We start from the raw sequence: 72,089 nt of genomic DNA, 5'->3' as shown, positions 1-72,089 counted from the left end.
TAAACTCAATTTCGATAAAATAGGAGTTATTTATTGAATTCAATTAGATGGTTTCTTTCATTGGTCGCATTCACAAAGCCAGAGAGAAAAAAACTAAACGAGCGAACCAACTTCGACGGTTGCTCTCTTTTTGCCTACAAGCTGCGATTTGCACATAAACTTGCATATGTATTAACTCCATATTAAAAAAATGTGGGGAACGAATACTTATGCAAGAAGATGTGCATGCTCCCAAAATTTAAAAAAATGGCATCCACCTTTGAAAAATGGCGGATGCAGTCAGCTGTTCAGAGGTGTTCAAAGAAAATTCAAAATTGTGGCTGAACAATTTCTTCGTACTCTCATTGTGTTCGTTTGGGAGTAATATCATTCGAATATGAAATGAAATTAATTACTCTTGTCAGGTGCCAGAACAATGAAGATTTAGAAGCAATTCTAAATAACGCATTAAGACAAATATTAGTTAGTTATTTGAACCCAGTTTTTTAAGTTGCAACAGTCCAATGAGAATTAGGACCTAGAAACTACAACTATTATTGTTTTTATTATTAGCTGCGTTTAACTCAGATTTGTTTCAATTTTCAGAGTTCATCGACTTAATTTTGGCTGCGACTTAATTTTGAAAACAAGAGTTAAGAATGTAAACATGGATCATTAAAATAAAACAACGCAGGAACATTGAAAACATTTTTATAAACTCATCTCTTTTTTACATTCCTATTTTATTTGTGTGTACTCGTTGTTTATTTTCTTTACGTTACCGACATTTCCAAAATGCTGAAAATAAGTGATTTAAGTAGAGACTAAATAAAAAGACCGTAAACTTGTTACTTCTGTTGCCAATTTTCATCGCATAAGATTTGTGAATAGGTGATAAGCTATTCTTACTGCTTTCCACTAAGCTAGTATGTTTCTAAAGGATGAATTACATAAGACGAATAGTACTTTTGTAAAAAAGTAAAAATATTTGTATTCTCGCTAGGTCAGTGGTTTTGTGAAAAGAGTATACAAATTTGTTCTTCAACCAAAATTTAAGCATTTAATGCATCATTTTTATAAGTTTTCCAGTTCTGTTATTTATTTATATCTTATCTTTCAGTTATATAACGACAAGGAAAAATCTGTGAGGGAAAGTTCTAACTACAGTTTTTCTGAAGAACATTGTGGTTTATTCATAAATGTTTGCTAAACTTTTTAGGCTATTCATAAATAAATGCAAATCTAAGTTAAGGGCTAAACCTGAATAATTATAAACATAGAAAATGATGTGTTCAAGTAATTATTATCGCAGCCAAATTTCATAATTAATTTTTTTGGTGTATAAAAACCTGAAAAACTAATTGATGACAAATAAATGTTACGTAAACACTAAGTTCCAGAATATATCGATTGATACCGTAATTGCAGAAGATATGGATATTTTATATAAATATTCCCGGTAAACTGTAACCGTTTATTATTTCCGCCTATTTTAATTAATTTGATGTAAAATAATTCAATGCAGTATATTCTAGATAAAGCAGCATTTAAGTTATTAGTTAAGATATTATTATTGAAATAAACATAACATACATACATTTATAAAAAACATATACTTGTTCATAAAAAATAAAGTCTAGTCTAAAAAACCTTAACCTTGCTACACTTTTTCTGAACACATCTTTTCTGGTTTTGGTTGTTAATGCCATCTATCTGTAACTCGAAGAAAGAGAAATGAAAAACAAATTCACCACGATCTGCCCTTATAACGTTTACCGTAATTTATTGACAAACGAAAATTGTTTGCTAAAATTAATTCGTGAAAACCAGAGAGAGAAAGAAATATCAAATGTCTCAATACTCTCTGCTCTCCTCCTAGGTGAAAACATATATGTATACACCGATACGAATTTAACACGCTATAAAAAATGAGAGGTTTCAAAGGGACGGAGACAAGGAAATTTGGCTCTCTCGATTAGTTTTTTCTCTCTGACAAAGCTAGTGGCTACGTTGTCGAAATTCAACTAGCTTTGTAAATGCAAAACTACACTACAAAGCTAGTCAATCTGGAACTGTCATATTATTGACAAATGCAGATATATAAAATACGAAACATTTTTGATTTGATAACTTTAACTTATCTTTTGTGTTTTTAAATTCAATAAAATCAAATTCAAGGCACAATTTGAATGATTTATATTTGTATTTAATTACTGAACAATTTATTTCATTTTGAATTCTTGTGTCTTTACCGAGCAGCTGATTCTAAAACGTCAAAATCATTGTTTTTTTTTACTACGTCGGAGGGGAAATTTAAATTACTTTTGTAGTTAGAATTAGCCAATTAGAATCCCTTGACTACATAGCCACTATCTTAGTGAATGCTACCATTGACTTCACTTTAAAACTTAAAATTATGCAATCATTATTCACTTGTAGCGAAAAGATTGCAATCATTCCCATTCAATTTACAGCAATCAATTGAATGCAATCTGAGAATTGATGCATTCTTTTGAACTCTTCATTTTTTGAATTAATGATTACATTGAAAAAAAAATTCTATTCTTTTACAACCCTGTGAAACCTCCATTGAACTTAAGCCTTTGAATTACCGCCTGAAATACTAAATTGTTCAAATGTTTATTATTTAAGACGCAATAAAGTTAAATTGACATATATTTTTGGGTTTGTTCCTCATCCTATTATGTTATGTTTTATTCTTGTTGTGCCAATGAGAAGCGGGATACAACTTTGAGAAGTCAAACTGTATTTTGTTTAAATTAATAAATCGAACAAAACTTATTCTATTACTTACCAGATTTTTACCAACAAGAATTATTTTTATGTATTATGTAATGAAAACAAAATCTTGCTAGGCTCTGTATACAGGCCTTACAACAACATTGATATTACACCTGTCTTAACAGTAATTGATGAATTATCTTTTATATCACCGCTTGTTGTTGTTGTAGGTGACTTTAACTGCAACATATTAAATGATTCTTTTCTTGTCAACAATATGAGTACCTTAAATCTCTTTCCTGTTAACACTTCATCACCCACCCATTTCACTTCTCACAGTAGCACCCTTCTTGATGTATTTTTTGTCAGTCATATTTATAAAGTTCTCAAGTTTAATCAAATATCATTTCCTGCCTTTTCGCGTCACGACCTAATTCATTTGACATTTCAATGTGATCCATTGATTTCGAGCAAAACTATAAGATTTCGCTACTTCAAACGAGTGAACACGAGCCAATTAGAAGATGATTTAAAACGAATTGAATGGTTTCGAGTTAATGAAATGCCTTTTGTCGACGATCAAGTTTTTTTCATTCAAGAGAATATAAGAAACTTATTTGAAACACACATTCCACTGATCACAAAAACGGTAGTTTTATCAATTTAATTTGTCTACTTCTTCAGCAAGTCTAGTTCATTTGTATTTGCATTTACGATCTCAGGCATTTAATGCAAACTCTTCTGCTTCAGAACTTCTTATGGTTAAAAGAGGGGTTCCGCAGGGTTCAATATTAGGACCACTATTCTTCTCTATGTACATTATGTATGCAGAACTCTAAATTGGATATGTATGCTGACGATGTTCAAATAAGTAAAAGTTTTCCTTTAGGTTTGGTTGAAAATGCTGCCGTTGAAGTCAACGAAGACCTTGCCAGTATTTTTTCTTGGTCAGAGAAAAATGGACTTTGTCTCAATCCAGTAAAATCAAAATGTATGGTAATTTCAAGAAAAGCCATTGACACGTCTTATTTTCCCGTGATAATATTAAATAATAAACAAATTGAGTTTGTCGATTAAGCCAAAAACTTAGGTTTAATGTTTACAAAAACGCTTTCTTGGAATTACCACATAAGATTGACAATAGGTCGTGTTTACGGAGGCCTTCGTCTACTTTGGACAAATCATAAAATAACACCACTCAAAACTCGTATGATACTGGCTAAAACATTGCTCGTGCCTATAATGCTCTACAGCTGTGAAATCTTTCATAATTGTGATTATGAGCACAAGCGCAAACTTAATGTTGCTTACAACAGTATTGCCAGATACATTTTTGGATTAAAAAGATACGATCGAGTATCTAATTTCTCAAGGTCTATCTATGGCCTTACTCTTGAAAACCTTTTCAAGTTTAGATCACTTGTAATGCTAAATAACGTTATACAAACGCACCAACCACCTTACCTTTATGATAGGATACTTTACTCACATTCTACTAGAACATTAAATATTGTACCCATACGTTACACGTTCTTAGTATCAGAACGTCAATTTTTCATAGCTGCGATTCGTCTGTGGAACTGTCTTCCTCGATCTTTAAGAATGATAAACTGTACTAAGCTCTTTCTAATTAAAATTGAGGAATATTTGCAAACCTTAAGGTAGTGATGATTTGAGTCCTTATTTTTTTTTCTGTTAGTTATAAAGTATTATTTTTTGATTTTTATTTTATTTTATTTTGTATTAATTTATATTAAACTTTTTTTTTAAACTTTTCACATACATACATAAAATTTAATTTAATTTGCATTTTGAAAATTCACAAACAAATTTACACAACACATAATATAATAATTAAGTTTATACTATTTTAAAAGATAATGTATCTTACAGTATAACCTGTTCAATAAAATATATGAATATGAATCATTTTTTTTTTAAAGAAATATCATGTTATTCGGATACAATTCTTACAATTTTGATGTTTGGTGTTTCTCTTAGTCTGACTGCTCAGTTTTAGCTGAGCCATTTGGATTTAAACAAATTGAAAAATGAGATATTTTTCTAGATTTATTTTATTGTAACCTTTAACATCATATCAAAAAATAAGATATAAAGTAAAATAGTATTCTTTTAAAACAAACTCAAATCAATTAACAAAGTCAACGAAAGAAATAAAACCGTTATCGAGAGGTAGATTTGCTGTAAGATGCATATTTTTTGTACAAGAGTTAATGTTGTTAACAAAAATGAATGTTTATGTAAAATAAAAACAAAACAAATTACGATATTATAATATTTTCAAGTCAACTTGTTTATCATAAAAACCTTTGACTCCTATTTTATTTAGATTAATGCACGTATTTTGTAACAAAAAAAAACGGGATTGTCGGGATTTGACGGGATTTTAAAAAAGCAGGACTTTGAATAAGTGGGATTTCAAAGGACGGGATTTAAAAAAATCGGTATTTTAGAAGACCGGATTATAAAACTTTTCGGGATTTTTTAAAAACGAGATTTTAAAAATCGGGATTCCGATAAGCTCCCTTTTTTAATTGAATTTTGTGTTGTATATAAAGCCAATCAATATATTACATATTAACTTCATAGATAATTGATCCTCAATACAAAAATTGATCATAAAAACAATTTATTGCAGTGGCCTAAAAAACGATTCAATACCTGAGATTTTTAGTCTGCGATACCTTACAGAAGACGGTGATAAATTCCCAATTTTGTATATAAAAATTATGCCTCTATTGTCGTGGGGGCCAAGTTTCAATTTCAGCATATGGTATGTTGAATTACACGGACAAGACGATCCAATGTTTATGGGCTTAAGTTTGAAAAACTACAGCATGGTGAGTTCTGCAGAAATACCATAAAAAGTCTAAGTGTAGTTCTAAAATACATATAAATTTACATTTTTTCACCCACAAAAGTTAAGGGAAATAGAAATAATAAAACTTTGTCTAAAACACTTTCGGCAGCAAGGCTATGACAAAGCTTTTAAAGCCTTACAAGACGAAACTAATATACGCTTGGAGAATGAACTTATCACTGGTCTACATGAATGTTTGGTATCTAAAGGGGATTTTAACAGAGCTGAAAAACTTATTGAAGAATGTGTAAACGAAGGACTTATGGATGCATATTTGGAAAAACAAGATTATAAACACTCGTGGAAATTACAAGAGGCAAAGAGTGTCAACCAGCCTGGTAAATATACATTTATTCCTTCTAAAACACAAGTTTGAACAGTAGATTATACATATACATACATATATATATACAAAATATAGGAACTCGTGGAGGACATCAGTTAGTAATGGACACACAAAAGAGTTTAGTTTACTTGTTTGGAGGCTGGGATGGGTTTCAAGATATGAGTGATTTATGGGTATTTCACATAGAGACTTGCACATGGTCTTTGATTTTTGAGCATTCCGAACAATTTGGAGGCCCTACTCCACGATCTTGTCATAAAATGGTATTCGATCCGGTCAGTGAAAATATCTTCATTCTCGGTAGATATTTGGATAATTCAATCAGAACTACTGATTATACGAAAAGTGATTTCTACCTGTTCGATACAAGTGCATGTACTTGGTTACAAATATGCGACGACACGAGCCAAGTAAGCGGACCACAACTTGTCTACGATCATCAAATGTGCATTGATATCGAAAAACGAATGATTTATGTGTTCGGCGGTAAGATTCTGACACCAAGAAGTGTGAGTAATATTGCATCTGGAGAACCCGAGTACTCGGGTCTGTTCTCTTACCACATTGCAACAAATACTTGGACACAAATCCTCGTTGATTGTCACCATCCTTTAGCTTGTCAATCGGAAGTTTTATCTATTAAATCGCGAATAACACATTGTATGGTTTTTCACAATGTAAGAATAATTTTTGATAGATAAAAACAAAAACATTTAAAAATTGATTCCTTTTTTTTGCAGAAAACAAGAAAACTGTATATATACGGGGGACAGCGTGGCAAAGAAGACATTGAAGAATTTATTTCTTATGACGTTGATACTCAAGCCATAAGTTTACTAAATAAAGACAATAAATGCTATGAAAACAAAAATGAACCTTCGGCGGGTTATACGCTTCGAGCTACAATTGATTGTGATAGAGACGAAATTTATATATTTTCTGTAAGTTACAAATCCAGCCACATGCAAACAATACACGCATTAAACTATAGTTATTGTTTCTATTTTAGAGTTTAAGCAAGCAGAAAGACCGTAGAGATATTCAACAAGTAGACGCGTCCAACTCTTTCTGGGTTTATTCTTTGCAGAGGAATACGTGGTCTCGTATATATACTCGGCGTTATGTTCCTGAAACTAAGCAGAATGATAAACTGTCAAATTCTCTTAGTGAACCATGTCCTCGGTATGCTCATCAGCTGATTTACGATGAAGTTGCCAAGGTAAATTATTTGATTACTTACATAATAATATGGATGTTCCTAAAGTTGAAATTAAAACAAATTCCTAGCCGCCTTGGTTTAATAAAAAGCTAAGTAACTTAAGCAATAGAAAAAACAAGGCTTATAAACGTTTACGGATCGAATTTAGTTCGATGGAGTAGTCTTTTTTTTGTTAGGCTATTCGTATGGCAAATTTGATTTTAAAACTTATTCCGGCTAAGTTAGCTTTCTTAAGGGTATTTTAATGGAAAAAATTGTTTTTTTATCACGCTTAGAGTCGTATTTAAGCTAAAACCGATTTTTTTTGAAAAATAAAACGTTTCAAAAGCTAGAAATCTTGTTTTTATCTCTTTGAATATGTTTTGTAGCGTTAAAAGGAACTTTTAAAACGGTTAAACAGCGTTTTAAGTTAGTAAATGTCTAGCTTCAATTTTCAAGCGCTTAAGAACATTCCCATAATGAACGTTCTAAAACGCTTAAAAATAAATAATGGGCAGCGAACTCAACACGCTTAAAATGCTTTATAGTTTTTAAGCGTAAAGGCAGATTCATTATCGAATCAATCAAAACGCGAAAAAGCACTTCGAGCGCTGTCGCCATTCTAAAAAAGAGCGCCGGTTGAACTTCAAGTTTATATCTCTGAGTGAGGTGTTTATCTCACGGAGTTCTTAGAAGAACTGAAAATAATGCGCAATGAGCACTAGTTTTATACTCTTTTCAACTTTTGTTTAAAAAAAGTTGTTGATTTAGGCCCTAGCCAGGCGACTTTACATAACCTAAGCGGAGCGACGGAGTTGCATGAGCGGGTGTGAACCCTGAAAAGTGGAGTATAAATCCTGAGATCCCGCGAAGCGTGCCTGCCACAGTTGCTTTTATTCAAAAATGCTATTGATATTGGCGCCTGCCTGACGAGTTTACACACTGCTGGATTAAAAAAGTTTTTTTTTTTTGTTTAATAACGCTAGTGCAGAAAATTTCAATCTTAACTTATCTCTTTATAAAAATTCGGTCGTCCTGAAAAGGACGGATTGGGTGTCGTCATTTTTGAAGGCCAGCGTACCTTCTAAAGGACGAACAAAATTTTGGTTTTAAATAAAGATATTGCACTGTATATAAATGAAAATTTGACAAAATAACGAAATATTAAGCAAATATTGATTGTTATATTTTCTTCAGATGCATTACTTGTTTGGAGGAAACCCTGGAAAGACCACATTGCCACAGCTAAGACTGGATGACTTTTGGATGCTAGAATTAGAAAAGTAAGTTCTTCAGCAGTTAGTATTAAAAAACCGTCGAGTTTTCGATTACTTCCCAAAGCTAAGAACAAAATTAAGATGTTTCGAAATTGTTAATTGATGTGTTTTTTTTTTTCATTTTCACGTTGTTTTAGGCCAACGCGAGCTGAAATTCTGAACCATTGTCGATATCTAGTAAGGAAGTTGTTTTACGAAGAAATATCAAGGATAAACCCTATCAAAGCACTGCGCTACTTACAAACGCATATATCTGAAGTTATAAACCATTCCGATCCAGTGCAGTTAAATAATGTAAGCTTATTAAAAATAAATCTAAATTTCTATGACACATCAAGCTTAAAATTTGTATTTAGTTTCATAAACTCGCCGCATTTTTGTTCAGACCAGAAGATCCAGTATCCGTAGGACAGTTGACTTTAGCTACATTGTCTGTTGAAAACCAAAACCTGGAATCTAAAGGTAAAATATTTCGAATCTACTTAAAATATTCAATTAACTTTCACAAAATTACTATAGCAGAGGAGAATGAAAATGAAAACGAATTCAACAAAGAATCTTATGACTCCAGTTCATCTTTATCAGATAGTTCGTTATACAATTTATATAAAAAGAGCGGTGGAAAACTTGCCAAACAAGACTACCTATTCGAAATAAGAAGCCGTAGAGCATTTCTATTTAACAAGCTTTCTCAATTGATGCCAACGAATATAGTTCAACCAAAGGGGAATTTAAGTGATTTTATTTTAACATAACTTTAAATTGCTTTTATTGTATTAACTTCTCTAAAAAAGAATTAAAATGTTATTTAAGTAAATTTATGCGTTGCGCCTGACAAATTTGTTTGATTAAAGTTGAGAGTAATTTAATTTATTATTTTTGATGTTGTGTTGTTTCAAATAACCTTATTTTAATTTTGATGTTTATAATGATTGTAATATTGTACCTAATTTAAGTGAATACGAAAATGAAAAAAATTGTTTCAAAAACTGTTTTATTGCATATTGCAAGAAACTTAAATCATAAAAGAAAACTTAGTTTTTTTTTATATTATAGAATTAGTAAAATTTTGTCCTAAGTTTGGTTAGTAATAAATTTATGTATCTATTAAACAAAATATTTGTACATTTGAAAACTTTTAAAGATTGATAAAATGCAGATACATGACATTTTAATAAATTAATAAATAAAAATATGATTTGTATTACCAATAAGTTCTTGTTGCTGTTTTGATTATTTTAAATAAATTATCATAGTGAAACTAATTAATTTAACGTTTTTTACTTACTTGGAAATTTTAAGTCAATTTTTGTATGTAAATATTGTTTTGTTTTTTAAAGTAATTTAGAAAAACTTTTATTTCAGCTTATATGTACATGCTAACATTTCGAAAAATATTTGCCATATGTCTTTTAGGAATTCCAAATTCTTAGACACACAAATAAAAAGTAATGAATTTACCCTAGTGGATATAGTGGAAGACGCTGCTGGGAGTATTGAAGAAAACCCGAATGATTCTATCCGCTTTCGCTCCCAACAATTGGAGCTATGCCCATCCACTCATTGGAAAATAAGAAGCACATCGCAGGTTCGGGCTAAAAACTAGATGACCAAAGATCCTGGTTTTCCCAGTTTTGTTCAGTGATGAAGCTCTTTTTGATTGAATGTCGTATTTGGAGTAGTCATAGTCCACATGCCATTGGTGAAACGTCGATACATCCTCAAAAAGTCATTATTTGGTGTGCACTGAAAATAACGGAATATCATCAAAAATATTAATATATTGAAACAAACTCCCTTCTTAAAATTTTAGCAAACATATTATTTAACCAAATAGTCCAAACAAAACAAATCCCTAAACGATGGAAAAAATAACGATAACATTAATATACAATAGAGGAAAGAAGGACGATATCATAAACTAAACCCATAAGTAACATTTTGACAATTTACAAGCTCTTCGTCAATACGCATTATAGGAACATCAAAGAAGACTTTAATACAAGCAACCAATAGAACTAGCTGAATTTAGAGAAGGATACTCAACAACATACCACTGTCAGAAAATGATTCAGTTAATAGAAAAATGCAACAAATTTAGACTATCGGTTTATTTTCTATTGATTGACTCAAGTAAAGATTTTGACATCGTTGAACATGAAATTATATAGGTATAGTCCTCCTTGAAAAATCAAAGCAGAAATCCGAATATAGTAGAGGTGATTAAAAATATATACAAAAATAACACAGCACGAATATATACAGAAAATATACATATTACGCAAATTAAATATAATAAGAGGAATTCGACAAGGAGATCCGCTTTCACAATGACGAATCACACAAAAGACTATATAACGTTGGACAAAGAGAAATAAAGTACGAAGAAGATTACATATATTTGGGGCAACTAAAATCATTAAGGAAACAAATTGATACAATTCTGAAGCCTTACAAATATTTTACAATTATTAGACCAATGTGCAGATACAATGAAATATATCTTTGACTCTGCTGCAAACAATGAGTTTGACTGCGATAACACTTCACCAGTTAAGGATATATCAGACAAAAATGGAAAAGAAAATTCTAAAAATACGACTAAGTTAAAAGAGTACGAAATGAAGATATTCGCAAAAGAACCGGAATTATAGACGTCATTTATATAGAACAAGAAGACTGGAAGATGGAGTGGCGATCTATCACAAATAAGTACAAATTGTTACAACGAAGCTAAGAATAAAGACATCTACGCAAATAAGTCCGAGACGCCTCTGCACGTTATTGCTGACATACGGCCCCAATTGCTCTCATTCGGAATTTATTTGACTCAGCTGTCACTTAACTGAAATCATTTTAAAAACAGACAAGCCTTAATTTTCAAAATATTTGGCTTTATTGTAAAGAAATATATCACAACCATATTATGTGTAACAGTTTTATCAGGAGCTCATCCAATAGACTTCGCTGATGACCCTACTTTTATGTAAATAACCTCTTAATTTTAAGTATTGGCAAATAAATTATAATAATAGTAATAATCACTTAAATGAAAATAAAATTAAAGAATATATTTTTATTACATGGAAGGAAAGTGTAATGCTACCGTTTTATGTTGGCAGGTGAACCAATAGATAGAAGGAATTATTTTCTGAAAATTCAATAAAATAAAAAAGCAAGTATACGCCATGGGGCTTGTGTTATAATTTTCAAAAGAGATGCAAGAAATAGAAATATTTGGTCACATTTTTCAGATTTTTTAAGCAGCAGTTGCAGTGGTATAAATGTGTGACAATAAAACAAACTTAAACATTCCTAAATAGAAACACCAGTATTGTTAAAGAAAATAACTATTGTTAAACTTCATCGCATCACAGTGATTAGGAGGGATTTCTGACGAATACCATAGAGCTTGTTATACGGGTCCATGTTATCCCAGTAAAGTACAATAAATGTATTTTAACATTTTGTTAAGGTTTCATATAAATACATATGCACAGGTTTATCGATTTTGCGGTCTCAAAAGTAAACGTAAAAAAGAGTCTGGGATGCGACCCTCACTGGTAACTTCCCATCCCGTATGCTTAAAAGTTTGAAGGTTTTCGTGTTGGGTTAAAAAAGTTGTCAGTTGAATTATTCAAGAACCAAACATCAATTTTTACCAAATTTGCGTTTTAGCATTGTTTGTTTTTGTTTTTATTTTTTGTAAAAAAAATTGTCAATTAAATTTTAACAATATTTTGTAAAAAATAAAATTAGTTTAAAGTTCATATCTCAAAGTTTTTATTTTTTATCTAATTTTTGAAACGATATTTGTGTCGAAAGTCAATTTTTTTTAATTTTTCAAATTGAAAAATCGGACCCATTACAATAACTTCCTATGGGAAGATAATAAAACACATATCAAATATTATGTATATTTAATAAAATATTTTTTTTTTTAAATGATATTAATTTTGTATTATAAAGTTTGAACGTTAACACTATGTGTTGTTGCAAGCATTGATTCTTTTCGACCACATTGTGCCATACAATATTTGCTGGTATCTCAGGAACTCTTAACGAACGTTGTTTTTTTAGTATTCATGGAAGGTTTATCTGCTGTTAAAGCACCCATTCGACGTATATGCGATGTTGTGAATGGTCAGCTGGCTTCAGCTGTTATGTGAGCTGGACTTTATATGGATGTAGGTGTAAATCCAAATACAAAATACGCCATAATGTGCCGTAAGACATTCCTTATTCCTGAGAACGACGAGGAACCGACAAAATTGGGTCTTCGGCAACACTTTCACTTACAGCAGCGTTATTTTCAGTGGCTCGAGCGTAACGATGCGCGCCCTTACACTCGATGCACTTAAGTAAAAAAGATAAAGTAGGCTTGATTAAAAATATGTATATACAAAAATAGCACAGCACGAATAAAAACAGAGAATATAACAAGAGGAGTTAGGCATGCAGATCCGCTTTCACTACCTCTATTTAGTTCAGTTCTAGAAGAAATTTTCCAAAAAATTACTGGAAGAAAAAATATGGAATAAGGTTAATATGTTGACAAGTTCTTATCAATTTAAGGATTGTAGAGGATATAGTTCTTATCTCTACAAAAGCTATATACATTCAAGACATGTTGATGAAACTACCTTGTGTAAAAATTAAAGACTTTAAACAATCAAATCGAAACAAAAGACGATATAACGTTGGATGAAGAAAAAATTGAGTATGTGGAAGATTACACATATTTGTGGCAGCTAAAATCATTTAGGAGCCAAGAAAATAAAGATATTAATTAAGACGCATCACAAGTAGCTGTAAACAATTCTAGAGACTTAAACATATTTTAAAATTGAACAAAGCACAGACGCAATAAAATATATCTTCGACTCTGCTGTTCTCCCGACCTTATTTATTAAATTCAATCTAAATTGAAAAGAAAAATTCTGAACATACGAAAATTCAAAGGGTATGAAATAAAGATATTACCAATATGTAGAAGAGGAATTATTGACGTCATAAATAGAATAAGAAGGCTGAAATGAAGACCAGGGAACAAGAGACCTGCAGTACAACCCAACAAAAGACGGGGTGACGAGATATTACAAATAAGTAGGAATTGGTACAACGAAGTCAAAAATACAGACACATGGGAAGCTTTGGGGAGGCTTATGCCAGTAACAAATATTAATAACTTTTAATTATTGATTTTCTTTGCTTTTACATGCAGTTTATAACTTTATAGTCTTTATGTTACAAATTTTGAACTTCAACACAGGAAAAGTGGACAGGTTCAGGCAACATAAGGGACTTTATTTGCAGTCAACTTCATTCTTTGAACGTATATTTTGACCAAGGAAACTAGTTAGATTTTCAAGTGTCATGAATTTCAAATTCAGAATTTTACTTCGCAAAGGTCTACCTTAAGTTCATATTAAAAAAAGTAAGTACCAACTAAATTATTGTCTACAAAAAACATCTAAGGTAAGCTATAAGTCCTTCACGATTTGTATTTTGTATTGTAATACAATATTTGTATTCCTTTTAAAATTTTAAAAGGAACCATTTTACCAAAAACATTAAATGGAACTGTACAGAAAATAAATAAATCACAGAGTAATAAAGTTCAGCTTTCAGTTCAATGAAAAAAACACGATAAATTTTCATTTTGAGATAAATTGACTTGACTTGGTAGTTAGGGAGATTTTTCTTGACTAACTTTCCAGTCAACTTTCGATTAAAGTTGCCTTAATTGGAAGGAATTTTGTTGGCAGCTGGCCAGTCAGATACTAAAAACTTGCCTCACTTTCAAGTCCCTTTTGTCGTCTGAACTTGCCCAGTTTTATATACATATGTATGTACATATAGTGGATCACAGCTTATTTGACCCAACCTTTTACTCACAACTTTAAAAGAGAATATCTCTTTGGCAAAGCAAGTAATCAACAAAATAAAAACGCGGAAATGTTAATTAAGTTTTTAACTAAAACATAAAAACTTCATTTATATATTTTTAATTAAAACAAGACAAAAAAATAACAACATCAAATTAAAATCAATATTTCAGGGTAACAGCTTATTTGACCCATTTTAAAAATCGAGTAAAATTATTGCTATTTATTAACAAAAAGACATGTTTGTATAACTCTAGTATTTGGTATGTCCTTCCTTTTGATTTATGACTGATTTATGATTTCGATAAGAATCCACCAGTTTTGTTGTCGTTTCCAGGTATTCTTGCCCATTCTTCAAGAAAAGCCATCTTTAGTTCATTTTTGTTACAAATATGGAGCTCGCGTAATTTTGTGTCCAAAATTGACCAAACGTTTTCGATGACATTTCAATCTGGAATCTGTGCCGGCGGTTTCATGACGTTAACGCAGTTGTAATTTAGCCAAGTTTGAACAATGTCCGATGTATATTTCGGATTATTAGCTTGATAAAATTTTTAAGAATATTATGGTGGTACTTTCAATAAATTGTAACTTGGCGACTCCAGCTGCAGACATGAAGGCCCATACCATGACATGCCCTCCTCCATGCTTCACTGTAGCTCTTAAGTTTTTATCTTGGAGCTCTGTGTTCGATTTTCGCCACACATAAGATCGCCCATCGGATCCAAATATATTAAATTCGGATTCGGCCGCGAATATAACACTCTTCCAGAACGTGGAATCCTTTTCTATATGCTCCTTTGCAAACTGAAAACGACTAAGTCAATTTTTTTTATTGATAAAAGGTTTTTCCGTTCTACTCTTCTGTGCAAATCATAATTTCTAAGGATATTCGCCAGCTCACTAGCCAGTTTTGGTGCCGATAGCTTTGGATTTTGTTTTACGCTATGAACAATAAATAGTTCATAAGATGCACTAAATATTTTGTTCGGATATTTTCTTCCTTTATTTCCAATTCGATACTCGAATACAAAACGGTGGATAATAGCTTTGACCGTTCCATCTGGTATGTTAAGAATTTCGGCAATTTTTCGCTGAGAAAGTCCATTGTTATGACGATGAAGCACTTATTCACGCTGTTCAACTGTTGTTCGTTTTCCCATCTTCGTAACACTTGTTGCTTTTGCGAAAAATAACCAAAACTGGTAATTTTATTTGAATATAAAACAAATAAGAGAAAGATGAAAAAATCACCGTTATCTCGATATTTTTTCTAATGCAGGTGATCTTTAAACACTGTGGGTCAAATAAGTTGTAGTACTAAAAAATGTACTTATTTCTTTTTTTTTTTAAGTTAAACAAACCTAGTGTTTTTAAATTAATTTAATTTATTTAAACGTCATGGTCAAATTAAAAACTTAATCAACCATTTTGTGTTTGTACTTTCCAAATAACTTTTATTGTTAAGGAGCCATACTCGATTAAAAGGATATATGAGGTGTGGGTCAAATAAGCTATGACCCACTGCATATGTATGTACATATGTATGTCATTTTAGGTATAATTGTTTGATTGTCATGATTTTTGTACATATGTACATTTTTTAAAAACAAAAATTAACACGTAAATATTAACTTATGTAATAAAAAAACTTGAGGTAATAAAAAGCTGACTTAAAGGATACTGATGTAGACAACCTTTGGTTCCAAAAAGACGGCGACCGGGATTACAAGCCATACAGCCAACAAAGTAATCAACTTATTGCAGTAAACTTTTGGTGAGCTCTGCAATTCTTGTCTTCGCCAACTTGTTAAGTATTTTATGCGTAAAGAAGAATTTTTTATTTGAGTCAAATGAATATTTACAAAGACATTTTAATTTTTTTTTATGAAGGTTTTCAAGTACTGGATAGTTTAAATACACAATTTTAGCGTTTTAAGTGGAAATTCAATTTCTAATCTAAAATTTTTAAGCCTACCCATTGGCCTTAACATTTTGTTTTTCAGGGTTTGAAAAGCTTAAATCGACTTGATCAAGACCTAACCGGACCTTCTGCAGCTGATAAAATTGCCCGAAGTCTTAAGGGGTTTTATTTTTATTTAGAAAATAAAGATTGGTACAGATAAATTATAAAGGGAGGGGACAAGCAATTTTAAGGTATACATCTGATTCTTGTGGTTTTCGGGACAACAAAAATTGGCGTTTAAGCAAGTCTCTCAACAGTTGAATTAATTATTAAACTTCATGTAATTTTAAACATAATAATTTTAATCGTTGTACTTATTCAGTTGACTAAAACAAAATTGAAATTTGTTACAAAATCAACAATCTCCAACAGTTGGAGCCATTACAACCATTATAATGTATTCAAAAATAGTATCATTTTTCAAAATCAAATGGGGTGGCGCAACAGTCCGTTGTGAACCAGGGCCTAGTGACTTACAACTCTCAACCATTCCTGTGTGCGAGTACTGTTGTCAGGAATAGAAGGGACCTACAATTTTAGGCCGAATCCGAACCGCTAGTTTTTGAGAAAGCACTTTTTCATGACAAGAATTACTCTTGAAGGATTTGTCAATTCCTCGCAAGAGGCAGTACCCGCGAAAATTATTTTTTTCTAAATTAAGGTGGCACAGGCAGGGATTGAACCCAAGACCCCTTGCATGACAGTCCAACGCACTAACCATCATGCTACGGTACTATCATTTTTATCATTAATTAATTAATTAATAATTGTCATAAAATTGTAACGAAATAATAGTTTGCTAATTATTTGGCCCGCAAATTATACCAGTCGCCATTTTTTTCAATATTGAATTCGCCTTATTTGTAAGCAAATAAATGTTATAAAAAGAGCAACATTTTAATAAGCGAACTCTTCTTTTGTATACTTGAACTTGAATATCATCATTCGCTTTGGTTTCACTCGTAAGTTTTTTTTTCGCGATATTCAAATTTAGCAAATTTCGCAAACAAGTTAAAATTAGTTACTTTTTGGGGATAGCATCTTTTCTATCTCTGGTTTTGATCAGAGCATCAACCAGGATCTACCTAAGTACTAATTGGTTAAATTAGAGATCCCGGGTTGACGGGAAAACAATTCGTGACCATACACCAACAGATTACATCAATATTTGCAAAAAAAGGCAAAGGTATTTTCAAAAATTTGTGTGCGTATCCAGTTGAAAAGTGTATAAGTATATCGTGCGTTTTTTAAGGGGGTCCGCTACCTTCGCCTCGAATTTAGTTTGTTTGATTAGTGAATTTTTACTACTGCGACGGACGTTGCTACGGAGTAAAACAGCTGGCAAGGTATCTCAGCTTCAGAACTTTGAAACAACAAACAATTTTTTTAACTTAATTTTTAGAACGTTTATTAGGTCTAGACACAAGCTTTTTTGAATATTTGAAAATTTTACAAAATGGCAGCGATTTAAAAAATTGCATTTTTTGAATATGTTTTCCAATCTAAAGAATCAAAAAAAAATTGAAAAAGTTTGTGCCTTGACCTATCGTCAACTTTTGGGAAAACGCGTTTAAGATAAATGTTACAATGTAAATAGGCAGGGTGTGTCCGGGTTTGATGCTCAATTTCACGTAAAAAAACATACTTACTTCCAGGCCTGTTAAGTCCGTCGGAAACCCCTTAAGGGGCATAGGGCCTCTACGACGCCTACGCGATATCGGGTACTGTTTTCGGAGATGTGTTTCGGCTCCCTCCAACTTTTGCCTAGTGACGCTGATTCTGCCTCTACTGTCCTGCGCCATGTGCTACTCGGTCGTCCAGCTCTTTTTCCTTCTTGTGTGAGCGGATTCCACTGTATTGCTTGGCCTGCAATGCAGTCGTTATTTTTTCGAAGCGTATGTCCAATCCATTGTGTTGCCTGGCCTGTCCTTCTTTGAAGAACCTCATTTGATATACGGTTTGGCCAGAAAATCCTTAGGATGTTACAAAGACATCTATTCACGAAGGTTTGCAGCTTTCTTGTAGGTAATGGCTGAAGTATCCTTCCAAATGCTGCACCCATAAAGAAGCACAGATTTGACATTTGTGCGAAACAGTCGTAGCTTTGTTCTTAAGCTGATAGATTTATTCCTCCATATTTTTGACAACATACCGAACGCCGATTTTTTGTAAACCAGCATACTTTCGATCAAATCAATTGATTTTTCAAACCTCGAAGGTAGGCCCCCCTTAAATAGTTACTTACAATTTACCTTCTGAGCTTTAGTGGCGATTACTGCGTGGAAACCTGCAATATTTTCTATCACAATTCTTGTCATTGTAAAAGTTGTAATTTTATACGAAAAATAATATGTTGTGTCTTTAGTTTAGCCTTTATTACAGTTTCATATTAAGGTAAATCTATTAAAAAAAAGCAAACACAATATAGGACGAACTCCTTTTTAACTTTCATTTAATTTATTTGTAGGTTATTTGTTTTTAGCATGATATTCACCACAAAGTTTAAGGAAGTTTTAACTTATTCAGCTTTGAAATACAATATCTCGATAACTAAGCGAGATATGTTTGTTTTTGTTTTTTGTTTTTTTTTTGTCATATATATATTTTAAGTTCAGCCCATTAAAATCTATGGAAATCATCAAAATGGCGGCTTCTTGGAAACCGTGTTCTGTCTTCCGAAAAATAATCAACTTGATAAGATTGGGGCCTTTTGTAATTTGTTTTTTTTTCTTTTTTCTTAATTTGATAGTTTTTTTTTATGTATGTATATTTAAATATTTTTTTCTGTACAAAAATATTACATTTTATAAAGTAAAGATTTATTGTCTCAAACAATTATTTATATCTTCTTGTTTTAATAAATAGTAGTCTGTATATATTTCTTATATAGTGTATAAATTTTTTTCTTCACAACATTTGAACATTCTATTTTGTTCTATATAATACTTAATTTTATTTATTTATATATATATATATATATGTTTTTATTGTCTTAGTATTTGTGCCACTTTCGTTGGCTTTTAGTATTGTCTGATATTTTTAATGTTTTGTATTCTAATAAGCCTAAGTTCAAGTACTCATAAAATAATGAACACCTTTAATATTTAATTTTCTACTTGTCTTGATTTTCAAAGCTAATATACTTGGTTAAATTAATGTTAATATTAATATTATATTATATTTATTGTTATGTGTCAATATTATTGTTCCATGTCAAAAATTTAAGTTACTTCCCAATTTTTTGTAAATATAAATATTTGTTTCGATTTTTGCATGCATAGAACATTTACATATATAATTTTTATAATAGTTGTATAATTCATAATTGTTTACTTTAAGATATGGTTTCATTTATCAACAAAAAATATTTTTTTCTTTACCATAAATATTTCAATATCTTAACTTTATATACCATTTGGTTAAATCTGTAGGTTCTTTTTTGCATCAAATAAATTCGAAAAATTGACATTGATTGTTTTGTTAATAGTGTAAAGTTAAAGTAATATATTAATTGTTATTTAAACTGATATTTCAGGGAGAGGTTTTCCATACAAAACTTATGCTATTGTCTTTTGGTTTTTCCTATGGTTTTTCATAGCTGATATAATCTATATCAGTTGGGCTTCTATTCCCATAACCAGAAATATTATTTGAGCTTTTATTTATTCCTTTCGCCTCAGACGGTTTGTTTGGTTTTGAGTATTTTTGCATTTCTTCTAATATCCAAGGAATATATTTAATTACGTTAGAATAAACACCAGGTAGTTTGGGATGAGCACACATTATTCCCCATGATACAATTCCACCGACATACCATTTGCCCGTATCATCCGGATACGGACAAAGAAGTGGTCCACCGGAATCTCCCTGTGAAATTTAAAAAAAAAATGTTTATCAAAACGCATTTATATTTCAAATTTTGTCAGGATAAGTACTTGACATGCATCCTTGCCACCTTCTTCAAATCCCGCGCATATCATACCGTCTGATACTGTAAGATTGTCTAACCATTCGTCACATTGCTGTCTTCGGATAACTGGTACTTGCACTTCATTAACTATTGGTTCATATGTAGCTTTAGCTAAGAAATCGCAAAATATTATACACAAATTTCTTTCAATTTAATAATTCATAATTGAAGCTTATCAAACGACTAAGGTTAAAATAAAAAAATAAAACAGTAGAAAAAAATGGTGGTAATGCAGAATGAGGGGGTGAATTTTGGTAGCGTCGGTTATTTTATTTTGGTAACGTTTGTAAAGTCTTTTTCCATCCAATAAAAGTGAACATGAAATAGGTCGCCGCTCAAATTCAGACGAATTTATGCAGAATGCCGGAGTTTGAATGATTTTTTTATTCCACACTTAATGGCACATGTTGGCGTTGGAAATAAGAATTAATTTAATCAGTTCTCTTCACATTCTTGAAAAAAAAAAAACTTTATAAAAGGTCACTTTAATCAGTTTTTTGCAAAAGTTTTTGTAAAGCGGGCCAATAATAGATTGCTCTCTTTTCTAGATCATAATATTTTACTTAACAATTTATTAAATGCTTTCATTAGAGGTACATGACTGTTTTCTATCGTAACATATTTAAAGTGATACACATTTTTTAACCGTATGGTGTCCCACAAGGCTCTATCTTAGGACCAATTTAATTTTTAATTTTTGTTAGTTCACTTTTCTTACAAGCTCTAAAGAGACCAATAACTGCATTTGCCGATGATACTATTTTAACGTTAACCTTGATCTAAAACTGTTGCATAATTGGGTTAATCTACATAAATTGGTGAAAAGGCAAGTTTTATGATTTATAACATTATGGGTTGAATCTGCAGTGACATGAATTTAAAATACCATTCCCCTAATTGCAAAAGATTCCGTTAAATGCCTTCTTGTTTTCACGATCATAATTTAATTACTTTCAAATCAAATCTTTGTTGCGACATGGATTATTTTTCAAAATTCAAGTGAATATAGCTGTAAAGATTATACACTGCATATAAAGAAATGTTTAACAAATGTTGTCACACAGATTTTTCTGTTGTTAAAAGTCTAAGATAACTGTCACTAGGACATTCGTATTTCTACAAGGCTTTAAAAATTTGGTTTTGTAAATTCCGGGTATAATTTTTTGCTGCTGGAGCTGACGGCATCGCTGCCGAACTATTCAAAGCAGCAGGCGATGACTTGGTAGGGAGCATGCACCAACTCATCTGCAAAATATGGTCGGAAGAAAGCATGCCCGATGAGTGGAATCTCAGCACAGTGTGCCCGATACATAAGAAAGGAGACCCTCTAAACTGCGCCAACTACAGAGGCATCAGTCTCCTTAACATTGCGTATAAGATCCTCTCTGTCGTATTAAGTGAACGTCTGAAGCCATTCGTCAACAACCTGATTGGTCCTTATCAGTGTGGCTTCAGACCAGGAAAGTCCACCATCGACCAAATATTCACACTACGGCAGATCTTGGAAAAGCCCAGGAGCTTCAAATCGATACCCACCATCTCTTTATCGATTTTAAAGCCGCTTATGATAGCTTCTATAGGGAAGAGCTCTACTGAGCAATGTCTAGTTTTGGCATCCTTGTCAAACTTATCCGTTTGTGCAGAATGACGATGAAGAATGCACGCTGCTCTATCAAGGTCGGAAAAGATCTTACCGATGCATTTGATGTCAAAAAAGGTTTTAGACAAGGCGATGCACTGTCATTCGACTTCTTTAACATCGTTCTGGAAAGAATTGTGCAAAACTCAACCGTCAACACTAGAGGCACAATCTTCCAAAGATCCATCCAATTACTCGGATACGCAGATGATATTGACATTATTGGAAGATCAAAGCGTGATGTCAGTGGAGCGTTTTTGAGCATTGCGACGGAAGCGAAGAAGATGGGTTTAGTGGTCAATGAGGGCAAGACCAAGTATATGCTGTCATCAAAAAAGGACACTGAACGACGGCGTATTGGACAAAACGTCACGATGGACAGCTATATTTTTGAGGTAGTTAAGGACTTTGTCTACCTAGACACCGCTATTAATGCAGGCAACAACACCAGCGCTGAAATCAAACGAAGAATAACTCTTGCAAATCACTGCTTCTTTGGACTTAGAAGGCAATTGAGAAGTAAAGTCCTCTCTCGAGCATGTAAAATCACCATCTATAAGACACTCATCATCCCGGTTCTCATTTATGGCGCTGAGGCCTGGACCCTGTCAAAGAAAGATGAGAGCGTCTTAGGATGCTTCGAGAGAAAAATTCTTCTTGTGATTTTTGGTCCCGTACGCATAGATGGACTGACCTAGTTAGCAGAATTAAAGTCCAACGGCTATCTAGGCTAGGTCATGTAGAGCGGATGGACATCAACGCTCCAGCCCGGAAGGTCTTCGAATCCAATCCTGACGGACGGCGGAGTTGAGGAACACCTCGACTCAGGTGGCGCACCCAGGTGGGAGAGGACCTCAACCAACTTGGCGTGCGAAACTGGAGACAGCTAGCTATGGACCGAGCTGGCTGGAGACGCTTGTTGGTTGAGGCCCAGGTCCACCCCGGACTTTAGCGCCACCTTAAGTAATTAAGGGTATAATTTTTCGAGGATCTAGGACAACTGTCAAATACACAATAAAGGAAACATAATATTCACTCTTTTATAATGTTACTTTTTCGTCTTTTTCATGAACTGTAATTGGAAGTGAACTAGTTACATAAAACAGTATGCCTATAAAATATTAAATATTGGTTTTTATTAAAAAAAAATTGAGGTATTTAAAAACTTGATAAGTAATTCCATTAGTTTTTTGAAATGTTTGCTCTTTTTAAATTGTTTGTTTTCTTTATATTAATCGGTTAATTATATACAGTTAATTTTTATGATTTTTAAATTTTATTTTCTATATTCTAATCTCATATTCTTATCACATCGCCATAAATACATTTTTTGAGGATATATTTTATCTAGAATAGTTATTTCCCTTCTTGTCTTCGGACAACAGATTGTACTTAAATATTTCATTAAAAAAACTTTAATTAAAAAATTTGGTATATCATCATGGGTTTATGTTTCGTGCCCTTAGAATGAAAGTGACCTAACTTAAAAATTGCAACTTGTGGGAAATGAGCAAAAAGCCTTCAAAAAAGTGTAGTTTTGAATAATTTTGATTGTATTTCTCACATATTTCGTTGAAAATTATTTATTTTTGCGAATTTTTTCTTAAAAAAAAGTGACTTTATTCAAAAAGATTTATATTAATAGTTTTTTTTTTAACTAAATCTCAATTTTTGAGTTAGGTCACTTTTATTCTAAGGGTATGGTTTATTTGTATTATTTTAATTATTTTTCTAATGAAATTAAGCAAACATAAAATTAATACTCACGGTTCTTATCTTCCCGTTTTCCCCATCCTATAACGGTACATAGCTCTCCAGGCTTTATTTGTTTTAGCTCGGGTGGAGGAAGACAGACAGGTAGTAAATGTTCATGAAACGACACCCTCGAGGAAAGCTGTAAGCAAAAAAAGATTATAGCTAATAATTGTTTCATACATTTAGAATAAAATAATAAAATGGATAATTTGAGTTCACTGCCATTGGGCAGGTTCAGACAACATAAGGGACTTCATTTGCAGTCAACTGCATTCCTTGAACGTACATTTTGACCAAGTCAACTGGTTAGTTTTTCAAGTTTACAAACTTCAAACTCAGAACTTTACTTCCCTAACTTCTAAATTCAGTTTACAGTACATAAAAATACCAAAAATATTATTGTCTACAAAACAATCCTCAGGCAAACTGCAAGTCCATCCCAATTTGAATTTCGCATTGTAAAGAAATATTACTTATTTCTTTTCCAATTTGACGAGAAACCCTTGCACACAAAATATTAAATAAAACTGTGCGAAAAATAAATAAATCGTAGAGGAATAAAGTTCAACTTTCAGTTAATTAAAAAAACATGATCGGTTGTCATTCTGACATAAGTTGACTTGACTTGATAGTAAGGGAGATTTTTTTTGACTTACTTTCCAGTTAAGTTTCCAATAAAATTGCCTTAATTGGAAGGCAATTTTTTAGCTAGTGACCAATCAGATGCCTGAAACTTGCCTTACTTTCAAGTCCATTATGTCGCCTGAACTTGCCCATTGACTCTTTTAAGGTAGATCATTTCAACGTAACATCATAGAGCAGCGTAGTATTTAGCCAAGTTCTTATAGTGCTTCTTTTTTTACAGAAACAAATGCGAACGATTTTGAATCCTTCTCTAACTCAAAAATCATTAAAGTTAAAAATTTTAATTTTACAATATTCTCGGTAAAGCTCGTCCTAAACGACGAACATGCCTGGGGATTTTTTTTTATTTCGTGTCAATTCTATATACATATGTATGTACATCAGAGCAAAGTGCTAAAGGGTGACTTTTTAGCTATTGTCATTTTGGCAACAGTGTTTTTAGCAGCTGACGCACGTTTCGTTTTTTGTTTCACTGTCAAGCATCTTCATAATCGTTTTACAAACGAACAACGATTGCTAATTATTAAATTTTATTATTAAAATGCGTGCTCTTTTAAGAAAGTTTATCGCACGCTTCTTCCATTTTATGGTCAGTTACGTCAATATGGTCAGGGTGCGCAAATAAGCAGAATTGTCGATTTTGGAGTGAAAATAAGACAGAAGCATTGCAAGAGCTATGGGCTGGTGGCATCATTAGACCGTACTTCTTCAAGGATGATGTGAATCGTAACGTAACTGTGAATGGTGAGGGCTGCCGTGAGATGATATCCAATTTTTTTTTGTCCAAAATGCAAGATCTTGACTTGTATGATATATGGTTTCAACAAGACGTATCCACATGCCATACAGCCCGGTCAATTGGCCGCCTAGATCGTGCGATTTAACGCCTTTGGACTATTATTTATGGGGCTATTTTTAAGGTCATGTCTATATAGACAAGCCCTCTTCAATTGACGCACTAGAAAACAACATTGAAGTATTTATTCATGAGATACCGGCCGAAATGTTGGAAAGAGTATGCCAAAACTGGACTAAGCGGATGGACCATTTAAGGCGCAGTCATTTGCATGAAATAATCTTCAAAAATTAAATTTGTCTGTATTTTATGTTTTTTTTTTGTTGAAAAACTTTCCTATTATTATTATTCCTGTGTACTAGTACTGTTGTCAGGAATGGAAGGGACCTACAATTTAAGGCCGAATCCGAACGGCTAATTTGAGAAATCACTTTTTCATGACAAGGACTCTTGAAGGATTTGTCAATTCCTCGCAAGAGGCAGTAACCGCTAAAATTATTTTTTTTTTTAAATTGAACCCAAGACTTTTCTATAGCTTTTAAAAAATCACATTAAGAAACGCAGATGCTTGCCGGTTGGGCTTATACTGTTGAAAACACACTTGAAATAAATATACTTAGCCAATAATGTTATCTACAGATAAAATATTTTAACTATCAGAAATGTAAGTCGTTGTAGTACGTAAGGGACAAACAAATGGCAAATGACATTTTAAGTAGTCTTGAGAGTACTTTTCAACTCTTTTTGCGAGAAGAAAGCTGAAACTCAACAATGAAGGAGGAGACATTTGTCTTTTTGTATTTGTATTTATTACATATTATTTAGTCTTGCACAGTAAGATACAATATCTTTTAAGGTAGTACAAGCTTCAGTTTTACAATTGGTTTACATGAAATGAATGAATACTAAATTTTAAACGAGATGACTTGAAAAAGAAAATTTATATAAACATAACTACTTTATACCATTAAATTAATGAAAAAGATATGATCCATGGACTTTATTATAATACCTTATAAAACACCTTTAAAGTAAAAAAAAAAAAAACAAAAAACAAAGTACTGTCTAAGTCTTATTCTAAACCGTTTAGTGCAGCCTATCATCCTTATAGTTTGAGGTAGGGAATTCCACAACCGAACTACGTGAACGAAAAATTGACGGTTTGAAACAAGATAGGAGTAGCGTATTGGTATCAGATCGCTGCTTCGATTAGAGCGTGGAAAAAGGATTCTGTTGTAAAGGTACGGGGGTTGTCGTGTTTGCATGATATTGTGGAGCATTATTAAGGTCCTAAACGAGAAAAGATTATCAAGAGAAAAACCATATATTGATTTTGCATATGAGGTTATATGAACATATTTCCGTAGCCCAAAAATATATCTTGTCACACTATTATAGACAACATTAAGTTTCCTTTTGTGCTTGGAATCGCAATTACTAAATAGTTCACACCCAAATAATAAAAGCGGAATAAGCAGTTACTTAGCAAGTATCTTTCTTGTTTTTATTGGAGTGATTCTTTGGGTGGTCCATAACATACGTAAGCCTCCGTAAACTCTACCTATGATAAGTTGTATATGATTTGTCCAAGTGAGTGTCGTATTGAATACTACTCCAAGATTCTTGGCTGAGTCAACAAACTGAATAGGGTTATCATTGAGTAATATTAGAGAAAAACAAGATGTGTCTGTAGGGTCTTTTGAAATGACTAAGCATTTTGACTTAGTAGCATTTAAACAAAGCCCGTTTGATCGTGACCAGAGCAATATCTTATTAAGATCTTCGTTTATCTCCCAAATGCCATTTTCAACCAACCCCAGTGGACAACTGTACCTAAGCTGTACATCATCGGCATACATATGTATGGATGAGTTAAAGCTTAGAGACGGGAGCTCATTAACATACATGGTAAAAAGTAATAGGCCCAAAATAGACCCTTGGGGAACACCTCGTGTTAGCGGAAGAAAATTTGAAGTTTGGTTGTTAGCAACTACTGCTTGGTGTCTAGAAATAAGATATGAGAAAATGAGTCTCACTGATGATGACGTAAATTGAAACTCATCCCTTAATTTGATGCATAAATTACGGTGGTTAACAGTGTCAAAGGCTTTGGAAAAATCCAAAAGAGTGAGAAAAGACACAAAATTCTTATCTATACTTTCTCTAATTTCTTCGACCACATTTATAAGGGCAGTAGTGCAACTGATCAGTCATGATAATAATGTTGAAAAGATGTGTTATGTATCGCAATGTAATTGGTAGAGTTGCCTTCACAAACAATGGATGGATTTCGTCAAACGCTATTAAGTTTGATTTAATAGATAAACAGGTTTTTAGAACGACTTTATCATCAATTGCAGAGAAGCTAACGCCCCTTGTAGAGCAGATGTCGGTTTCTAAATGTTCAGAAAAGTCTGCCTACCATTAAACTCAAATGATGATAGGGATGTGAAATTGGTATTCAACTCATCACAATCAATGATAGTAGAAACATTGTTAATGTGCTTACCAACACCAATTTCTTTTAAATTTTTCCAAAGTCTATGACCGGCTAATGAAGGGTTGAGTCGAGGAGCTTAGAAACGTCTCTTAGCTTCCCTAATCTCATGAACAACTTTATTTCTTAAGTCAGTGTAGACCTTATGAAGTTCGTCGAGTCTAAAACGTTTCCAAACTTTGTAAGCTAGATTGCGCTTATTTATTAAAACTTTAATTTTGTTGTTGAACCAAGAAAGATCATTGCATTTAAAGGTTTTTGTTTTGTAGGGAACATGAATATTGAAAAGAGAGCTAAGGTTTCCTTCAATAAAAGAAACTTGGTCGTCGACAGACTCCATAAAGAAAACTCGGAGTGGATGTGTTTACTGGATGGAAGTTTAGAGCTTTCATGTCATCAGAAAAAGTAGATTCTAAAAGAAGGTTGCTGTTAAAATCTCCACTTAAAATAATATGAGGCGAAATATGGGCCAATTCATCCAATTTGGTCAGTAATGGTGTTGTATCAATGTGTTTATTTGGTCTATATGCTGAACCCAGTAGAATCTTATTATCTTTGCATGTTATTTTAATAAATATAAAATCAATGTAACTACCAGAAAGGGATTCACATACAAATTTTGGCTTTAGCCCACTACGTGCATAAATGGCCACTCCACCTCCAATACGCCCCACTCTATCCCGTCTAAATAATTTAAATCCTTTTACATCAGACAATGAGTCATTTAATTCAGGGTAAAACCATGTTTCCGTCACACATACGATATAGAAGAACATCTTTGACTTTCGATAAATTGATTCGCGATCTGTGATTAACGATGCCCGTTTTTTTGAACCACTGCTCACAGCTTTGGAAACATTCGATGTTCAAAATTTAACCATTGAGTTTGTGAAACGCAGAATTATCGACAGATGATCGCCTTTACAAATGTGTGCCTTTCCATCTTCAAAAATTGTTTTTATTCCTATCGATTCTAGTATTCAAATGAAAAGTAAATAGCATGACAGTTCTTTTACGAATAATACATCTTCGATAACACCATCACTCTTCCTTTCATTTATATAAGTGGTTACTAAGATACGAAATAAGTTTCGAGGTCAAAGATGTCAACTGCCCTGGAATATTTTCTAGAAAAAGTCTGGACTTATGGCATCAACAAATGGGTCAGTCAAACATTGCTAACATTTTGAAGCTAAAGCGTATTGAAACTGTTGATGGCTTGGATATCTAGGACAATGATAAGTGTTATTTTTGCGAATCTTGTATAGTAGAAAAGTTCATTAGAAAGCAGATCGTCTGTACCTTTGGAATTCATACAAAATGTAGTTTTGTCCGAAGCAGGAAGGGAAATATTTAAATGTGAAAATTTCAGTCAAGAAGAAATTTTATAACCGATTACAAAAAAAATATAACAATGAAATAGAAGTTCATCAAGCTGTTGCGAGCTCATTCAAAGAAAATCAACGAAATAATAGGTCAAGAAAAATTCCAATCAGATCAAAAGACAACTGCAAGTTTTATTGACGATGTGCCAAATAAACTTGATGAAGCAAAGAAGTGTATTGATTCAAACAATTGGTAATCTGTGATTGAAGAAGAGCACAATCGTTTGGAACAAGCAAATACATATTTATATCTGATGAATATGGAGGTCCGTGCATGACGGTATTGTTTTTAGCCAAAAAATTACGAACGAGCAACGACGAGTGAGCAGGTGCGTTTTCGTGGTGCAAAAGCCATGAATTGTTTTTCCATAAATCTGAGCGTTTTTTTCGGATTTCTTCATGCATAACTTCAAGATAATACACCTTATTAACCGTGCGATCTTGTGGTAAGAACTCTTGATGCACTATTCCATTATAATTGAAGAAAACAGTAAGCAAAAACTTCACATTTAATCGAACTTGACGTTTTTTTTCGCTCTTGGTAACGTTATATGCTTCCAGGTTTGTGGATTGTGGATTGTGCTTTGGTTTCGACATAATCCGGACATTCATGTTTCATCACCAGTTAAGACCCTTTCAAGCAAACTTGGATCGTCTTCGTTGACGTCATTTAACATCTCCTGAGCGATGTCTATGCGATTTTTTTTGTGGTCTCTTTAATTCTTCCATTGTTTACAAACAAGCAAAAATCGCTGAGCCCATAAAAACCGTTGAACCTTAGCAACTACCACAGACAAAGCAAAGAATGAGTATAGCTGAAAATTGCATCATACTTTAGGGGCATGTATACAAACACAATTCAAACAAATTGACCTTCAGACTCTCCAAACCCGAAATTCAAAAATTCCGTGTACTTTTTTTTGAACACACCTCGTATGCTCCTCTAAAGGATGCTAAATCAGTTTTTTGAAAGGCGATTTTAAGGAAGAGATGTACATGCGACAAGGAGAAAGTTATGAAATTTAAAATATTGTGAAATAACTTAAGCAATTTAATGGCAGGACACATTTCAACAAAACACTCCTCAGGCAAGTTCAGATGGACTTGTGTTTTGTACTTTAAAGAAATATTACTCAATCCTTTTTTAAAAAGAAACATTTTTACATGAAACATAACATCAATTAGAATTGTGCAGAAAATACATACACTACAAAATAATAAAGTTCAGCTTTCACTTGGATGAAAAAATAGGATTAGCCGTCATTTTGACATATGAGTTAGAAAGATATTTTTTAACTAACTTTTCAGTCAACTTTCCAATAAAGTTGCGTCAATTGGAAGGCAACTTTTTGACAGCTGGCCAATCAGATGCTTGAAACTTGCCAAAGGGTTCCTTGTCAAACTGGGAAAGGAATAACAATACAAAATAAAAATCCTGTATAGCTTGCTGAATAAGTGATTTGTAGACAAAAATGGGTTTGGTTGTTTTCGATCGAGCGAATTCGAAAAATTGTTTTAAAGGCAATCCAATTATGATTTGTCAGAAGATGTAAGGATAGATTTAATATTTTAGGCTTTTTATTTGTCAAAATCGAAAAATGACGGATCCTGTGTCTGAATAGTTACAATTTGTAATTATTCAATGCTTACATATATGATTACAAAACTAAATAAAACTTACTTGAAACAAAGCAATATCATTATCATGTGCAATCTGTGTATTATACAAAGGATGTGGAATCACAGTTTTTACTTTAACATTAAGTCCAGAATAGGTGAAAGAATTCCTTCGGGTAACTCCAAGCTGTATCGTCCAATCATCTAGATGTATAAGAGTATGACTGAAAAAAGAAGTAGAAAATTTCATTAATCTTAGAATTATAGCTTCATTAAATATTTATCAAAAGTAAAAAGAACATTAGCTTGTTCTTGAGAGAGATAAATATTTTAAAAACTATGAAAAGTTACAATGGCAAGAAATGGTATCCAACTATAAGGTTTAAAAGACATAAATATAAAAAGTGACATATGTACATTTAGTCCTAAATTAAGTTGTAGTGAACATTCAACCGAGATAAAACAAAACCAAATCAAATGAAGCATTTTTGTATACAAAATATGAGTTAAAACAAAATTTAGACAGTATATTTGTACATGAGAACTTACTTTCCAATGCAATGCGAAGCAGTTAGAACCCATTCATCAGCAATAAGAACACCTGCACAGTAAAATATCTTTTCGGGGCCACCTAAGATTGCGGCCAAAAAGGGCCAGGCACCAGGGCTTGCAGCTGATCCTCCAATAATACGTCTTGTTGGTTTCTTTTCACGTCGAACTTTACCACATTCTAAATATTTTATAAGCGACATTGATAGTTATAAAACATAAACCAATTAAAAAGATTATAGGTATACCAAAATTAGTGCACGTCAATTCAGCTATTGGAAAATCTTCTTCTGGGGTACAGCTCGAAAACTCTTGCATGAGATTTGATCTTTTCTTAGAGTACATTTTCCAAATGTCAGTTGAAACATTAACCGATGTCAAAAGAGGACGATGTGTCTTTTGGGTAACCACACTCGTTGCATTTACTGAACTATAACCAAGCATGGAACAAACAGCCGTCGGTGAAACAGAGCGATCCCAGTTTTTCACACACGCTGGAGTCCATTTGTGTGAACTAAAACGAAACACTTCAAGTACACCCTTGCCAAGGTCACCGTTGCGCTCACTTAATCGAACTAAAAATTTGAATTCATGAGTTTAAAGCTAAAAAGGATTAATTTTAAACTATTCATACTGCAATTCCGCTCATCTTGGCCATAAGGACAGTCAATTATTCCGTCGCAAATTTTTTTTGAGCTCATGCATTGTTCCTCGCCGCAATAAATAGAACCAGCTTCGCATCGATCGCATTTCGACTCATCCATTTGATCCATGCAATCCAAATGGCCATCACAAACGTATTCGTTTGGAATGCATCTAGTTTGGTCACATACAAATCCACTGCAAACTATTTGAACGAAATTTAAAAATATAACAATGTTATATATTTATTTAGGTAGGCACTTTTTTCGATTACCTGGATTACGAGCAGCTATCATAACGTCTCGAACTTGATGTAAGCCCACGCATTCGTCGGAGTTATTAAAATCCTTAAATAAATTGCAATTCAAATACTCGGGAAGATTTAGGCCAAAAACGTCGAAGAAAAATCCACAACGTCTCATGGTTTCGGTACAAAGTGTTCTGCAAGGAGGTACAGTGGATCCTGTCGAGCCACATTTTGGAACAAAAAGTGTACATAAAAACAAAGAAACTAGCTCATAACATCGCACATCAACGAGTGCATCGTAAGCGTCTAGATCCTATTGCGCGATTTACATATATGTGGAAATAGCAAACATTAAGAATAAGTAAATATTAAAATCCGACTCAAACCTCACCACTTGAGTTTCCAATTGTCCAAAATGTCCAATGTAATTAGGAAACACTGTGTAGTTATATGGAATCAAAGGGCCTTTACAAAATTTAACAATGATGGGTAAGCAAGTTCCAGGAGCTGGGTTTTTTCCTATTGTTGGTTGTTAATTTGACATAAACAAATTAAAATATTTAAAAACATACCAAATTGTGACACTTCTTCAACTCGTATTGTATTGATTATTGTTTTATTAACAAATTTGATTGTAGGATAAGCACTAAAGTATGCCGCAAGTCCTCCTAAAATTAAATTGCACAACAAGATATTTTAATGTTTTTACACAACAAAATATAATTACATATGAACATATGTATTTACCATTATTATATTATTTATTTAAAAATATGTAAATGAATGATTATGAAATCTTTTTTAAATACCATATTTAAATTCCCATAGGGAGTTATAGTAATGGGTCCGTTTTGACAAATTGGAAATTTTGACATTTTTTGATCTTACAAGGGACTTAAAAAAGTAAGGCCAGTTTTTAGCATCTGAAAAGTTAGTCAAGAAAAATCTTCCTAACTATCAAGTCAAGACTACTCATGTCAAAATGACAGGTGATCATGTTTTTTCATTCAACTGAAAGCTGAACTTTATTACTTTATGATTTATTTTTTTTCTGCACAACTTCATTTAATCCTTTCTGTAAAATGGTTCCTTGTCAATTTTGAAAAGAAATAACTATATTTCTTTACAATACAATGTTTAAATCATGATGGAGTCTTAACTCGTCTGAGGAATGTTTTGTAGACAGTAACTTTGTTGGTACTTTTTGTTCTATGAACTTAAAGTAAATGTTTGCGAAGTAAAGTTCTGAATTTGAAATTCATGACACTTAAAAATTTAACTAGATGTTTTGGTCGAAATTTACGTTCAAAGAATGAAGTTGACTGCAAATGAAGTCCGTTGTGTTCCCTGAACCTGCCTATTCTTTAGCTTAGTATACATGATGTTCCAATATTGACAGATTTTTCGCCAATTTTATCTGTCAACGGTGACAGAAAAAAAAATGGAAGTCAATCGTCGGCAAATTATCTCCCAACAAATTTTCTGAGTTCCTTCATTCGTTTGTACTCGTCCAAACACCCAATTTTTGTATTTTAAAATAATAATTAGACGATTGTCCACTTATTAGATATTGGATTATGTTCTTTCCGAACAATCAATATTTAATCATCAGAAAGTTTTTCAACAGGGCAAAGTTTAAAGGATTTTGAAAGAATTTCAAAACTAGGAAAATCAAAAAATAAGAACTCACCGTTACCGTTTGACAAAACAATGGAAAAGAATTCATAGAAATAAAACAAAACATGAACACGTTTTACAAAATAGTAAAATCATTATTGTTTCACTGTTTTTTCATTTTATATGTTTTAAATATTTTTCACTTCTAAAATTAATGTGCATATTTTCTGTTATCTGTAGAGAAAATTGTCTTCCAATGAATCTACCAATTTTATTGTTTTTTAAAGTCTTCGAACCGTTTAAACATTTTCTTATATGCAAATAAAATAAACCAACCAACCGTGCTTGTATAAGCCGACAATATTCAGTGGGTGGTTTTATCAAATATCTCACCAAGGGCGGATCCAGACTTTTCATCAGGGGGGGGTCACACACTTTAATGAGTTTTTACTCACCGCCTAAAAATGTTCTCTAATGTTTTGCAAAGGATGCAAACAAAATTTAATAATTGCTAAAATGACAACTTTAGCTATCAAATTATTAAGAAAGCATTCCAAGATTCGAACAGTTGTCTAAATATGCCATATTTAAGAGCTAAAATACAATAGCTTAGAGGGTTTTTGGTGCATTTCGCGCCGAAATGTAGGAAACTGTTTTGAAACGTTGCTTTGTTCCAAAAACAATACACACTTTTCTTGTTTTAATTTCTATTAATGCCAAGAACGCTGCAAAAATTTAAAAATCCAGAAAATGAGAGAAGATCTGAATGTAAAAATGGGGGGCATTTTTTGACGTAGTTTTTTCGAACTTAATTTGCGGGAATCTCTTATTACTATCGTTATAAATCTGTTTATTTGGATCTTATAAAGGCGTTAACAAAACTTAAAAATTGTAGAAAAAAGGGTTGGTTCTTGAAATCAAGGAAATAGTTGTATTTAAGAACATAATTTATCTAAAAAAATTAAATTAAAAAAAAGTAAGGTAGGTGAACAAATAAGTTGGGAAGAAAAGTTTTGTAGCTCTCACAAATTACACGTTGCAAAGCTTTTATATCAATAGATATGAAACGTTTACTATGTTTTTCAGTTAGCCATTAGTTTAACAAAAGTGTCACTTGATTTTTTGGGACATTTGTATTATTGAAATTCATGTTTGAATCTCAGTTCTAGAGCATCCAAAGCAAATTCACTTCAAAAAGTAGATTTATTTAATTGTTTAAGATCTTTTGTATTCAACAGAAAACCAGTCTTGAAAGAAATGAAATGCATGACTGGGTCGCAAGAACTTGATAATTTCTTCCAAAAAGTCTATTTAAAAATATTGCCTATATTTTAAGATTTAAAAATGTACATACCTTCAAAATAAGTTCTTCTCAATAATTTAAATACCATTTTATTTGTCAAAAAATCTAGATTAACCTATTTTTTCGAAAATCGTTATAATTTTTTGTTTTAATAATATATTTGGTATAAGCACTAAATAAAGAGCTTATAAATATATGAACATTTTACATTTAAATTTCGTAAAAAAATGTTGTCCCCTTTCTGAGATATCAAGTTTTGTAAACAAAATTAGTATTTTATTAAAAATAAAAAAAAAAATACATTTTTGATCATAAAAAATCATCATCAATTTGATCATTGACAAGAGCTTGCACAAAAAGAGAAGAATTTTGAAATCGTTCCATTAGTTCTTGAGAAATCTTATAAACAAAATAAAGATTTTTTTTTGAGGGGTACCCTTCTGGAGCAAAACGAAATATGTTTTTGTTGTAGAAAGAAGCCAAATTAAGAACAGAAAATTTTGAGAAAGTTTTAGAAAATTCGCATGTTTGAACCAAGAAAATTTATGTGCTGTTATTTTTTGCATTAATTAAATGATAAAAACTGCCTACACTAATCAGCTGAAAATCTTAATTTCAATCAAAACTTGTTTGGACTGTGGGGACCAGGAAAGACAGACAGACGGAAGGAATTAGACACTTTTTTCGACTTCTCTACCGCCGTAATGTCATATTTGATTAAAAACTCTAGTTTGAAATTGTTTACTAAAATAAAACTTGCTATATAGTTCCTATATGTCGCAAGTAAAAATCACTTCAATGTTCACTATTAATGTGTTTTAAAAAAATGTAATTATAAAGTTGAAGGCTAGTTTAAGGAATTCAAAGGCAACTTAATATAAAATTGATGATCTCTTATTCAAGGTTTCTTCTTAAGAACTTGAATATTTGCTCTTTTTCTTAGAAACATTTTTTATGAAAATAATTTAAAGCATGACTTAAGTTTTTTCAAGTTCTAAATTGAGCGAAAATAAAAATTTGAGTTGTTTTTGATAGCAAACCACTTTTTGGTGAATATCGTTAAATTACTAATAAATCTTTAAATGAAATCTTTATCTATACAACTTAACTGTTTAAGCTTTTTGGTTCATATGACCCCCCCCCTGGATCAAATGGTCAAAAGTTGATGAATTTGTGCTGTGTTTTTGGAATAGGGCTGAATATCCTATTCATATTATGTTCCTGGTCCAATCTCCAGTCAAAAGTAGTACTTTTAGCAACAAAGTTTAGGGAAGTAAAATACAAATGTTGTTTTCATATACAAAAAAATAAATAATACAAAATATAATGGGGGTCATATCCATTAACGCAATACGATTAGTTTTGAATTGAAGGGAATTTTTACAAAAAAGTAAACATATTATCTCCCAGGGGGGGTCATGACCCCTACGACCCCCCCCCCCCCCGTGGATCCGCCATTGTATCTCACGAACCAATTACGCTATCATTTTCAATGAAATTGTATACTACATATATATTTTATGAGCTCCGAACAAATTTAACTAATAAATAATATTAGCTTCAAAATAAATGTATGAATGAATGAATGATTGTTATTTATGAAACCTGGTGAAAATTTGAATTTAGAGTTTTTTTTACAAAAACAAAATTTTAATTGGTGAAAAAATAAACTTGAAACTTATTTTATCTTATGGACAATATTGTTGTTAATGTTTCATAAAATTTATAGAAAACCCCAATTTGCAATTTCGTTATAAAAAAGAAACATGAGAACGAATGAAGGTATTGACTTCAAACTTATTTCATCTTATTCAATACATTTTTGTTAATTTTCGTTCAATATTGAAAACAAGACAATTATCAGTTTTGTTTACAAATAAATTGAATCCTTTCAAAAATGCCACACTAAATTGGTTTAAGGTCCCGAATATCTCGACAAAAAACAGCTAAAACTTCAATTGTTAAATAAATATTTCTGAAGTTCTGTATTTAAGCTAATGGCAGCATATGTACTTAACAAATCACACTTTATTGTAGATAAGCAAATAAAAGATTGTGCGCATCTGGGGCTCGCCATCAAAAAGATATTGGAAAATTTGTATGTTTTTGTGCAACCTTTTCTAACTTTGTATAAATACTCACCTAATCAAAAAATTGATGAAAAATTAAAAAATATTAGGTCCCTTCGCGTACCTTCCTAAAAAAGTCTAATTTTACGTAAAACTAAGAAATTTAACTAAATCATGTTCGCGTACTCAAAAATTTAGTAATTTTTCGTAAAAGAGGGCGCTCACGAGAGAGTAAAATATTTCCCCAACCTACGAATTTTAGCCCAAGAAATTTCCTTGGGCTGATTTGTGAAAAGTGTCAAATTTGATAGAACTTAAAACAAATTAAATAAATTGCTCGCTTTAACTGTCACTTAAAATTAAATTCTAAACACGAAATGAAACGATGATGTTGCAAAATTTATATTTTTTTGACAGTCAAATTGTGGGAAAAATTTGCTGTTTTCCCGTTCGCTTACTTTTTTAACTTCCCAGAGGAAGTTATTGCTATGGGTCCTATTTGTCAAATTGAAAATTTTGACATTTCTCAACGTTTCAAGGTCCCTAGAGTCAAAATAAAAGATTTTTAGAAAGATGTCTGTGCGCGCGTGTGTACGTACGTTTGTACGTCCGTACGTTCGCGACGTTTGTTTCGTCGTCCATAGCTCAAGAACCAGAAAAGATATAGACTTCAAATAAATTTTGTTATACAGATAATAAGACAGAAAGATGCAGAAAGGGCTCTCAACAAAATTGCGTGGGTGGTTTTTTTTACCATAGCAGTTTGAAAAAAGGTGAAAATTTTGGTTAACCCTAAATATCTTACGAACCAAAAACACTAGAGACTTGAATTAAATTTTATATAATATATTGTAACGTGATACCAAACAGGTATATTTTTTGAAAAAAATCAATATAACGTTTTTTTTTTTAAATCAATAAAACTGAAAAAAATGTATCACCTCCAAAATTTTACGACTGAAATATGATTTCATCTCTAAAACAATTTTGTGCAACGAAGAATAATGTTTTTGGCATCTGATAAAATTTTGAGAAAAATCTAATTGACAGTTTTTTTATAAAAAATAAAAATCTAAAAAAAAACATTACTCAAAGTTCGTAAAAATTGAATATCGATTCAAATATCTTTTCAAAAACTTGAAATTTAGGCTTCAAACTTATTTTATCTTATAAGAAATATTGTTTTCAACATTTTGAAAAATGTTGAGAAAAATCGAATTGACAGTTTTTTTTACAAAAAATAAAAACCTAAAAAAAAAATTTATAAAAGTTGGTAAAAATTGATTTTCGACTCGAATATCTTTTCAAAACTTTGAGATATTGGCTTTAATTTACCTTTATCTTCCAAAAAATCTTGTTGTCAACATTAAGTTAAAGTTTGAAAAAAATCGAATTGACAGTTTTTTTACAAAAAATAAAAACCTAAACAAAAATTTATAAAAGTTGGTAAAAATTGATTTTCGACTCAAATATCTTTTCAAAACTTTGAGATATTGGCTTTAATTTACTTTTACCTTTCAAAAACTCTTGTTGTTAACATTCAGTTAAAGTTTGAAAAAAATCGAATTGACAGTTTTTTTACAAAAAATAAAAACCCTAAAAAAAATGTATAAAAGTTGGTAAAAATTGATTTTCGACTCAAATATCTTTTCAAAAATTGTAATAATTGGCTTCAAAGTAATTTTATCTCATAAGAAATATTGTTTTCAACATTTGGTAAAATTTTAAAAAAATCGAATTGACAGTTTTTTTACAAAAATTAAAACTCTAAAAAAAAACAATACTAAAACTTCGTAAAAATTTACTTTCGATTCAAATAGCTTTTCAAAACTTAAAAATATTGTCTTGAAACTTATTTTATTTCACAGAAAATATTGTTTTCGATATTCAGTAATTTTTATATAAGAATCCAACAGCCCGTTTTTTCATAAAAAATAGTACGCAAATTTGGTAAAAATTGATACGAGTACATATAGACAAACTTTTAAGCAAGACAAATCGACAGACGGGATGGGAAGTTATCAGTGTGGGTCGCATCCCAGCCTCTTTTTGTAGTTTTGTTTTTGTGAGATAAATTTACCCCCACTCTTTAAAATATCTCTTTTTACGAATTAAATTAAAACAGTTGACTCAAAAAATGTCAACTTTGAATACAAAACGTTTGAGAGTATTCATTTGATGAGGATTGCAAATATTTTATCGGTTTTATTAGTAAATGAGATATGGCTTGTTAATATTGTTTGAAATTCTGATATCTTTTTTTGTATTTTGAACGATTTTTTGCTAAAATTATCAAAAACTCTCCAAAAATTAACTTATTAACAAAATTTAAAATGTGGACAAATATTAGGGACCCGTTTTTGCTATCAATAAAATCCATCAATAAAAATTGAAATAGGAGGAATCTGAAATGTTTTATTGATGAGAGTTTATAGCAATAAGTAAATTTACGTCATTTAATTATAGGTATCAAGTAACATTTACTTTTTCCTGTTGAGTAAAAAGTTGGAACGCCATCAATAAAACGAACCGAAATTGTGTTGTCATTTGCAGTCAATTGTTCAGTAAAAATTAAACTTCATAATTTTAATTTTCAAAACCTATTTACGAAATAAATTTATCTACAAAAAATACCTTATTGAATTTATCTTTTGCTAAAAGTAAAGCTTTTTAATGTCAAAAAATTTAAAACAAACATTTTACTGATGGATTTTGCTGATAGCTAAACCGGGCCTTAAAGACAAAAAGATTGAGTACTCGTATCTATAGCTATACATTTTCTAGGAAATATTTCGCTCTTTATGCTGCTGAATGAATAAGTACCTATGAAATTTGTTGCAGAAACGAGTGTGGTAGATGCACATATGTACTAGTATGGGTGCATATTTCAAAAAAGTTGTTCTTTTGTATTGTATGTAATTCTAAAAATAAATAATACATTGTGGTTGATAATACTTAGGCCCATTTTTTTTATCATGAAATTAATTCACAAAATTTGTTGAGTAGGTTTAGAGTTTTGTGATGGCTCTGCAACTTACCTGCTATAGCTAGTAGTGCAAAAGCATTAATTAGAATCTGAAAGAGCCGAAACCGAAGTCGACCGTTTGTAACATAAGGATTTGAACTTTTTCGGCGATTTATTATCTGTAAATACAAACATGTTTTAATAATTCTGTATTCTAAGTATTTAGTTTAATGTTCATACTCTATGCTGAAGGGACATATTTGATGTACCATTCTGAAAACGAACTATTGCCTGCAAACTGGCTGGTGTTGAGATGCTTTTGGTAATAGGTGATGTAGGAACTGTATTCTCAAGTTCTTCGGTTGTTTCTGTTTTAAACAATTGTTTTTGGGAAACTAAGAAAATATACATAGTAATTTGGGAAAAAAAAATAGAAGGCATGCAAAATGTTTAAACTTGTTTCTAAAGTAGATCTAAAAATAGTTACGGATTGTATAAAAAAAATGGTGGCACATGACATTTCAATGGTTGAAATTTCGAAAGGAAACATACCTTCACAAAGTCTTTTCATTGGTGGCAAAAGAGGAGCTTCAATGATCTTAGAATTGTAACCTGGACTTGAGGTTTGACTCACGCTATCACTAGAAAAACTCGAATCTTGTCTGAAGTCATTTTTGTTCTGTCGGAGATTGATGTATCGGGTTGCAGCTGCTATTTTCCCAAGACTGTCATTAGAGTTCTGATGAAGTACTCTTGTCTTTGATCTTCCTCTTGAAGAAGTACCATGTATTGGTGCTCTATTTTGATTTTGGTTTTGATTGTATCCGGAATTCGAGTTTGTCGAGAAACTTATTTCGTTTGATAGATATGAATCTTGGGGCTGATGGAGTTTGGGGTATACAATTGGTGGTGGTCTTTGTTTTCTAATGACTTTTAAGGAACTTTCTTCCGGTGGCGATGAAATGCTACTCAAGTTTTTGCTAATATCTCCATTCATTTGAAAATGTGAACGACTAGGAGGCGTAGGCGGTTTTGGACGAGCAGATGTCACAACAGAAACTGAAACTGTACTTTTCGAATTGTTGTTTTTAGCTGGAGGTACTGGCGGAAGCATTTTAGGAGTTGTAGAAAACTGCTTACGAAGCGGCACTTCTGGCCTGACTCCTCCAGGACCTGAATTTGCTTTCATTGTGCTAATCGAGTTCTTTTTTTGATAATTGGTGATAATAGTTCCGAGTTCATGAATGCTTTGAGTTGGAGTTTCATTCCCAGAGTCGATTTTAAACGAATCTTTTGAAAGCGGTGAGTCATTAGTTTTTTCTGTTAAGCAACTATCAAGTGACGATTGGGTGTCTACCGATGAAAATCGACTGCGGAAATCTGTGTTATTTCGTTCACTTCCATTACTCGATATATAGCCGGTGTCAGAAGTGGCTTGAGATTTATTTGACTCTCCAGACGATCGATCAGCTTGTGGAATGTTACATTTTAATGTGCACAAATCATTTGCTGCGTCACAATCAAAATAATTTAACGATGTGGGCTCTCCACCTGATTTGATGCTGGGTGTAGTAGAGCAGCTGCAAATGTTGAGCTCTAGCGGTTTGATGAAACTGTCACAAATAGGCATAAGTGATTTGAAAGGTGATGTCAAAGATTCATCGAAAACCGAGTTTTCCAAACTCATTCTATCATCATCCGAAAATTGTTCGTTTGGTGAGATACTATTATAGATATTGTAATGGGGTTTATTATCATTGTCATTGTGGAATGGGTTGCGTGTTGAATTAGAAGCAGTAATGGGGCAAAAATGTTGGATATTATTTGGTTGAAATTTTTGATTTTGATTTTGATTTTTGTTTAAGTTTGATGTTAGCATTTTGTTTTGTGAGTTTTGCTTGGAAGTTGTATCATCATGACCAGAATTCCAAGATAATTTACCACGAAATGTACGTTTTGGTATTGGAGGAGGAAATATATTACATGACGAGTTGTTTTGGTCAATCACCTGAGGCGAAATGTGTGGAAAGGTGTTAAAATGTTAATTTATCATGAAATATGTATGCATGGAAATAATGGGTTTTATTTATAATATTTGTATTTTATAAAATTATTTACCTTCACAGTTATTGGCTGTTTTAATGTTTGATCAACATTTTTAAGAGTTAGGTCAAGTTTGCGGTTTCTCTCCTCTATCGGCAAAGCTTTAGAGCTTAGGGAAATAGATTTATCGTCTGACATCTGATAGCAATGTGACGAATGCCGACGTATAGCTACATTTAAATTGAATGGCAATAAAGCAATTGAGTTGCACTGTTCCTGTTCTTTATCATAAAGATCCAATAAAGAATTATTAGGTAAGGCCAAGCTCGAAGCCCTTTCAGATCTAAAAAATCAATTACAATTAATAGTTTTTTTATTTCTTGATAATGCAATCTGTAAATTTTTAAGACATACCTTGGACGATTTTGATTCAGTAATTGTTGAGAACGGTTTGTTGGTTGAGTATTTTCACATTCAATCAAGTGATTTTGAATCATTTTGGTTAAAATTGTCATTAAAACACTTTAGACTGCAAAAGGTAGGAAAAATAAAAATTGAAATTACCAAGTCTCAAAATAAGAGTAAACGGAATTTTTATATTAAAAAATTGTCAAGTATCAATTTAATATCTTTGAAATATTGGACATTCATTATGCATAGATCAATTTACTAAACTAAAAAATATCATATTCTCTGTAATTTATATTGCAATATTATGACGAGGCGTTCTTAAGTTCTTTTAGAATATAATTGATTTTACTTAGGTTTTTTGTTATGTAAAAAGTATTGAGATTAAGCCCTATTTGGTTAACAGACAGAACATTAGTTTTTTAAAGTAGTACTAAAATGCAGCACTGAAGTTTAAGTCCCTTAATATCAGTCAGAACTTTCCAATAAAAATTACATTTGTAATTTTAAACAATTTTTTTTTAATTTTGTCAAATAGGAAAAAAAAAATGTGAACAAATATTTAAAGTTCTTTATGTTTTAGAATCAGGGCTGTAGGTTTCAGATTAAATCCATAAATTAGATGTATCTGTAAAGTCAATACTTAGATGTGTTTTAAATTTAATATAATACATAATGTATCTTATTTATTCATTAAGTTTTGCTTTTTTAACATACGGCCATTCATTCATTTTTCAGTTTCGAAATTAAAGCTTAATTAAATATACATCACGTTACTTTTTGAATGAAGATTTTATTTAATTACCAAACAAAAATATTAAAATGTTCATTGCACCAATTGCTGAGTAATTGATGAAATGTGAAATTACGCTACGATCACACTTTTCATGAAAAAACGCCATTATTGGTACTGTTGTGTAGCATATTTGGCCAGAATTTTTTCAAACAGATTGGTAGAGCAAGAGTATGCAATATAAACACAATTCAATATTCATTTTTACCTAGAAAACAAATATGCTTTGCATTTATTTTCATCCTTTTTGGATTGTGCGACGGAAAATTCTTGACAAATCAAATCATAACATTTCTGTCCTCAAATTTTTAAAAGGAAAATGTCAAATTTGTAGGAGACATTTTGTTTATATTTCTGAGGATACGGAAATCTCTGACATCCCAAGAACATAAACTGATCAACTGTCAAAGTCAGGATTTTCAATCATTATTTGACCACACAGAAATGACAGATTATTGGCATTTTCCAAGAAATACAAATTAATGACAATTTTTACTAAAACACACTAAACGTTCACTTTATGTGGATACAACTTATAGGTTTCCTGGACCCGCAATATGCGCAAATTTTGTATGTTCAAACACTCACCAAGTGGGAAATGTGCAACATCGATGAAAATATACAGTGTTCCACAAATGTTTAACTTAATTAAGCAGATTAAAATTTGTTCCTAATGTCGATAACAAGAAAGGAAACATTTTGCCACAAATAAATACTAAAAAAATATATTTACGTTAAGCTGAAAAAAGTAATGATACACTTGGCAACTCTTTTACTTTTTTTAAGCAAACGTGCAGCGGTAAATTCTTTGTATGACAGTTAGCCATGCAGTTTACGAGAAGCAATTGTTTGAGCTAGATCTATTAAATTTTCTGTGTAATTTTTGATGAAAAAGAGTCAAGAAAAAGAGAGAACAAGAGCTTACATTAGAAGAAAGGCGCTTGGTTATTGATCTTCATCAAAATCAAAACAAATCGTACTCCAAAATATCAAACAGTTATTTCTAGAAGCCGTTTCACTGTTCAAAACGTTATTAAGCGCTTTAAAAACGAACACCGCGTGGAAAATAAATCCGCGTAGTGGACGCCCATCAACACAGACACACCATACATGGTGTGTCTATGCCCATCAAAACTCACTTCACGGGATAGGAATAGGACACAAATCAAGCATATATGTATGTAAGTGCGAGCAAGATAAGTGGAGAGCTTAAAATGTACAATAATAAAATAGTTCATCCTGAAACTGTGCGACACGACGCGCCATCGTTGAAGTCCGATTTCACTCTCGTGCACCTAGAAGAAAGCCAGTTAATCCGTGAGGTAAATAATAATAAAAAGAAGATTGCGTTTGCAAAACAGTACGTAAATGAGACTCCGGACTTTTGGTCGAGTTAAAGTATAGCGAAAGCGAGGGGAAGCCTTAAATCTGAAAAATACGATTAAGACAGTAAAACACGGTGGTGGAGGAGTAATGGTATGAGGCTGGAAATCTTGTCCTTAGCAAAAATACCATGGACCTTTCAATATCATATATTAATAAACTTAAGAAAATAAATTTATTCGTCGCGTAAAAAATTATAGTTGATACGAACTGTCAAACTTTATTCGCGTTCCACATTATCCACACTCCCAAGGAATGAAATAATCACGCGTACTTAACTTAAAAAAATCATTCTTGTTTTGGTTTTGGTGGTGGACGTCTTAGAAACTCTCATGTGAAAGAAATGTCAAAATTGACGTATATTCGTTAATTCGTTGGTCGTGCTCATGTGAATAGTGCTTAAGTCTCTTCTAATTTCTTAACAATTTTATCGATTATTTTATTATTTTATTGATAGTCAGCAAATTATGACAATCACAAACAACGCATAGTGCGCGAAAAGTATTTTTTTTTGAAACACCAGATTTATAGTAGTAGTTGTACTCGTGGCTTGAAGGTTAGTGAGTTGTCATGCGAGAGGTCTTGGGTTCGATCCCTGCCTGTGTGAGTGTCACCTAAAGTTACCCGTGGTACTGCCTCTTGCGAGGAATTGACAAATTCTCCAAGAGTAATTCTTGTCACGAAAAAGTCTTTTCTCAAATTAGCCGATCGGATTCGGCATAAAAACTGTACGTCCCTTCCATCCCTGCAATTACTCGCACACAGGAATGGTTGAGAGCTGTAAGTCACTAGGCATTGGTTCTCTACGGACTGTTGCGCCGTCTTATTTTATTTATTTTAGATTAAAGTTAGGTTAAATAATTTAATGCTAAGCGATCCATTATCGTAAATGGCAAACATATAAATTATATATTATGACGCCTTAAATGACAGCTGAGTTTTGACAGATGCCAAATGTCTTGAATGATCTTACAGTTTATTTCAAATTGTGTTACTATTAAATAAATTTGTTTTTTAAAGTTACCATTTCTTTTGAGATCTTTACCTGACTTGCACATACAATATATTTGGATATGGATAAAAAACAACTCAAATGCATAAAATCTATTGGAGGAGAATGATTATAATATTAATCAAATTCGTTTGAAACTTGTGATCATTCTAAAAGTTTATAAAAAGGTTAGGATTTTTTGTAATTAATTTATTTCAAAGCATTAAGACCTGTTGCCATCCCAAAACAAATACACAGAATTTGTATACAACGTTTACACTCAAACATATTGGACGGGCAAAAATCTATCTACTTTACACAACTTCAAACTATACAAGGTTCTGTAAAATTTCAATAGATTCTGTTGTAAACTTCGTTCATAGACAGCGACTCTATGTATAGTAATGAACCACATCAACAAAATAAAATTCATCTATTTCATTAACCAATCCTGGCAGAATTTTTCGTTTAAATAAGCAAATTATAGTGGGTTATCGAGACCCGTGTTTTATTTTTATCTTATGAAAATCTATACAAAAGTAATGCACTATTTTATCACTTGCAGTCTATTAACTGATCTAAGGTTTCACGAAAACATAACTTTCTTATCAACAGAGAAATTCATAAATATATAATTTTTTTGCATAAAATGACCTCCAGTTTTGCTTTAACTTGGGTTATTTTCTTAATGTTCATACTCTGTTATTCCATCAAAAATAGTATTACAAATTTAAGAACAAACAATTTCAAAAACCTTACAGCACAACATAATCTACATTAAAAATTTAAAATCGATTTTTATTTTATCAAAAAGGTATATAAGCCCATTTTAAGGAGTTGGACTTATTATGATAAAAATACACTCGAGCTAAAGTTACGTTGTTTTGTTTTTCGTTTTTTCTAAAGACACACAGGTAGAGATTTTTCTCAAAAGTTGTATCGTAGAGTAAGGTATAGTACTCGTACTATTATACAAGTACCAGATCTTATAGTAGAATTACATATTTAAAAGAAATTGTGTAGGAGGAATGTTGTTGTTTTCCGGACTAAACAGACGGATTTTTCCAGCAGAGAATAATTTCCCCGAAAGTCGCTATCTATGAGCTTCTTTTTTTTTAAATACATACATACATATGCATACAAAAGTTCATTTGCCTTAAAAAATAAAACGATTTATTTTCTATTTAACTGTAAAGGACTATAGGAAATATTCGAAGTGACGTAAACTCCGAACTTTTAAGAGTTTTATTTAAACTTTATCAAATATTTGGTTTTTGTTTCATTTTTTTCTTTTCAGGTAAAATTGTTGACTGCAATAAATTTCAAATACAAATATATCTAGGCATAAAATATACCTCACACACACATACAAAAACTAAAATAAAAAACAATAGATTATGTTCCTACAAGTACATACTATTTTTCAATATATCTCGGCCCGAATATCCTCGTGAAATTTCTCCTGTCCATCCAAGTGGATGGGGTTGGTTATAGTTGGTTTTTTAACTTTTCATTCGTTTTTTTTTTCAACAGGACCTTTGCATATTTATAACTTATTTTTTTTTTTTTTTATACAGAAAAAAAGGAGTTATTAAGAAACACTTTTTCTTGCACCTGTAAAGCTTTAATTGCTTTGCACGGTTTTGGTAGTTTTTCACCTTCTTCAAATATTGAAAAATTCAATCAAAATAATCGATTTTTTCTTCAGACATGATTTTAACTATGGAACATATAATTTTTCTTTTTTTATTTTTTAAACTTCCTTCAACGTTTAAACAAGAACTAAATTATTTGTATATGTATTTAAATATTAAAGCTTATTTTGTAATTATTGTCGCGAGATTACTTCATTAATGCAAGAGGAATATATTTATATTATATTCGATAAAAAAATTGTCGTTCGTATATTTTTAATATGTATGTTTGTTGTAAAAAAAAACTGCAAATATTAAAATAATTTTTTAACAGCAGACAAAGTAGCAAAGTAGCACGTGGTGGCTACGTCTACGACAACCGCCTACGCACTGCAGCCGAGTTAACAAAATCGAGGGTATATTTCCCTGGATAGGAAAATAGCAAACTTTTCCAATCAGAGCTCTCAGAGAGAGAGAGAGAGTAGTTACTCTTATCTCTTATCTTTACTTTGAAGCATTCCTTTACTGTTTCTAGGGATGAAACCAATGTTGCCGTTTTCTGGAACTCATGCTGCCATTTTAGTTTTTTTTATTATTCAGAATAGCACTTCCCAATAACTTCCGATGACAGTTATTGTGAATAAAATCGTCCTGGAAATGTTTCGCATATTCGAAAAAGTGGTACTGTGAACTATTCGTAAAAGTGTGAATTTTAGATAATGTGAATGAATTTTCTTTGCCTTATTATGAGTATCAATTTGATATTTGGCGGAGCAAAATCGCATCGTCACCTCCAAGTGGTGCCAAGAGCTGAGACACCTGAGCTACCTTCTCAGGAATTAGGAGCAAAAGATAAGATAATCGCTCTAAAGAACCAGCTCTCCAAGAAACCTAAATAGAAGAGGTAACTGAGCTATTTATGGGACTAAACAAAAGTTACAAAAACAAAAACAAATATGGCAATGAGTAAAACAAATAGGTATAATACCCCAGGTGGCAATCCAGATAAACTGGTAAATCCACTCTCTTCGGAGATCGGTCCTATGGATTCTTGGAAGGACCAATTATTGCTTCTAGGAAATAGACGGAGTTCAAAAACACTAAGAACTCCACCAAAAATATCACCAAGGGTTACTCCATCGAAAACCCCAACGCAAAAATCAAATGACATAGAAGTCATAACCGAAAAAGGAACCATCTATGAAAAGATCGAAACAAATGATCAGCTGTGTTTCACAAAAAACAACGAGATCCACCAAGTTGAATCCGAAAATTATTTCGATAAATGGCAAATAGAAATCTTAGCCAGAAAACAACTTGAAGCCCTTGTTGAAAGTCTTCAGCAACAAGTGAAGAGACTCAAAGAAAAAGTCAGCTTGCTCGACAAAAAGTCCGTGAAAGACAACATATCAAGTCAAAAGTCACCAGTAGTGAAAAGCCCACAAAAAACTGCTAATGAGTTTCATACTGATGAGGAAGAGCTCCTCCTTGAAACTGAAGGAAACCGAAATAAACGTAAGTCAAAGAAACGAAAAGCAGAGAGTAGCCCAGAGGCTGTTATAAAATGTCAGCAAACAGGTTCAAAATCAGATACTGCTACAATAATGAGAGCATCCAATAAAGAAATAAGAGATTTACCCCAAAATAAGTCTCACGTTAAAGGTACCAGGCAAACTGCCCCACCTCCAATTATGATCTCCCGATTAGCAATGTTTTGCGAGCTAAAGAGCATAGTAGAATAATGCACGAATAAGGCATGTAAATATACATCATACAATAAAGACAATTGGAAAGTCATTGTTGAAGACGCCGATGCGTATAGATCTGTCACTGAAGAATTGAACAAAAAGAAAATTCAGTGGCACTCGTACGAAAATAAAGCTACAAGATCGATAAAAGTAGTAGCAAGATGCCTTCACTCATCATGTGTTGCCAAAGAAATTGTCGAAGACCTTATACAAAAAGGCTTTCAAGCTCTCGATGCCAATAATCTTATTAAAAATGAGATAGTAAAAGACTCCACTGGGGTATCAACGACAAAAAAGAGATCTCTACTTTTATTTATGCTCACGTTTGAAAATAAAGAAAGTCTCGATAAGATTTACAGTATTAAATCAATTATGGGCATAGTTGTCAAAATTGAACCACTGCGAAAGTCGAAATCTGTTCCACAATGTAAGCGCTGTCCAGCCTTTGGGCATACACAAAAATACTGCAATCGCGAGTTCGCTTGTGTTAAATGCGAAGGCAGACATGCAACTAAAAACTGTCCCATGGGCAGAGAATATAAAGCGAAATGTGTTAATTGTCAAGGCAATCATCCTGCAAGTTACAGTAGTTGAAAGCAAAAAAGTAACGGTCGATAACATTACTAAAAATCAACCGTGAAAAAGCAATTGCACTAAGCAAAAGTAATGAAAATAAATCCTATTCTCAGATTGTAAAAAATGTGCGGAAGAATGAGGAAACTTCTATAAAAGAAATGCTGGAACTCATCCTGAAAAGGATTGACCAACAAGATTTAAACATAAAACAGCTAAGCGAAGAAGTCGCTCTTAAAAAACAATGATGGACAGAACACTCAAAATCGCAACATGGAATGCAAACGGTATTTTACAGCATGTATCAGAACTAAAAATCTTTTTAGACATAGAGCATATAGACATTTGTTTGGTGTCCGAAACCCACCTCGCTATTGAACAAAGTCTTGATAATAAATTATCAAACTATACATGTTATCACGCTCCGCACCCAGCTGACAAAGCTAGGGGAGGATCAGCAATACTTATAAAAAAGTGCTTAACACACTATGAAGAACCAAAGTTTACTAAAGAAAACATGCAAGTAACAACAATTAGTATTGGTATAAAAAAGAAAGAATTCAAAATAGCAGCTATATACTGCCCTCCGAGGCGCTCTCCAACTGAAGAAGACTATGCAGAACTCTACAATTGTTAGGACATAACTTCCTTGTTGGTGGCGACTTCAATGCTAAACACACCCAATGGGGATCTAGGCTCATAACAACAAAAGGTAAACGGCTATACCAAGCAGGCCGAAAATACAACTGCGAATTTTATTCTTCTGGTTCGCCAACATATTGGCCATCTGATACTAACAAAATACCAGACCTTATAGACTTTTTCGTAGTTAAAGTATTAAACGAAATCATATAAGTGTCGAAGGTAATTACGATTTATCATCAGATCATACTCCAGTAATTTTATCACTGAGCGAAACAGAAATAATAGAAAAAAGTAATCCCAAGCTCGTGAATAACAGAACAAACTGGAACGAATTCAGAGACAAACTTGAAAATTTTATAAACCTAAGATCCCCTATGCAAACAATTGAACAAATTGATCATGAAGTAGAACAATTTATTGCTGATGTGCAGCAGGCTGCAGAAGAAAGTACTCCATCTATTTCGAATGCGAGAGAAAAAGAAATAAAATATCCTATCGAAATAAAGGAGTTGATATTGGAAAAAAGAAGAGCTAGAAGAAAATGGCAATCCACGAGATTCCCAGATGATAAGATAGTTTTTAACCGTCTTAACAACGAATTAAAAAAAAAGAATCTGTGAGTTTAAAAATGATTCACTAAGTAGATTCCTGAAAAGTCTGACGACGGATGCTTCTACAGAATACTCCTTATGGAAAGCAGCTAAGCGCCTAAAAAGACCTCAGACACAAAACCCGCCGATAAAATCTCAAGATGGTAAATGGATCGGAAACCCGAAACAAAAGGCTGATCTCTTCGCTGAACATCTCGCGAATGTTTTCAAGCCATTCCCAGCAAGCACAGCTACAGATCCCTTACAGTTTGTTGACAGAAACGACGAATGTGAAATACCTTTTGTCACGCTCAAAGAAGTAAGAAGCATGTGTCAACATAAGTTGTCAAACAAAAAATTACCAGGGTACGATCTTATAACTGCTCAGGTTCTGAAAGAAATGCCTCTTATAGCCTTCAAGAAACTCCAATTTATAATAAACGCATGCCTTAAACTAAGATATTTGCCACATCATTGGAAAATTGCGGAAGTCATTGTTATACCTAAACAAGGAAAGCCACCAACAGAAGTTACATCTTACAGACCAATATCGCTTATACCAATCATGGCAAAAGTTTTTGAAAAACTGCTACTTAAAAGGCTTAACAAAATAATTGAAGAAAGAAGACTAATTCCGAGCCATCAGTTTGGATTTAGAAATAAACATTCCACGATAGACCAAGTGCATCGAATTACGGATGTTTTGGAAAAGGCACTTGAAGAAAAACAAGTATGCTCGTCTGTATTCTTAGATGTTGCTCAAGCTTTTGACAAGGTTTGGCACTTGGGACTTGAGTACAAACTGCATAGGGACTTCCCCAGGCAGTACTACGAAATACTGAAATCCTACATTACGAACCGACTCTTTAGAGTACGGTACGACCAAAATTACTCGGAACTTAAGAAAATTGAAGCCGGTGTACCACAAGGAAGTGTCCTAGGACCAACCCTGTATCTGTTATATACAAGGGATATTCCAGTGGACATCAACGCTATCATGGCCACCTTTGCTGATGATACTGCAATATTGGTGCCAGATAAATCCGTTACGAAGGCTACACAAAAATTGCAAAATGCAGTCGATAAAGTTAGTGATTGGACGCACAAATGGCGTATCAAATTAAACGAAACAAAATCGACGCATATAAACTTTACAAACAAAAACATAAACAATGTTCCAATTTTTATAAACAGTGCAGAAGTACCTTACTCCAATACCGCCAAATACCTTGTAATGAATTTGGATGCAAAGCTTAAATGGAAAGAACATATCAAAAAGAAAAGAGAAAAACTAAACTTGAAGTACAGAAAAATGTACTGGTTAATAGGAAAGAACTCTGACCTATCTATCCAGAACAAACTAATGTTATATAAGCAAGTATTGAAATTGAAACCCGTTTGGACATATGGCATCCAACTATGGGGCTGTACAAAGAAAACAAATGCTGAACTAATCCAAAAATTCCAAAGCAAGGTTCTTCGTGGAATAATAAATGCCCCTTGGTATATAAGAAATAGCGATCTACATCGTGACCTTCAAATTGAAATGGTTACAGAAGTGGTTAAGAAACACGCTGTATCACACAATCAGCGACTGCAAAGTCATACTAACTCTGAAATGGAGACCGTATTAAATGTACGAGACAATGTTCGGAGATTAAGAAGAACTAAGCCTCATGAGCTGATGGGCTAAAAGCTACGGGAAAGTGTTATTACCTTAAACTTCCCCCAATGCGATTTAAAAATTAAGAAATAAAAATCATTTGTCGATCTTTCATAGATTGGTCCTGATTTACCGGTGGTTTTAGTGCGGTAAGAGTCCCACACTACTCGGTACCGATTCTTACCGAGTGTCTTTTGAAGATTTCAATCGGATAAAAAAAAAACAAAAAAAATTTAATAGTCGATAATAATTTCTATCAATTATTTGATAAGTTGGAATTATGGCCATCAATTGGTTATTTTAGACCGATTGTGAATATTTATCAAAAGTTCATTCCGAATGATTTATTTTGTTTGACGTTTAACATATGAAGTATTTCACTAAAGGAAAAATTCCTTGTGCGAAAATGTAGTTGCTCTTAAGTAAGCAACGTTTCCTACGCTCAATTGTTTACTTCCTTGGGTACAGAATTTTAAAACCGCTGCTAGTTATAGTACATTTGGAATAGATTGCTGACTTTTGATCGGTTTAATTTTTTCCTCAATATCGTTTAATACGTCCAGGAGGGCTTGTTTGGAAAGTCTGAAGTTTTGAATCAATGTGCAATGAAGTTTCATCACCCAATGCAAGAATTAAAGGAAACTATCTTATTACATGTATGCATTCTAATCGATTGGAGAGAAAACGTGATATCAACTTCTGATATCCGCATCTTCTCTGATAGTCAAGCTGCTATCAAATCCCTTGACGGTGTCTCGACCAAATCTTTAACGGCCCTCGATTGTCGATCGTCTCTAATGGAGATGGCGCAGCAATTTAACATTCACCTCTGTTGGGTGCCGGGCCACAGAGACATCACAGGTAATTGTAGAGCCGATGAACTCGCTAAAAATGGAACCGTCATACCTATTTAACCTGAAAGGGAGAAGATAGGTATACCGATAGCTACATGTAAACTTATGCTAAAAGAAACAGCTTTTGCGATAGCAAATTCTAGGTGGCACAGCTCACCAACATGGGCAGCCACAAAACTCATATGGCCTTCACTGGACCTAAAGCACTCTAAAGACTTGTTATCTCAAAATAGACTTCATATTAGCTCCCTAATAGGTGTCCTTACAGGACACTGTCTTATAGGCAGACACGCAATACGACTTGGCGTAGCCTCAAATGACTTCTGTAGGAGCTGCATGGACGAAGAAGAAGAGGAAACAATCTCTAATCTCTTATGCACTTGCCCTGCTCTTTCACTCAGATGCAAACTTCATCTGGGGGACTACTCTTTGGATAATCTCAGTGAACTAGCTAAAAAGGATATCAAATATCTTCTTCGCTTTATAAAAAGCTCAAAATGGTTCGACTAGTTAGAAGTAATTCTCTAGATTCATGTGGTATCACAACGGGCCTTTCTCTTGGCCTAAGTGTGTGGATTGTAAATCCGCATCCACGTTAACCTTACCTAACCTAACCATACAAGAATTATGTGGAAAACGAAATAAGGTTAGTAGACGCTTAGACAGTAACAGAAAAAAAAGGTTTCATTTTACTCTCCATTCCATTGAAATTCTCCTCCTCAACATCTTGAACATTAATCATACACCTGCACACGCTGTCAACATTATTTTAACAAATCTGCTTACGTTCTACTCTACAGTTCTGCACACATGTTGGCTTTTCAACTCACTCCATAAACAAACAAAAGGTTGTCCCATGATGAGTTGCGAAATGATTAGTTGCGAAACGATAAGTTGCGAAATGTCGGATAGAACAATTTTGTTTCCTTTCCTCTTTTTTCCTCTCTGTTCAATGGAAGGAATAGAGATTATGTTCTTTTTCTCTCGCTGATCTTCACAGTGCTTGGGGTGGGTTTTAACCTACAAATGGAAATTATTTGAGATGCTTGAAACCTTAAGGTGAATTTGATTCATTCATCGCAGATCATTTAAAAAAATGTGGGAACTCAGGAAAGGGATACACTTCTTATTTATCTGAAAATAATCAAATATTCATTGATATAATAGTGAAAATTTAAGGTGAAATTAGATCGGCAAAACATTTTTCCCTAAGTGTTGACAGTACATTCACCCTACCTTTCTTATATCGACCAGTTGCTTTTTGTAATTCTTTATGTTAAAAATTGTGTTGCCATCGAAAGATTTTTAAAATTTATACCTATTCAAGACTGACACAATCTTGACATTTCTGGGAAATCGTGATATTTCAATAGAGGATTGTAGATTACAAAGCTATGATAACTCGTCTAATATGTCGGTAAAATATTCTGGTTTGCAAGCAAGATTAAAGGAGAATTGCGAATTTGCTACCTTTGTACATTGTGCAGCACATTCTCTTAACTTAGTAGGGCTTCATGCAGCTGGTTGTGTGCAGGAGGCAACAAATTTCTTTCAAGTGGTTCAAAAAATATACAACCCATGCATCTCATAGATTTCTTAAAAGCCTCTCTGAAACAATGGTCTGCACGAGCTGATGCAGTTAACGCGCTTCATCATGGTTATAAGCAAATAACTGAAGCCTTGACATCTATATCTAGAACTCCAGATCAAGCTCCCGACACAAAAAGCGAAGAGCCAAGCCTGTCTAACAAAATGTCAAAACTGGAGTTCCTCATTTTAACAGAAACTTGGAGCACAATATTAGAAAGAGTTCATAAAACCAGCAAGAACCTTCAAAAAGAAACAATAACGATTGACGTTGCTGCCAACTTGCTTTCTTCACTATCAGTGTTGCCGAATCTCATGATTCTCATGATTTTTCACCCCTATCTCATGATCTCATAAATTTATTGAAAATCTCATGATTTTTCAAATCTTCCTTCAAAAAAGGTATTGGTGCCGATGGAGCTGCAATATTTACAAGCTGATGTCCCAAACCTATTTATAATGAAGTGTATTTGTCACTCCTTCCATCTCTGCGCTTCATTTGCATGTTCCAATTTACCCTCAAGTATTGAAGACTTAAGTTGAGATGTTTATGATTATATTCAGAACAGTCCTAAGAGAATTGTAGCATTTAAAACTTATCAAGCCATTTTGGAGATGAAGCCAAATCAAATTTTACAGACACGGTTGCTTTCGAGGCAGTGACGTTCGATGCTCCACCCTTTTTGATAAATTGAATTTCATTGACACAGCGTGACAATGGGGGGGGGGGCGGTTCAGAAAAAGCTGAATCCCAATCTTTTCCTTACACGTCAGAATGATGAATTAACGTCAACTGACTCCCCACCCTTTCTCTTCCTCCCCAACCATCTCACATCATTATTGGTGTTAAACGACCCGTGCCGATGATCAGCCTGGCTGGGGGCCCAATTCAAAAATAGCCCAGTCTCTAACGGAGTATCCGGATACCTGGCGACCTCCGGATTAACTAGCCTTATCTGTACATGCGAATCTCTGTGCAGATGGACCATTTTTCTTCCCGTCTCGTGGGACCAAATATGAACAAAACAAACAACAAAAACAAAAACACATGTGAAACCGGTATCTCTTCAGGACCAGGCGGCAGCTTGGTGTCCGCAGTCTTCCTCTACTGCGCTGTCCTGTGGGTGCGGATTCGAAGACTTTCCGGGCCGGAGCATTGGTTTCCATGCGCTCTACGTGACCCAGCCATCTTAGTCGTTGGACTTTTACTCTTCTGGCTAAGTCTACGTCGCTGTACAGCCCGTACACTTCGTCGTTCCATCTTCTCCTCCACTCCCCTTCGATGCATACGGGACCGTAGATCACACGAAGAACTTTTCTCCCGAAGCGACCCAAGGTGCTTTCATCCGCTTTTGTCATGGTCCATGCTTCTGCACCGTATTGCAGGACGGGGATGATAAGGGTCTTATATATCAACACTTTGGTCCCTCGAGAGAGGACTTAACCACTCAATTGCTTTCTTAGTCCAAAGAAATAGCGGTTAGCAAGAGTTATTCTGCGTTTGATCTCAGCGCTGGTGTTGTTTTCTGCGTTTACAGCGGAGCCTAGGTAGACGAAGTCCTTGACTACCTCAAAGTTACGTCTGTCGATTGTGACGTTTTAACCAAAACGTCTGTGTTGTATGTCCTTTCTAGAAGACAGCATGTACTTTGTTTTGCCCTCATTAACCGTTAAACCCATTTTTGCCGCCTCTGCCTCAATACTCACAAAAGCCCCATTGACATCACGCTGCGTTCTTTCGATTATGTCAATGTCATCAGCATATGCCAGTAATTGGGCAGACTTTTGAAAGATAGTGCCTCTAGTGTTGACGTGTAAGCTCTGCACTATTCTTTCAAGCACGATGTTAAAAAAATCGCATGACAGCGCATCACCTTGTCTAAAACCTTTTTTGACATCAAAAGGTTCTGTTAAGTTATTTCCAACCTTTATGGAGCAGCGTGAATTCTCTGATTTCAGGTTGTTGACGATGGGCTTTAGACGTTGACATATTACGGCAGAGAAGAATTTATAGGCGATGTTAAGTAGTCTTATTCCTCTATAGTTGGTGCAGTTTAGAGGGTCTCCTTTTTTCGCAAACAATACTGAGGTTCCATTCATCGGGCATGTTTTCTTCCGACCATATCTTACAGATAAGTTGGTGCATGCTTCTAACCAACTTATCTCCAACTGCTTTAAAGAGCTCGGCATTCAAGCCATCCGCTCCAACTGCTTTATTAGGCGGAAGGGGTTTTTGACTTTCATCGTCTATGTTGAATGGATCATCCTGCCTGATAGCGGGATTGGGTTCGTCGTCGACGCTATACAGTCTGCAGAAGTGTTCTTTCCATATCCTCAGCATTGACTGCGGTTTCACTATGATGTTGCCACTTTCGTCTCTGCAGCCTTCGGTTCAAGGATTATGTACCTGTGAATTTCGCTTCATCTGTTCATAAAACTTTTGAACTTCATTCCTGCTTTAAAACCTCTCAACATCTTCAACCGCACGCCTCTCATGCCCTCTCATTTTCCTTCTGAGAAGTCGGTGTTCCTCTCGCCTCTTCTGCTCGTAGAGCTCATGAGCAGCTCTCGTCCTTTTACGCAGCGCCGCTTTGCGTGCCTGTTGTTTGGCTGCATTTGCCTGCCGACATTCCTCATCAAACCAGGGGTTCCTTGTTGGTGGCTGTTTGAAACCCAGCACATCAGAGGCGGCTTCTCTGATTGCATCTTGGCAATGTTGCCACTGGTTTTCGATACGTTGTGTTGGCGGCAGAGAACTTCGAGAGAGGTTACTTGTAACTCCGTCGGAAAAGGATTTGGCGATCTCTGGCGATTGTAGCCGTTCGACGTTGTATCTTCTACCAGCACCTCCCTGTTTTGCCTTGGGTCTGGAAATCCGAAGTACTACCTTGGCTTCAACGAGGTAGTGGTCCGAGTCGATGTTAGCTCCTAGGAAAGTTCGTACATCCATAATGCTGGAAGCGTGTCTGGCGTCGATCGCAATATGGTCAATCTGGTTGACGGTAGATTGATCTGGAGAAGTCCAAGTTCCTTTGTGGATGTTGAGGTGTGGAAAACGCGGACTGGCTACCATTAGCTATAGGTATAATTTTGGAATGTTTCCATGCAGTTGGAAAGTATCCGTTGTTTACACAATGATAAAAAAGAGACAAGTTAAAGTGAGATCAAGGGAAATCGGACATTTCCTTAATACATAGTTTAAAATTTTGTCAAAATCAAATGACTTTTTGTTATTCAAATTCGTTCTAAATGTATTGAATTTTTGATATCTGGTGAAAGGTAAGGAAACTTGGTTACATATATTTCGTTTATATTGTCTAAAATTACTTCAATTTCTGCATTATTATAATGATAACACAGTGCAATGGGTAATCCCTTCTCCCCTTTCCCACCATCCCTCACAGTCATATTATCTCAATCGATGTAGACATTGCGTACGGTCCTTTTATAGCTATATAGTGTATACATCGATTGAGTTGATGTGTTTTCTAATAGATTAGTATTATGTGATATCTAGTTAACCAGGGGCGGATCAGTATGCAGATTTTTACTTAGGCATAACACTAGTGGAAATCTGTAACTGACAAGTTCAAATTGGATTCAAGATAAAACATATAGTATAGGTAATTGTCCGAATTGTGTTTAATTAGTTTTGAACATTAGAATGTTGGGTGAATTCAGAGTGGATTTTAGCAACATTCGTGGTTTAAGAAAGAACTTCTATGCCACATAACAACAGGCCAGCTGTTTTGGCATTGAGTGAAACTCAAATAGGTGAAGATTCCGATCATTCAGAATTTAATCTAAATGGGTATAACTTAGTGCCATTATTTTTTCCTCATCATGGATTAGCCGTGTATATAAGAAATGATGTGGCGTACCAACTCCAGCCACAATATGGTTTGTGCCCTAACACAAACTTCAATTTCATGTGGTTAAAATTTACGGTAAATAAGCGCATCATCCACACATGTTTTTTATATCGAAGTCCAAATCTGGACAGAAATTCAACTTTTAACGAATTTGATGATCTGTCTGACTCCATTCAAAGAATTGTTGCCCATTATCCTCACACTGAAATCGTCATTGCGGGCGATTTTAATGTACATAATTCTTCTTGAGATCTTTGCTGAATTAAATCAATTAACTCAGCTTGTCGATGAGCCAACTCGAATCCCTGACGTTGCAGGTCAATCCGCCAACACCCTAGACTTGTTTCTTACCTCTGACCCTAATAAATACACAATTGGTGTATTACCGCCTTTAGGCACATGAGACCATTGTATCGTTTCTGCGAAATTCTCATGTCGAAAAAACACAGTTAAAGAAAAACCTCCTATGAGAACCGTTTGGCAATATGAGAAAGCCAACTGGGACGGTTTCAATGAATTCTTCAGGAACTTTAACTGGTCACTATGCTTTCTCGATAGTGACGTGGATTCCAGCGCAGAAATGTTAACAAATTTAATTCTTTGTGGAATGAGAAATGTAAGTTTCCGTTGTTATAAAGCCAACCCTACTGAGGAAAACCGGAATAAGTTTAAACAAGCTAGAAAGACCTGTAATGGTCATATTCGACGAACCAAATTTTTGCATGATCGGAAATTAAGCCAAAAAATACTACAATGTCCCAAACATACGAAACACCACGTCATCCTCGGTTCCAACGATCGTCCACAATGACACTCCCTATGTAAGCTCGATTGATAAAGCCAATTTACTTGCAATACATTTTGCTGTTACTTCGACGCTACCGGATAGTGTCATGAGTCCTCCTGTTCTTGAGAGAGTAAATGATTGTATGGGACGAATCTTCTTTCACACTCGTGCCGTCGAAAGAGTACTGAAAGACCTTGACATACACAAATCTGCTGGCCCGGATAGTATTCCCCCTACTGTTCTGAAGAGGTGTTCTTCAACGCTGGCAAAACCACAGCGTAAGCTTTTCCATCTGTCCTATTCCACAGGACTCTTCCCAAGTGGATGGAAAACTGCATTTGTCCAACCTGTCCCTAAAAAAGGCGAATTCTCCTCTCTCTCAAACTATCGTCAAATGGCACGTCCCTTCTTCCCAGGGTCATGGAAACGCTGATTAATTTTCAGCTTAAGAAATATTTTGATGAACGGAAGCTTCTTAATGACCGGCAGTATGGCTTTCGTAGCAATAGGTCCACTGGTGATCTCATGGTTCATCTCACCGAACAGTGGAACAAATCTTTACATTGTTCTGGAGAAAGTAAGATTATTGCACTTGATATTTCAAAAGCATTTGATGGAGTTTGGCACCAAGCTCTCTTATCGAAAATGCTTGCTTTTGGTATTGATGAATCTCTTCTTCGTTGGATTAGAAATTACCTTTCTAACCGTTCAATACAAGTTGTATTGGATGGTTCCAAGTCTGAAATTCATAAAATAAATGCTGGTGTTCCCCAGGGCTCCGTTTTGTCTCCGACTCTCTTCCTTATATTTATAAACGATCTTTTGTCTCTCACTTCTAATCCATTAAACTGTTTCGCCGACGACAGTATCCTCAGCTTTTCATGTTCGTTTTTAGATTCTCACCCTTATCCTTCGGATGTTGAATTTAAACGGCAGCGTATGATAAGCTCATTAAATTCTGATCTTGACAGCATTGTCCAATGGGGAATCAAAAGCCGTGTAGAATTTAATGCTTCGAAAACTCAATGCTGTCTCCTGTCGTTAAAGCGTAACCCACCCCCGATGCCACTATCCATGGGCGGCACTTGCATCCAGGAAACTAATCAACATTCAGTACTCGGTATGAATATCACAGATCACCTCTTATGGAACGATCACATATTCGATATAACCAAAAATGCTGCCAAGTGCTTAGGAAGATGCAAGAAATTGTTCACCCCTTCTAATCTAGCTATAATCTACAAAGCTTTTATCCGCCCAAAGCTTGAATATAATTCGCATATCTGGGCAGTTGCCCCCAAAACGAGTTTTCAAAAACGAGAATTCAAAAAAAGGCTTTAAAAATGATAGGCGACAGAACTGTAATCGAAACATTTACATTGCTAGAACACCGTCGCAATGTTTCATGTCTTTCGTTATTTTTTAGATATTTTTACAAACAATGTTCTGTCGAATTAGCCAGTTGCATTCCACCCCTTAAACAATTCAGCCGTAATACTCGTACTTCTAGGAATGCTCATCATTTTACCCTTGAGCTCAATTTCGGGAGTACTGTCAAGTACAGAGATTCATTCTTAAATCGCACATCGAGGATGTGGAATGCTTTGAATAACTCTGTTTTTCCCTCCCATTTTGATGTTCAGAACTTTAAGACCAATGTGCACCGGTATCTCCTTTTAAATCCTTCCCTATTTTCCTAAGGCTCGCACTGTGTTTGAATATAAACATATAAAGGGTACTAATAACCCCTTTAGTGCTTGTGAATATAAAAACAAAAAAATCGAAAACATTGGTGGCTCCAAAAAAGCCAGATGATCTAAAATATGACGAGCTTGTACAAAAATTGGTAGCACATTTTGAGCCCAAGAAAAAAAATTACAGCTGAGCGTTATAAATTTGTAAATAGAAACCAAGAGCTAGATGAAAGTGTCTCAGATTTTATTGTTGCTATTGAGCAGCTGGCAGAAGGTTGTAAATACCTTGAGTTTTTAAACGAAGCTTTGAAAGATCGTCTACTAATGGGACTCAAGAACAAACGAATACAGTCCAAATTAATCGACGCTGATGAATTAACATGGGAAAAAGCATGTGAAATAGCTTTAAATATGGAGCTAATAGAGACAGAGATGGCGAATATGAGTGGTGGTTCGGCAGTGGCTGTAAATTCGGTGAGGACAAAACGTAGTGATGGTGACAGAGATTCCAGGAGTACAACAGTACGACCCCTCGGTGAGCATGCGGTTCGAAGTAATTCAAGGTCAAGAATGAGAAATTTTGATAAGTTACAATGTCATTTTTGTAAAAAGTGGGGACACACACAGAAATATTGTTATATGAAAAACCGTAATAACAGTTATTTTAGAAATCGTTCAAAGAGTAGAAATGGAAGTAATTCATATAATGCTCAAAGAAACAAAATCAGTGCAGTTAATGATTCTGATGTTGAAGAAAACTCAGGTTTAGGTTATTTAAATAACGTGATATATGATTACAGTAGTGCATTATTTATACATATAATATGTAATGGCAAGCAATTGAAGATGGAAATTGATTATTTGTTGGTGGCAGAAAATATTATATACCCGGTCAAATAAAGCAATTGGGCTTCTCCAATCGTTGCGGTAGAAAAACCAAGGGGTGAAGTTCGACTATGTGTTGACTGTAAGGGTACCATTAACCCTTATGTACGAACAAATCATTATCCTTTACCTAAAAGTGAAGATATTTTCGTTGCAATGGCGGGTTGCGCTGTTTTTAGTGTTTTGGATTTAGAGGGGGCTTACCAGCAAGTTGAAGTAGAGGACTCTTGCCAAGAGTTTCTCACAATCAATATAGATTGGGGGTTGTTTAGGTATAGAAGGCTAATTTTTGGTGTAAAGTGTGCATCAGCAATTTTTCAAGATATTATGGATAAAATTTTGAATGGGTTATCAAAAGTAAAGTGCTATATTGATGACATAATTATAGGAGGAGCGAATTTCGATGAATGCAAAAATAATTTAAGGAAGGTTTTAGAAAGGTTAAATGAATTCAAAGTCAGGGTTAAATATGAGAAGTGTAGATTTTATAAAAATGAAATCGACTATTTGGGTCACATAATAAGTGAAGATGGCATTAAGCCAAGTAAAAAGAACTTAGAAGCCATAAAAAACGCTCCCCAACCCCAAAATCTTACTCAATTGAAATCATATTTAGGTCTCTTAAATTATTATTCCCGATTTATTCCAAATTTGTCTACTGAACCGAGATCTCTATATGAACTAACGAAAAAGGATGTAGCATTTGAGTGGTCCAGTAAATGTGAAGAGGCATTCATAAGAAGTAAAACCCTCATTTTGCAAAATAATATTTTAGCATATTATGATCCTAGTAAAGAAATAGTATTGCATTGCGATGCAAGTCCGTACGGGGTCGGGGGAATTTTGTCCCATATAATTAATGGTATTGAAAGACCCGTACTTTTCGCATCAAGCACTTTAAGCTCTTCGGAGCAAAATTATTCGCAATTACACAAAGAGGCCCTAGCTATAATATTTCAAAAATCAAATGGGGTGGCGCAACAGTCCGTTGTGAACCAGGGCCTAGTGACTTACAACTCTCAACCATTCCTGTGTGCGAGTACTGTTGTCAGGAATGGAAGGGACCTACAATTTAAGGCCGAATCCGAACGGCTAGTTTGAGAAAGCACTTTTTCATGACAAGAATTACTCTTGAAGGATTTGTCAATTCCTCGCAAGAGGCAGTACCCGCGAAAATTAATTTTTTTTAAATTAAGCTGCACATGCAGGGATTGAACCCAAGACCCCTTGCATGACAGTCCAACGCACTAACTATCATGCCACGGGTACTACAGCTAGCTATAATATTTACAGTGAAAAAATTTCATAAATACATTTATGGAAGAACTTTCACTATATATTCGGACCATCAACCTTTGCGGGAGATTTTATATCCTAAGAAATCTACGCCAGCTGTTGCGGCAGCTAGAATTCATAGGTGGGCTGTTTTTCTTAGCACATATCAATACAAAATTGAGTACAAAAAGGACTTTCCCGTTGCATTACAGTATGCCACAGGTCTAGAAAATGATAGCATAAAAGCCATACATTCAACGAATTACATGAATATAAATTTTGAAGATGTTCGTCAAGAAACCGAAAGAGACTGGGAGTTAAAAAGTGTTCTCGGTATGATTCAAAATGGTTTTCCCTGTTTAGTTCAGCATAATCTTAAAATATATGTTCAAAAAAAGTTTTCTTTGTCACGAGAAGGAGGCTGTTTATTTTATGGAGAATGTCTTATTATCCCTAGAACATTGAGAGATTCAATTTTAACTTTATTACATGATACGCACATCGGAGTTGTGAGGATGAAGATGTTAGCTAGACAATATTTTTGGTGGCCTGGCATCGATGGCGACATCGAGAACCACGTTTTTAATTGCAAAGCTTGTGTTTACTCTAGTAACAAACCCGTGCCTAGCCATCATCAACCGTGGCCAAAATCAAATTCATTTTTTGAGCGAGTACACATAGATTTTTTTTATTTACAAGGTAATAGTTACTTAATAATCGTGGATAGTTTTACAAAATGGGTAGATGTTAAAATAATGAAAAATACAAAAATTGAAACCTTAGTAAAAGAACTAAGAACTGTATTCGCATATTTTGGGTTGCCCTCCACATAAGTGTCCGATAACGGACCCTCCTTCGATTCAACTTTGTTCGCAAAATTTTGCAATGACAACAATATAAAATATATGAAAAGTCCACCATATCACCCCCAGTCTAATGGTGCTGCCGAAAGAGCAGTGCAAACGGTAAAGACATCATTAAAGAAAATGATGATGGACACAAAACTTGTCACTCTTCCTACAGAATTATTAATATGCAATTTTCTTCTCAAATACCGTTCCACGCCATCGACAACCACAAACTATGGTCCCAATGAAATGATTTTTAAAAGAAAACCGAAAACTCTTCTTGATAATATTAATACAAAAATAATCGGAAATTCGAAACAGGATGTTGAAAACAAGTTAAAAATATCAAAAACGTCTTCAAATGCATGTCAAATGAATATAAAAAACCCTTGAAATTTTTTTAAAAAAAGGGGATAAAATATTATACAAAATGAAAAATAATTTTAATTATAATTGGATTCCAGGAATTGTTCAAAAAAGAGTTGGAAACGTAGTATATTTAATTAATGTCGATGGAATCTATAAATCTGCACATATATCACAACTCAAGAGATGTAACTTAAAAGACATTTGTTTTGCGCCTTCTAATGCACTAAAATCTGATTCAAAAAAAAAACAAAGCATGTGAGATTTAAAAACCAACAAAAAACAAAGGCGTCTTCTTTACCTATTTATAGGGAAAGACGGCAATCTGATAGATTAAAAGGCAAAAATATTGTAAGTTATAAGTAAAATAAAAATGAAGTAATAATGAAGAAATATATATAATATGTGAATTACGAATGTATTTATATTATTAATATTTAATAATTTAAATAATAATTAATCATTTTATCTAATGCATTGGCTTATAATGTATAAAATAATATTTTGGTTATGAACTTATTAATAGATATTAAGGAAAAATCTTTTTGAGTTGAGAGGAGTGATATGATTGTATGAATACGTTTAGATTACACTGTAATATTATCATCATTGCACTCTTCTATGATATGATTGTATGAATACTTTTACATTACACTGTAATATTATCATCATTGCACTCTTCTCCTTATTTTCTCTAAACCATTAGCTGTAAGTTAGTTTAAGTTATTGTGAATAAAATAAATTTAGTCTTAAGTCAAATCTGGTCGTTTTCATTTCTCCTCCGTTGAAACATAAAAATCGTCTTACGTGAAGTGAGACTATCATCGAAACGCTATCGAAACCCTGATTTTTTAATACCGTGAGCACTTTCGAGACCAATTTTAAAATGTAATGCTGAATGAATTTTTTTAGGAATCACATAAAAATGCACTGCAGAACAAACACAATCATAATCTCTATTTAACTTGCTTTAAGTATAAAAAAAAACAATTAATTACAAAAACTAAAAGAAAATGTTAAATAACCACATTCACAATGAAAAACATAGAAAAGTGAACATGCACTTATGAAAATAGCAGTCAAGTAATCATTTCAAAAATATATTTTTTATTATTTATAGCTGTGTACCTTTGATGGTTGTTGATTGATCGTTTTGTTTTCATTTCCTTTGGGTTTATATCAGGTGCCTTAAGTTGAAGCCACATATACATTATGTATATATCACAATGTAAATCCTTCTTCCTCTTAATCTTATCAATTATCAGTATATAAAAGAGAATGATCTAGATGAAAGAAACTACACGATCAAAGATTGTTTATCTTTTTATTAAAACACCTTAAGCCCCTTAAAAAACTCACGGATTTTTTCTGTCGTATAAACGATTTTCAAGAAATAGAGAAAGAATGCTAAAGACTATATTCACATATTCATCATTTTGGCAACTTTCTTGTTATGGTTCTAATTAGAGGCCAAATACAACACAATGCAACTATGTACATAAAAACAAGTACAACAGGTTAAGTGCTATAAAGGCAATTGTTTTTATAAGAATTAAAAGAGTCAACATAAATATTATGGGAACAGTGTCAAATTATTATTATTAGCCCACATCTTAGACGTCTGGTACACATTTTCTGGTACACAAATGTTTAATTCGTTACAAGAATACAAAAATAGAAGGAATCTTCTCAGAACATATTTCTTTATTCTTTCACTCGTAAATTTGTTAGTGGAAGAGATTTTGAGTGCACTATGCTATAATTGCATACTCAACTTTAGTTTCTAGAAGTCAGGCAGACTATGAAAGTGTCTTTTAGTAAATAAGATTATAAATGAAAATTGATAAATTTAAAGAATTTCTCGGAAAAAAATTAAATCTTAAAAAGGTTTTAACTAAGTTTCAAAGATAAATAATTATTTAAATTCCTCTAATGCGGCTTTCGAAATAGATACTCCTAGAGTTTAGGCAGTTGACAAACGTTTTTGTTTATTTTAAAATCGAAATACTCCATAAGCCTCAAGGGGTGTTGTTTTATTAATTAATTTTATCAACCCTTAACCCCTTACTGCATGTTTTTTTTTTCTTCATGAAAAAATATATGTGATAGTTAATTATAATTTAAAAACACGTGTTTCAAGAAATTAATTTTTTTTGAAAAAAAGTGCAAAGTTTTACGATTTTCGGTTTGGATCATATATGGCACATTGAGCAGAAAAAGTACCCGTGGCATGATGGTTAGTGCGTTGTACTACGCGACAATTGGCGCACTACGTAGGCACAAGAGTGGCTTACTGACAAGACTCAAAAACTTGCACAGACGACTTACAGACCCACGCGACTTGGAGGTTAGGACACTGAAATCGTCAATAAAAAAATGTCAATCTGTTGATTAAGGAGAACTACAGGTTATGAATTAACAAGTACTGGGACCGCAAGATCCGGTCAGTTAATTCGAGTGACCCTGGTATGTTCCCCAAAATCAATAAGATATTCGGGAAAAAAAACGACAATGACCTTCCGTGTCTTAAACTCCAAAGAACCGAAGAGAACAGAGACGTACTCAGGAGTGCGCAAATAGATCCAGAAGAAGCCATCTTTGACGATGACTTTTACATAATTGAAGACCCGAAGGAAAAAGTGGAGGCGGTGGGAGCTGCTTTCCAGCAAGTACCTATACAAGGTGAATGTCAGCATTCGCCCTAACCACGACCTGGAAAACAGAGCCCTACTTAATCACTTTTACCTCCGTAATGATATCACACATTGGCGATCTGAGAACCGCGGTTTCATGCGGTTCAATGACGATTCCTTGGCAAATGCCATAATCGCAGAGCAAACGGGACCAAGTCCCTTGTTAGTGACGAAGGTTGAGCTTCAACTCATCTTCAATTCAATAAAAAATAAAAATTCAGCGGGTGTGGATGGTATATCCAACGTTGTACTAAGACAAATCTTCGGTCGATAAGTCTTCTTCCGAGCATCAGCAAAGTTTTCGAAAAAATCATTAATAGGGCTCTGACTAAGTGGACTGCGGACAACAAAATAATTCCGGACAAACAGTTCGGGTTCAAGGCGGGTCATGACACAATTCATGCTGCGTCTAAACTCGTTTCTGATATCCAATGGAATAAATCAAAACAACAATGCACAGGTGCTGTTTTGGTTGATTTGGAAAAGGCCTTTGACACCGTATGGTTAGAGGGTCTTTACCTAAAACTGAGCAGGCTTGGCATAAGCAAGCCATTGTTGTATATACTTTATGATATGCTTAACGGTAGAAAGTTTGTTGTCAAAAGTGGCAATGTAACTTCTACCACAACATTCTCAATTAAAAATGGTCTTCAACAGGGAGCGGTGAATTCGCCGATTCGCTTCAGCATTGACACCAGCGATCTGATAGGTAGTCTTACAAAGGCAATTGCGTACGCCGACGATCTAATTGCGTACAGAACGGCCCGAAAGGTTGGAGTTATAAGAATTCTTTTGCAGCGTGATTTCGAAAAGATTCAGCGATATTGCGACGACTGGAAACTGAAAATAAATGTCCTTAAGTCGGAGACAATTCTGTCCCGGACTCCGTTGGCTAGGGCCACGAGGGATACGTGCAAGAATTGGCTCAAGATGGTCATTGTTGATCTTCACGGTCAGCCATTGGCGAGCAAAAGTGTAGTGAAGTACCTCGGTATCTGGTAAGATCAGTATTTATATTTCGACAGACATATAAATGCTGCTCTGACCAGGGCCAGAGGAGCCTTCGCTCTGACGAAACGGCTGTGAAGGTAATTTGCTACATGGCCCTCATACGGCCAATGATCGTTTATGGTTGTCCTGTGTGGTTCAACGTTGCCCCTTCCCAGATGGAGAAGTTTCGGGTGTGTTTACGACGCTGTACCGGCTTATATCGAACAGCCGAATCTTCTTATGTGCATTACTATTCAAAAGAGGTCCTATACAACGGGGCTCTAATCAACAGAATTGACAATTTCGTGATAAAACTCGTTCGAGGTCACAGTGCAAGAGCTATGTCTTCGACCAACAATTTAATTTTCTGGGCGTTCTATCCGAACGACGAGTATTTTGAAAGTGCACGCTTGAGCGAGTTCATTCCACCAGAGGCATTCCTCTTTTTAGACAAATGCGGTCTGATACAAGATAGATTGGCAGTTCCGTTAATCTAGCACGTCAGACGAAGAACCGTGGATAGGCGACTCCCATACAATCGGGACGTCATGGCACAAGGCGGAGCAGAGCTCCTTAGGTTCAATAGGACTGTGTCCGAACGGGACCGAAATGATAGGGTGAAGCAGGAGAACCAATTTTGGTGGCTTCAATCGGCACTTGATAGAGGGTAGTCGGGATGGGATTTTAAGCCTTGGCCGGCTTACATACTTGTTTTATAGTTTTAGGGTTAAGTTTTAAGTAGAATAGGCATGGTGGCACAAAAAGAAATAGAAAAAAAAAACATAAAAAAAAAAATAAAATAAAAAAAAGAACATGGAATAAAAAAAAAAGAACACAATATATGAAAAACAAAAATGTTAGATAGTTAGATTTGCTGCTGTGGTTGTTCTAGTTTTAAGTAGTTTATAGGTAGAATAGGTAGTTTAAGTTAATTTTAAGTGTTATATTAAGGACCTTATTTTAAGAAGTATTTAAGTAAAAATAAAAAAAAGGATCTTGATATTATTTTTTTTCAAAATTTTCTAATAAATACAGAAATAAATAAAATATAAGTTGAAGTAAAAAGGATCTTAGGGCCGAAAGGCATTAGTTTTAATTGTTATAGTTTAACTTAGAGTGTCCGTATGGGACCATTAAGTTAGTTGTAAGTTATGAATAATTATGCTAGTTTTATGAATTTTTGTCTAGCTTTAAGATAGGTTTAAGAATGAATGAATTAATAAAAATGAATTATAAAAAAAAGTGCGTTGGACTCTCATGCAAAGGGGCTGGGGTTCAATCCCTGCCTGTGCCACCTTAATTTAAAAAAAATAATTTTCGCCGGTACTGCATCTTGCGAGGAATTGACAAATCCTTCAAGAGTAATTCTTGTCTTGAAAAAGTGCTTTCTCAAATTAGCCGTTCGGATTCGGCCTAAATTTGTAGGTCCCTTCCATTCCTGACAACAGTACTCGCACACAGGAATGGTTGAGAGTTGTAAGTCACTAGGCCCTGGTTCACAACGGACTGTTGCGCCACCCCATTTCATTTGTTTTGAGCAGAAAAAAAAACAAAAACATTTTCAATAAATGAAATCAACTATTTAATTAAAAAAATTACGTAGTATGGAATATTGTGAAACAGTTTCTTTTCTCATTCAACCAAAGATCTAATTCCATGGCAGTCTGGAACCTTACACCGCTGTCTTCTGGTCAAAACAGGAAGGTGATCTAATTGATCTAATCGAACGTCCTGCGATGGCATTATGGCCACAGGTACTTTCAATTTCTTCAATTGTAGATTATTCCCCATGACATAAGAGCGTCGTCCACGTTTGTTAGTTGTGCTTAGTTTGCTGGCATGATATAGATCTTCGGCTACCGCGCACTTGAAATCTGTTAGTGGCAGCCACTCTTCAGAACTATCAAGCGTTTGTCTGTACTATAGCCACGCAGTCAGCTTTGAAGAAAGTTAGCAACTGGGCCACGAGTTGTGGACAAGGATTTAACCAAAGTAAAACTGAACTGTTGCTCTTTACCACCAAAACTAAAGTACCGCCCTTCACACTACCTTGACTCATCGGTCAAATCCTATCATTGTCTTCCAGTGCAAAATATTTGTTAGTTATACTCGACCCTAAACTAAACTGGAAACTAAATATTGAAGTACGGGTTAAGAAGGCCTGTGTTGCCTTCTACGCCTGCAGCAAAACTTTCGGCAAAAAGTGGGGACTTCAGTCGAGGATGATTTTATGGACGTACACAGCCGTAGTACGCCCAATCTTAACATATGGTTCGATTGTGTGGTGGGCTGCTCTTAGCAAAGCCTATAACATTAATAAGCTAAAGAAGGTTCAGAGAACAGCTTGCGTGGGCACCACAGGGTCCATTCGTACTTGCCCAACAACAAGATTGGGAGGATGACATCGTGTAGATAGGTTTCGACACAACCATCTTTACTGACGGCTCAAAGATGGAGTGCGGAGTTGGTTCTGGTATCCTTTCTGAGTCCCTAAATGTAGCCAAATCCTTTAGGCTTCCTGACTTTGCTAGCGTTTTTCAGGCTGAACTGCTGGCAATAAGGGAGGCATGTAAGATACTTAAACAAAACCCAAACCAAAACCGAAATGTGGCTATCTTTACAGACAATCAGGCAGCTGTCAAAGCCATTAACTCGGCCATATCCTCATCTAAATTGGTCCAGCAATGTCGCGATGAGCTTGCAAGCCTGAATATTAACCTCGGTGTCACCCTGATCTGGGTTTCGGCCATAGTGGTATCGTGGGAAATGAACGGGCTGACGAGCTAGCCAGGCAAGGATCGGCCCTTCATAGCTCACTTGCGGAAATGGTTAACATTCCTCTTGGTGCTATGAAGGGTAAAATCTTTTCTATCTACCAAACTGAATCAAACCGAAGCTGGAGCAATTTACCCAACTGCATTATATCCAGGAAGATATGGCCCACCTATAACAAAACCCGTACAAACGATCTTCTATGGCAAGACAAAGCCAGGATTGTTCCGTTTTGTACCGGACATTGGCCTATTAGAGTTCATGCAGAGAATTTGGGTATCTCTTACAACACCTTTTGCCGTAGCTGTAGTGGCCAAAGAGAAAGTGAAACGATAATCCATTTCCTCTGCAAATGTCCTGCTTTGGCAAACACTAGAATGAAATACTTTGGAAAAGCATTCTATCAAGAACTTGATGAGCTATCTGAGACAAAGATTAGAGACCTTATCTTTTTTCTCAATGCGACAAAATAGCTCTAACATAATCGTTATGAAGCTTCTCTATAAATCTATCCCTTTCCATTAAAGGTCAAACGAGTTTTTGGTATCAAAACGGCGCACTAAAGTGCCAATTGGATCTCAGGCTAGGTTGCCTGAGATCGCCATTTCTACCTACCTACCATAGCCACGCATTCACGGCGGTCATGTCGATCATGTGGAAGAATATTCTGTGGTAAAATTGTTGTGATCTACATAATTTGTATTCTATAGTATCCAAGAAGAGAAAAAGATCAACTCCGCCCATATGCCGATTAAATATCATGACTGCCTTCGCACATGATACAGTTTGGTAGCTCTTTTCTTTTTTGTTGAGGTGTTGGACTTCAGAAGACGGTTTGCTACTGACATATGGAGAAGCAAGGTTCACAATCCTGTTGTCGAACCATGTTCCCACAGAAATATCCAGGTTATCAATTGTCGCCAGTTTTTCCACAGTTACACCTCTTCCTTTTTTTCCAATTCCTTTTTGGTAGGAACTTTATAACCCTTAAGCCGATTGGTTTTTATGGTTCCTAGCGTTAA

General features: G+C 33.8%; 2 protein-coding genes across 10 annotated transcripts in view; one reads left to right on the top strand and one right to left on the bottom strand.

The window, feature by feature from the left end:
• LOC129951512 (muskelin) overlaps positions 1–9,609 on the top strand; it is a 15,628-nt gene extending 6,019 nt beyond the window's left edge. The window contains exons 3-11 of one of the 3 annotated variants that reach the window (XM_056063706.1): positions 5,381–5,582; positions 5,712–5,940; positions 6,024–6,625; positions 6,689–6,889; positions 6,958–7,167; positions 8,344–8,429; positions 8,561–8,717; positions 8,780–8,885; positions 8,943–9,609. In XM_056063706.1, the coding sequence (XP_055919681.1) occupies positions 5,381–5,582; positions 5,712–5,940; positions 6,024–6,625; positions 6,689–6,889; positions 6,958–7,167; positions 8,344–8,429; positions 8,561–8,717; positions 8,780–8,885; positions 8,943–9,178 (2,029 nt within the window). In that variant the 3' untranslated portion in view covers positions 9,179–9,609. Of the gene's footprint in view, positions 1–5,380; positions 5,583–5,663; positions 5,941–6,023; positions 6,626–6,688; positions 6,890–6,957; positions 7,168–8,343; positions 8,430–8,560; positions 8,718–8,779; positions 8,886–8,942 lie in introns of all 3 variants that reach the window. The other 2 variants (XM_056063705.1, XM_056063704.1) reach the window with 2 other exon arrangements.
• Positions 9,610–18,630: 9,021 nt separating this feature from the next.
• LOC129950036 (uncharacterized) lies at positions 18,631–66,078 on the bottom strand. 7 transcript variants are annotated; one of them, XM_056061808.1, is made up of 17 exons: positions 65,972–66,078; positions 65,741–65,895; positions 42,431–42,545; positions 42,092–42,359; positions 40,526–41,981; positions 40,214–40,368; positions 40,047–40,152; positions 32,592–32,687; positions 32,411–32,538; positions 32,047–32,332; positions 31,765–31,977; positions 31,379–31,705; positions 31,131–31,311; positions 30,646–30,805; positions 23,654–23,780; positions 20,213–20,358; positions 18,631–20,144 (listed from the first exon to the last, which is right to left on the bottom strand). In XM_056061808.1, exons 3-17 carry the CDS (start codon positions 42,529–42,531, stop codon positions 19,860–19,862), a joined length of 4,035 nt encoding a protein of 1,344 aa, XP_055917783.1. In that variant the 5' UTR covers positions 42,532–42,545; positions 65,741–65,895; positions 65,972–66,078; the 3' UTR covers positions 18,631–19,859. The 7 variants fall into 7 exon arrangements, with proteins under 7 accessions (XP_055917783.1, XP_055917782.1, XP_055917784.1 ...); XM_056061807.1 differs by having other exon boundaries at positions 65,741–65,909; positions 65,972–66,019; XM_056061809.1 differs by having other exon boundaries at positions 32,411–32,526; positions 65,741–65,991.
• Between the last annotated feature and the right edge of the window lie 6,011 nt (positions 66,079–72,089).

Source organism: Eupeodes corollae, chromosome 3 (genome assembly GCF_945859685.1).
Source record: "Eupeodes corollae chromosome 3, idEupCoro1.1, whole genome shotgun sequence".
NCBI lineage: Eukaryota > Metazoa > Arthropoda > Insecta > Diptera > Syrphidae > Eupeodes > Eupeodes corollae.
Note: the sequence above shows the minus strand (reverse complement) of the source record. Positions and strands in the feature narration are given on the sequence as shown.

Excerpts from the sequence above, each read along its gene's own strand:
- LOC129950036 (XM_056061808.1), bottom strand. The coding sequence starts at position 42,531 with ATGACAATTTTAACCAAAATGATTCAAAATCACTTGATTGAATGTGAA. Across the intron at positions 41,982-42,091 it reads AACAGCCAATAACTGTGAAG|GTGATTGACCAAAACAACTC; the intron begins GTAAATAATTTT and ends ATTTCGCCTCAG. Across the intron at positions 31,312-31,378 it reads ATTGACGTGCACTAATTTTG|AATGTGGTAAAGTTCGACGT; the intron begins GTATACCTATAA and ends TAAAATATTTAG.